General features: G+C 37.3%; 3 protein-coding genes, 1 long non-coding RNA gene and 7 other non-coding genes across 23 annotated transcripts in view; 2 read left to right on the top strand and 9 right to left on the bottom strand.

Annotated features, from left to right (window-relative positions):
- Positions 1 to 6169, top strand: part of ftr67 (finTRIM family, member 67) — a 44088-nt gene extending 37919 nt beyond the window's left edge. The window contains exon 3 of the transcript XR_012385509.1: positions 5767 to 6169. The gene's annotated coding sequence lies outside the window, so the exon portion shown is untranslated. The remainder of the gene's footprint in view (positions 1 to 5766) is intronic.
- Positions 1 to 11679, top strand: part of ftr87 (finTRIM family, member 87) — a 21455-nt gene extending 9776 nt beyond the window's left edge. The window contains exons 4-7 of one of the 4 annotated variants that reach the window (XM_073931071.1): positions 783 to 942; positions 3113 to 3163; positions 3277 to 3330; positions 10150 to 11679. In XM_073931071.1, coding sequence (XP_073787172.1) covers positions 783 to 942; positions 3113 to 3163; positions 3277 to 3330; positions 10150 to 10694 — 810 coding nt within the window. In that variant the 3' untranslated portion in view covers positions 10695 to 11679. Of the gene's footprint in view, positions 1 to 782; positions 943 to 3112; positions 3192 to 3276; positions 3331 to 10149 lie in introns of all 4 variants that reach the window. The other 3 variants (XM_073931081.1, XM_068214794.2, XM_021468139.3) reach the window with 3 other exon arrangements.
- A 5755-nt stretch (positions 11680 to 17434) lies between these two features.
- On the bottom strand, positions 17435 to 51848 carry eef1da (eukaryotic translation elongation factor 1 delta a (guanine nucleotide exchange protein)). Of its 10 annotated transcripts, XM_017358747.4 has the most exons (10): positions 51779 to 51848; positions 44195 to 44713; positions 41607 to 41727; positions 36407 to 36478; positions 25109 to 25174; positions 24565 to 24652; positions 20669 to 20769; positions 20393 to 20593; positions 20106 to 20300; positions 17435 to 17564 (listed from the first exon to the last, which is right to left on the bottom strand). In XM_017358747.4, the coding sequence occupies exons 2-10, from the start codon at positions 44701 to 44703 to the stop codon at positions 17526 to 17528; spliced, it is 1392 nt and encodes a 463-aa protein (XP_017214236.2). In that variant the 5' UTR covers positions 44704 to 44713; positions 51779 to 51848; the 3' UTR covers positions 17435 to 17525.
- On the bottom strand, positions 30874 to 34672 carry LOC141378938 (uncharacterized). Its single transcript, XR_012394703.1, has 2 exons — positions 31368 to 34672; positions 30874 to 31059 (listed from the first exon to the last, which is right to left on the bottom strand). It is a non-coding gene; the product is annotated as an uncharacterized lncRNA (long non-coding RNA).
- Positions 51849 to 53230: 1382 nt separating the features above from the next.
- On the bottom strand, positions 53231 to 53313 carry trnal-uaa (transfer RNA leucine (anticodon UAA)). Its single transcript has one exon. It is a non-coding gene; the product is annotated as a tRNA-Leu (tRNA).
- A 2327-nt stretch (positions 53314 to 55640) lies between these two features.
- Positions 55641 to 55723, bottom strand: trnal-uaa (transfer RNA leucine (anticodon UAA)). The gene has a single exon. It is a non-coding gene; the product is annotated as a tRNA-Leu (tRNA).
- A 1915-nt stretch (positions 55724 to 57638) lies between these two features.
- Positions 57639 to 57721, bottom strand: trnal-uaa (transfer RNA leucine (anticodon UAA)). The gene has a single exon. It is a non-coding gene; the product is annotated as a tRNA-Leu (tRNA).
- A 971-nt stretch (positions 57722 to 58692) lies between these two features.
- trnal-uaa (transfer RNA leucine (anticodon UAA)) lies at positions 58693 to 58775 on the bottom strand. Its single transcript has one exon. It is a non-coding gene; the product is annotated as a tRNA-Leu (tRNA).
- Positions 58776 to 59634: 859 nt separating this feature from the next.
- trnal-uaa (transfer RNA leucine (anticodon UAA)) lies at positions 59635 to 59717 on the bottom strand. The gene has a single exon. It is a non-coding gene; the product is annotated as a tRNA-Leu (tRNA).
- Positions 59718 to 67554: 7837 nt separating this feature from the next.
- trnal-uaa (transfer RNA leucine (anticodon UAA)) lies at positions 67555 to 67637 on the bottom strand. Its single transcript has one exon. It is a non-coding gene; the product is annotated as a tRNA-Leu (tRNA).
- Positions 67638 to 68608: 971 nt separating this feature from the next.
- On the bottom strand, positions 68609 to 68691 carry trnal-uaa (transfer RNA leucine (anticodon UAA)). Its single transcript has one exon. It is a non-coding gene; the product is annotated as a tRNA-Leu (tRNA).
- Between the last annotated feature and the right edge of the window lie 3398 nt (positions 68692 to 72089).

The raw sequence follows: 72089 nt of genomic DNA, 5'->3' as shown, positions 1-72089 counted from the left end.
CATTTTGCTGAAACATTTCAAAGAGACAGAAAGTAAATAAATGGCAGGTGGATATGGTGCAGGCAAAAGCATCTTACGTCTGTGCACATGCGCAGTACATGAATGAAAGCATTGTACAGACGTTTTAGTGTGGATGACCGTTTTTCTGGAAGGAATTAAAAGCAATTGTGTGGACATGGAGTGTTTTTAGATGCTAGATTAGTGTAGACCAAAAACTTTAGGTCAAAACATTTTATTAGAAAATGTTGTTGAAATAAAATAAACAAGTTCACAATAAATGAAAAAACTAAGTAGTTGGAGGTGGCTTTGGGTGTGGGTTTATTAACAAAAATTTTCCCACCGCTGTTGAAATTTCTAGCTGAAAATTATTGATCATCATATTATATCTGTGATTATATCTCTATAATCACAGATCATAAAGATGTCTGTACAGGCGTACCTGTTTCAGACAAAATCTCTTCAAAGTGATTCACATTCAACTTAAATCAAATGCGGCGCTACGCAAACTGTTCGCTCAAGTCTCAAAAAAAAAAAAAAAATCTTGCTGCGTGCACCCAAAGCAAACCTCCGCAAACGTCACGATGACGTCACATTTGTTTTATTACTGATGACGCGCACTCAAGCGAACGCATCGAGTACAAATCAGCCATTAATGGCCCATTTTCACTAAGTGGTACGATATAAAATAGAAATAAAAACTCATTCAAAAAAAGCATAACTATAATATTATTGGTTCCTGTTCACTGCCATGCTACCTTTACCTGTGGGCCTCTCCTGTGCAGAACTATAAGATGCTCTGCGCGCCTCCTGACGCCGGCGGTCGACCCAGCATTGATGTCCATCCGTATTTCTCCTTGCTGATTTTGAGAAAGGCCCTCACAGAGCTGACGGATAAAGTGGCTGAGATCTGCGACAGAGAAGCAGCCAAGATCTCAGAAATCGGTGAGTGTGAACACAGCAGATGCTCAGGAGTGTGTGACAGTGGAGGTACTGGAATGCACTTTAATACATGAACGAAATGGATCGATGATAAAATGAAAATAAATGATTTCAATATGTTACCCTGGACCGCAAAAACAGTCAAAGTGTCCGTTTTTTGGACATTGAGATTTATATATTACCTGAAGTCTGAATTTATAAAGCTTTGCACTGGTGTATACGTTCAAGTCAAGTCGAGGTTTATTATCATTCCGCTACATGTGTGGACATACAGAGGAAGGGAATGTCATGTCTCACAGGACAACAGTGCAACATAGATTAATCTGAAATACAAATACAACTCTGGACATAAGAGCTATTATAAAAACCCTATGCATAACTAACAGATACTATAAACTAAAACACTTAAACTGTACACATAAGACAGGCTATACAAGTACTTTTACATGAGTCTGAACAATGTTGTTCAGGCTATTGTGCAAGAGAGATATTAAAGGTGAATATTGCACAGAAGAGCTATTTAAGGTTTAATATTGTGCAGAAGAGGTATTCAAGGTTAAAGCAGTGCAACATGATTGTGGTACTTTTAGTGAACATCGCCTACATTATTGAGTCCTTGTTAGATGGAGTTTAGATCAAGTGTCAGGTGTATAAAAAAGAAGAGTGTTTCAGCAGGTCGTTTGTCAAGCCCACTCACCTATGTGCAGCAAAGAGTTCGGTTCAGGCGGTAAACAACGGAACAAAGCAAGGGTAGGCAAGGCAAGGACAATGTGTCGTAATGCTAACTAAAACAGATAAACACGACTCAGCCCTGATGAGTGTGTCTGTACTATTTTTAAAGTCCATGAAATTATTTCATTACAATTTTCTGGCTGTGTGTGTGTGTGTGTGTAATCAATATGAAACAGGAACCGGTGTGTGCAAGGTGCATTCTGGGAGTTATAGTCCATATGGTGATTGGATTGTAGTCTGAGTAAAAGTGAATGAATCCCAGCGATCTATAAGGGCTGGATCGCTGGTGATCATGACACTTAAGAGCATGAACCTTTATGAGATTCTTTATTCTGTTGAACACAAAAGAAGATATTTTGAAGAATGTTTGGAACAGGTAACCTTTGACTTCCATTGTAAGAAAAATAAATACTGTGGAAGTCAATGGTTACCAGTTCACAGGATTTTTCAAAATAACTTTTTTGTTTTCAAAAAGAAAGATAATCAGACAGGTTTGTGACAAGAGAAGGGCGAGTGACAGAATTTTCTGTTTTGAGTGAACTATGCCTTTAATTATGACAAAACTGTCATAATTAAAATCCACTGTGGCGGCCTTTGAAATAGAGACTAAGCCGAAGGAAAATTAATTAAAGAATGAACTTTTTTTTATTTAGTTAATCACTTTACAGATATTTATAATATGTTTTCGAGCATGCTTTTTAACATAAATAAAAAGCATGGAGAAACAAAAGAATAAATTAATATGTACGTTTTTTATAGGTAAACATTTGATGATTTACATATACAGCTAAACAACAAAAGATTCAACTACAGTTGAAATCAGAATTATTAGCCCCCCTGTTTATTTTTTTCCCCAATTTTTGCTTAACTGAGAGCAGATTTGTTTCAACACATTTCTAAACATAATCGTTTTAATAACTCATTTCTAATAACTGATTTTTTATCTTTGTCATGATGACAGTTAATAATATTTGGCTAGATATGTTTCAAAACACTTCTATACAGCTTAAAGTGACATTTGAAGGCTTAACTAGGTTAATTAGGTAACAATGGTTTGTTCTGTAGTCTATCGGAAAAATAGCTTAAAGGGGCTAATAATTTTGTCATTAAAATGGTGTTAAAAAAATTAAATTGCTTCTTTTATTCTTGCCAAAATGAAACAAATAAGACTTTCTTCAGAGGAATAAATATTATCAGACTTACTGTAAAAATGTCTTTGCTCTGTTAAACATCATTTGGGATGTATAAAAAAAGGGGAAAAAATCAAAGGGGGGCTAATAATTCTAACTTCAACTGTATGTTTATTGCTGAACAACAAGCTGATTCTGTCTTTTTTCGGTGACATTCTGAGTCCTCCACAGCCACACCTGTTCAGAATAATATAAACATCAGCTGCTGATGCACAGAGCTTTGCTGACGGCAGATACCCTTATATTTACAGTTGATGAAGAGCGCGATCAGTCAGCTGAAAACTCCCTGAGCGCTGAAACAGGTACAGACACTCACATCGCTGCCAGCAAGTGAGTCTTCAGAACGCATCAACTCATGTTTACCGGTGTAAGGTAAAACTCAGCTGACGTAATGCACCTCGCTGACCTTTTACAGCCCGCAGAGACTCCCAACAGACTGAGCCGAAGAGCAGAGGAGACTTCTTACAACGTGAGTTCTGATTTAGACAGACTGCTTTTTTGCACTGCATTTCATTTATGAGTTGCACATCCAGTTTGACAGCTACATCCGCAATATGCTTAATGGTCCTGTGAAGTGCTTTAAAATGTACATTTATTTAGTTGAAATTTGACAATCTCAACTGAAACATGTAGGCAGGGCATATTCAATTCAATTCAGCTTTACTTGTATAGCGCTTTTACAATGTAGATTGTGCCAAAGCAGCTTCGCAGAGAAGATCATAGTGAATTGAAACAGAGTAGTTCAGTTTTCAGAGTTTAAGTTCAGTTTAGCTCAGTTCAGTGTGTTTTAATAATCACTACTAAGAGTCCAAACATTGAAGAGCAAATCCACCGATGCACAGCTTTACAGATCCTGAACCATGCAAGCCAGTGGTGACGGCGGCGAGGAAAAAACTTCACCAATTGGCGAAAGTGAATAATTAAAAAACCAAGAGAGAAACCAGGCTCAGATGGGTTCGACCATTTCTCCACTGGCCAATCGTCTTGTGCAGAGCTGCAGTCTAGGTGCCGGTGGCTGGAAGCTGGATCTTAGAGAAGACTCGTCTGTCCCTGGAGGATCACAGGAATCAGTCTCATGCTCTCCACTCCTCCATGACCACCACAGCAGCTGCTCAGGATACGGCCTGGTCCAGGATATGGAAACCTTGGGATCATCTTGTCACTGGTCTTGGATCAAATTAGTGGCACTGCATAGTCTGAGGGCATCGGGATGAGTATCCCTAGGTGGAAATAGAGAATAAAGAGAATAATAAGCGTAGCCGCTGTTCATATTGTATATAAACAAGATGCAGAAACCTGAGTGCAGCACATTCATGTATCATACCGCTAAGTGATGCACTGAGTGTATGCTTTACTAAACAGGTCTTTAATCTAGTTTTGAACCGTGAGAGTGTGTCTGAGCCTCGGACGTTATCAGAGGGCTATTCCAGAGTTTGGGAGCCATAAACGAGAAGGCTCGACCTCCTTTAGTAGACTTTGCTATTCTAGGTACTGCCAGAAGCCCTGAGTTTTGAGGTCTTAAAGAGCGAGTTGGATTGTAGCGAGACAGAAGGTTGGGTAGATAAACAGGAGCTAGATTATTTCAAGCTTTATAAGAAGCAATATTGTAAATTCAATACGAAACTTAACAGGCAGCCAGTGTAAGGAGGATAAAATTGGGGTGATATGATCATATTTTCTAGACCTGGTAAGAACTCTGGCTGCTGCATTTTGTACTAGCTGAAGTTTGTTAATAGAGGATGCTGAGCAGCCAGCAAATAGAGCATTACAGTAGTCCAGCCTAGAAGTCATAAAAGCATGACCTAGCTTTTCTGCATCTGTGATGGATAGCACACTTCGTAATATTTCTCAGATGAAAGAATGCAGTTTTTTTGTGAGATAGGATATATGATTTTCAAAAGTAGTGGCTCCTTCCTTTTATAGAAAACAGCCAATTAGCGTTTTGTTTTTAACACAGCTCTGTCAGTGAGAGTGGTTGGGCTCAATGGTCATCCAATGACAAGCAAATTGGAAGTGGTTGTGGCTAGAAGAGATACAGCTGCGGCTGGAGGTTACAGAGAATTATTATTAGGGGAGAGCGGGGACGAAAGTAACGTAGAATGAAAGTAACAAAGCAATTTTCTTGAAGCCCTGACAACATTTGCTTTCCAGGCTGTAACAGTATATTCAGCATGCAGCCCATGATGGAGCTCCCGAATAGCAGCTGATTTTGGGACCGTGTACCACAGTTAGCTTCGAATTTCAGCTTTTAACCCTTGTGAGGTGTTCATATTTTGGTTACTCAGCCAGTGTTCATGGGTCTGGTGGACCTGCTAGAGTTTTGGTTTTCCAAATTAATACTATCAAACAATTTTATGTTAAATTACTCAACAAATGTTTACTTAATCCCAATTACAAGCCAAATGTACAGCAAACATGGTTAATGTTTCCCCTTTGCCTTTGTTAGATCATATTGATGAATTAATGTGCCTCTCGTATTTTATTTTTATTTTTATTTTTTTTATTAATGTTATGAAAAAAAATAAAACCTGCAGATTGTTTTCGTATTGTTCCCACCATGGTCGTGGACATCATCATCAGAAGCTCCTCTCTCTTCCACAATCAATTGCAAGGCCCTCGCAGCAGATAATCTTTTCTTGATCAGTTGTGATAAGGAACCACACTGGCAAAGTCTTATTTGAAGTACTATGCCACAGATGGGACAGGGTATGAGAAAATAAAGCTTGGTTCCCGCAAGAGAGAGGGTAAAATGTGCGGGAATGTAAGAGCAGACAGTGTTGATAGTTGAATTTTCAACAATGTTGCAACTTTGTGCAGGAGCGGGAGGGGAAGAAAACAGCAGCACCAGACAGGTTGAAGACAGCGTGTAGGAACACTGGACCTACTCTTTCAACACTTTTATTAGGGTGCTTTCACACTCATTTGCCTGGACCGTACCCAAGTTCAATTGTCTCCCCCTGCCACCTCCTCAGTTGGTTTGTGTTCACACTGTCTTTTTTCCTTCTGAACCCGCTTGCGTCTGTTTTGTTTACGACCGTTGCTAGGTGACGGTTACGAAAGCAAGCGACGAAATGGAAAGACGTCCGCACATCGCAGTTATTCTGCTTTAACTGAAGCTTTGGGTTTCGGACATACAGAAAGCGACTCTCGTTCATCTGCCGCAAACATATTATAAACATTCAGAACATCACAGTGTCTGTAGAAGCTGTTTTTGGAGGAGACAAGCAGACATCACTGTGTATCACTGTGTTTGCCCTGGCTCAGTCCAGCGCGTGTCACCAAGGTACGAAACGTGACACACACACACAAAAACGAACGAACGTTATGAAAATTATAGTTTGTTGTACAGTTGGCGGTTCACTTCCGTGATTTGGTACGATTGTATTCACATCAGAAGTGAACAGTACGCATAAACCGTACCCCAGACCACCTCTTTCAGGCGGATTCAGGAATGGTTCACGGGTGAGCACCCGAGTTCAGAAGACACGTTCACACTAGCTAAACGTACCGTACTATGAACTCAAACGAACCCGGTGCGGACCAAAAGCGCTAGTGTGAAAGCACCCTTAAGCCGCCTTTCCACTGCACATGACATTTGGACACGACTGTCGGAATACGCCCCCTAGTGGCAGCCGCACAGTATTTTCAGTGTTGTCGTGCACCACAGGGGAGAAGGTGATTCTCGTCGGTGTCCGAAATAAAGGAGGGCAAAAGCAAGAGCCTTTATTCTCTCTGCGTTTACATAGTTTAATGGATGAATGAATACTAGAAACTCATAGACCGCTAAAATATTGGAGGGAATGTGGAGACAACGTTTTCTATTTTATTACTTTCTTACTTACATTTATGAACAGAAAAGTTTTTCTTTAATATAGACTTTTTATAATTCAAAAAATAACCAAATAAATTCCTATTTCTCATCTCGCGCGCACGGATCTGCTTGGATAACACTGGAATACATCATATCCGGTCGGCAGGTCGCATACGGTCTAGTCGCAGGAGTTCAAATATTTCAACGGATCCGCAGCTCAATTCGGATCCAAATTTTATGCATATGGAGATGATCGGAACTGAACGCAGCTCCCGGACTGCTCTCCATTGTAAATGAATGACTTCCGGTCTGTCGCTTGTCGTTTGTCGTGTGCAGTGGAAAGGCGGCTTTAGACCTGGGTCTAGTGGACCCGAACTTCTGGTATGTAATGTAAATGTGTGTGGGGGGGGTACGTTATGCGATTTTTGAAAGTTTGTTCGGATTTATGTTCTTCACAGAAAATAAGCCAAAGCCAATGAATTTCAGATTGAAAAAGTAATTTGTTTAATTTTTGTTTTGAAAAAAACTGAAAACGGGTCTCACAGACCCGAACACCATACAAGGATTAAGTGTAAAAAGTAAATTATTGTAGTGGTTCTTTTTTCCTTATTACAAGTTGTGTTTCTTTTTTCATGCATCACATGCATTCAGATGTTTTAAAAAATATGTACATTGAAAAAAATATGTAAAATTATAGAAAATGGTAACATTTTGCACTGTTGTATTGCTTTTTTTTGTGATTAAGTTTTTATTGATTTTGATTTTACATGTGAGGGGTTGTAGCATGTAGCATCTTTACAATTTCCTTTCAATAAACAAGATCCACTCCTCATCCACCTCTGGGTATTTACAATGTCCCCAGCAACAGAAAAAAACCCTCTCATTTGGGACTGAGGTTTCTGGGACAAGAGCGATATGACTTGGCCCAGGTTGACAGCAGTGGGTAACGTTGTGCATTGTCTTTCCCCCACTTGAGAGGACAAACCATGAGTAAGATAGAGGTCTCATGTCTGCATCAATCTGAACAGTGTGCTGACAACACCGCTATTCAGAACGCGCGCGACAACACAGCTGATAAGAACTCGCGCGACAACACCGCTATTCAGTACGTGCACGGCGACAACACCCGCTTTAGAGTTTTCCAGCTCTTTTTCATCCCCGCTTCTAGCAGCACACTCCATTTCCGCATTACTGGATCTGTAGCGACAACAGACTGCAAGGGATGAGGGTCAAGCATGGGCTGATGGGAATTGTAGTTTCCGCTACCTCCCGTTCGCTTCATTCGCCTGAGCAAATTTTCTCAGAAGACCTATAGTTTTACCGAGTCATGCGACTTCGGTAATATCGAAAAAAATTAATATTGCGGTATGACGGTATTTACAATACCGTTACATCCCTACAAATAACAGAAAAAAAATGTACATATAGACATCCATCTACATACCCATACACTAGCAAAAGTAAATACATATTCACACAAACTATCAGAGATTTAGATATTCAAAGTTGTTGCACAATGTCTATTATCCATGAATCTTTCTGCCAGTTTGTCCGCAGCTATTTTCCACGCATCAAGAGTTGAGGCTCTAGCTTTATTAATTCTGGCTGTTGAAAGTTCTAACAATACTATATCATAAAACTGATATAGCCACTGCCGAATAGATATAGAATGCGGAGGGAGCCATCTTTGCGCAATTATCTTTTTTGCAGCGGTTAGTCCTGCCAACAAGACCTTTCTTTGTCGCTCTGTCAAACCCAAACTGGAATCATCATTTAAAAGTAACACAACTGGTTGCACTGGTATATGTTTTTCTATGATTTCAGATAATATTGATGAGGTTTTTTTCCCAAAACTCATACACTTTTTCACATTCCCACACCATATGTATAAATGTTCCAACCTGTTGGTGAGAACAAAAACTGCAATTGGGGCTAGGGGACTGTTGTATTGCTTTTGAAACATTTGATGGAGCTGAAATTTAAAATGAAAATGCAGTTTAATTGTTTTGTTTTGCAAAAATAAAAGACAAAATATGTTTCCAGTGAACATTAACAAGGTCATAGTCAGATATATTTAAAATAAACAAGATTAAGCAAGTAAATCTAGCAAGTATTGTTGTCACTCTTGACCCACCCGTGTGTTACTTTCGTAACTTTGTGGTTATATTGGAAAATAACAGCTGATTTTGATAGAGCGCTGTTGTGAGTTAGTAACCACAGCAACATATATTTCTGCTAAAAACAGATGGAGGTTGTTTTAGGGCAGGGGTGTCCAAAGTCAGTCCTGGAGGGCCGGTGTCCTGGAGAATACAGCTCCAACCCTAATCAAACACACCTGAACCAGCTAATCAAGCTCTCACTACATATATCAGAGCAGGGGTCACCAACCTTTATGAAACTGAGAGCTACTTCTTGGGTACCGATTAATGTGGAGGGCTGCCAGTTTGATAAACACTTCTCAAATAACAAATTTGCTCAATTTACTTTTGATTATACTTTATGTTTTTGGTAATAATTATAAGGTATTCATCCATGTGAAGACACTGATCATGTTAATGAATCTCACAAAAGTTATCAACAATGATTTAACAGGGTAGGAAATACCCTGTATTTAATGTATCAATGTGCAACACTTTATTTTTTATATATCTCTGCAAATATTTACATTTTTAAATGATTACTTCTATATTAGATGAAGCTTACGGGTAAGTGACGCTATGGTGAGCCATTTTTAAAACAGGCCTGTGGGCAACACATGTGATCCTCATGTTGGTGACCCCTGTATTAGAGACTCCCTGGCAAATGTGTTGAAGCAAACTGGAGCTAAACTAAACAGGACACGGGCCATCCAGGACTGAGTTTGAACCCCCCTGTCCTAGGGGATGGGCAGTGGACTGCTTAATTGTTTTATGTTTAATCAACTTAAAATTATAAAAACCATGAAGTCAACTTTATTTATTTGAGTTGGGACAACATGAAGGGATCACGTGGAAGCCAGCATTTTCTTTCATCACAGCGTATTAAAACAATTTATATTATTATGAAATGCGACCATAACCATCAAACCAAAATCATGTCTTCATTTCAGAGAACAGTGTCATGGTATAAACCAGTGGTTCTCAAACTTTTTTCATCAAGTACCACCTTCAAAAAAAAAGTCTCTCCAAGTACCAACAAAATGAGCAGTATTGAAATACAGTAGCGTAGTAGGCCCAGTAAAGCAGCTAAAACTCTGCACAGTTAAAAAAACGTGGCAGATTACCTCATAAATATAGGTTATATGTCATATATGGCATATTATATACATAATTTTTGATGAATTTTAAAATATATGTAGCATGTACATGACATATTTCCTTCCTCCGCGTACCACTATTGGGAAGCCCGCATACCACTAGTGGTACACGTACCACAGTTTGAGAACCACTGATATAAACCATTAAATGAGACTTAAGTAAATATTTTTTTCTCCTTCAGACTGCTGTGATTTGACATTCGACCCAAACACCGCCGACTCTCTCCTCAGACTTTCTGAAGACCAGACTGAAGTGATGAGCGCTGCCGAGCCTCAACTGAACGCAGATCAGCAGGAAATCTTCAGCGGAGGATCTCATGTCCTGTGCAGTGAGTCTCTGTCAGGACGCCGGTACTGGGAGGTGGAGTGGAGCGGTGCTGTTTCCATTGCTCTCTCCTACAAATCCATTCACACCACTAGAGCCAATCCAGATCAGAAACAGGGATGCAACTCCACATCCTGGAGTCTGGATGTTTCAGATTCTCGCTGTGTGTTCAGACACAGCAAGTTAAGTGTAGAAATACACACTCCGGTGGCACACAGAGTCGGTGTGTTTCTCGATCACAGAGCAGGATCTCTGGTGTTTTATAGTGTTTCTCTGGTTGATGGCACGATGGTTTTACTGCATCGAGAGCAGACCGTCTTCACTCAGCCTCTTTATCCTGGGTTCTGGGTTGGACTGGGATCCGCTTTAAAACTCTGTCAAACTTTTAGCTTTTCTGCTTAGCGATGTACTGAGCTCTAACTAACATCCTTTGAAATGAGCATTATTTTATTATTTTTATTTAATGTTTGACCAAAGTCCTTTTAGGGCAGGTTATTTCACTCTGCAGCCATCTTTGAAACACCACTCAGGAATTCTATCTGAATGGGGAAACATCAAATTCTCCAAAATTGCTTGCCAAGCTTATGGTTAAATTTCAAGTTAGGAGTCACCAATGAAATTAAACAACATCCGTGTCTTTAGTTTCATTTCTAAATGTTAAAATCACACCAAATCTGCAAAAACTCACGTCTGGACCAAGCCCCTCTCCTGGAGAATCGTCAATCTATAGCAAGCGTGACCAACCCTGTTCCTGGAGATCGACCTTCCCGCAGATTTCAGTTGCAACCCATATCAAACACACCTGCCTGTAATTATCATGTGCTGTTCAGGTCGTAGTTAATTGGTTCAGGTGTGTTTGATCAAGGTTGGAGCTGAAGTTTGCAGGAAGGTCGATTTCCAGGAACAGGGTTGAGCACCAATGATCTATAGCAATCGCTTATTGGCTCTTGTAGTAGAAGGCGGGGCTTCATTTGCCATGCTGACCGCTACGCTTTTCCCCATTTAAAACTATCCGAGTGACACGTCTTGTGCATTCTCTACGCTTGCTAAGTTGTGACGTATCGGTGACGTATGGAATACGGTTTACGGGTATCACATATATATAAAGTCACTTTCTGGAAATCTGATATTAGGCATGGATATATATATATATTGCTATCCTGATTTTTGAAAGCATTAAAGCGCTTTGTAAATGTTTATCACGATTCGTTGAATCTCCCCGTTCAGTTTGATGGAGCGCTTGGACCCAGAAGCCACTTCGCATGACGTCACACTTAAGAGGATGGTCTTTGATTTGATGCACCTAAAAAATGAAGAAGGTGGGGCAGAGGGTAGCCCTTCCCCTTTTAAAAACAGTCAATAGTGTTTTGTTTTCATCACAGCTCTGTGCTGTTGCCAATTGCTTGCCAAGCTTATGGTTAAATTTCAAGTTAGGAGTCACCAATGAAATTAAACAACATCCGTGTCTTTAGTTTCATTTCTAAATGTTCGAATCACACCAAATCTGCAGAAACTCACGTCTGGACCAAGCCCCTCTCCTGGAGAATCATCAATCTATAGCAGGCGTCACCAACCCTGTTCCTGGAGATCGACCTTCCCGCAGATTTCAGTTGCAACCCATATCAAACACACCTGCCTGTAATTATCAAGTTCTGTTCAGCTCGTAGTTAATTGGTTCAGGTGTGTTTGATCAAGGTTGGAGCTGAAGTTTGCAGGAAGGTCGATCTCCAGGAACAGGGTTGAGCACCTCTGATCTATAGCAATCGCTTATTGGCTCTTGTAGTAGAAGGCGGGGCTTCATTTGCCATGCTGACCGCTACACTTTTCCCCATTTAAAACTATCCGAGTGACACGTCTTGTGCATTCTCTACGCTTGCTAAGTTGTGACGTATCGGTGACGTATGGAATACGGTTTACGGGTATCACATATATATAAAGTATCACTTTCTGGCCATCTGATATTAGGCATGGATATATATATATATATTGCTATCCTGATTTTTGAAAGTATTAAAGCGCTTTGTAAATGTTTATCACGATTCGTTAAATCTCCCCATTCAGTTTGATGGAGCGCTTGGACCCAGAAGCTACTTCGCATGACGTCACACTTAAGAGGATGGTCTTTGATTTGATGTAATGCAACTAAAAAATGAAGAAGGTGGGGCATAGGGTAGCCCTTCCCCTTTTAAAAACAGTCAATAGTGTTTTGTTTTCATCACAGCTCTGTGCTGTTGCCAATTGCTTGCCAAGCTTATGGTTAAATTTCAAGTTGGAGTCACCAATGAAATTAAACAACAACTGTGCCTTTAGTTTCATTTCTAAATGTTCAAATCACATCAAATCTGCAGAAACTCACGTCTGGACCAAGCCCCTCCCCTGGAGAATTGTCAGTCTATAGCAGGCGTGACCAACCCTGTTCCTGGAGATCGACCTTCCAGCAGATTTCAGTTGCAACCCATATCAAACACACCTGCCTGTAATTATCAAGTGCTGTTCAGGTCGTAGTTAATTGGTTCAGGTGTGTTTGATCAAGGTTGGAGCTGAACTTTGCAAGAAGGTCGATCTCCAGGAACAGGCGGGGCTTCATTTGCCATGCTGACCGCTACACTTTTCCCCATTTAAAACTATCCGAGTGACACATCTTGTGCATTCTCTCCGCTTGTTAAGTCGTGACGTATCAGTGGCGTATGGAATACGGTTTACGGGTCCAAGCTGCTACTCATTTGAATTTAGAAAGTATTCGTTTAGGGCCACTTTTTAGTCCTATCACACATTGTGAAAAGTGAATTTTATATAAAATCATAGTGTACACATCAGTGACTTGCTGCATCTGATATTAGGCATGCATATATATATATATATATATATATATTGCGATCCTGATTTTCGAAAGTATTAAAGCGCTTTGTAAACGTTTATTATCACCACTCGTTAAATCTCCCCATACAGTTTAATGGAGTGCTTGGACCCCGAAGCCACTTCGCATGACGTCACACTTAAGAGGATGGTCTTTGATTTGATGTAATGCAACTAAAAAATGAAGAAGGTGAGGCATATAGTAGCCCTTCCCCTTTTAAAAACAGTCAATAGTGTTTCGTTTTCATCACAGCTCTGCCAAGTCCCTTCAGGGCAAGTTATTTCACACTGCAGCCATCTTTAAAACGCCACTCAGAAATTCTGTCTGAATGGGGAAACATCAAATTCTCCAAATTCTCGCATTTCATACTGTTTGCTTGCCAATCTTATGGTTAAATTTCAGGTTAGAGTCACCAATGAAATTAAACAACAACCGTGTCTTTAGTTTCATTTCTAAATGATTGAATCATGCAAAATCTGCAGAAACTCACGTCTGGTCCGAGCCCCTCCCCTGAAGATTCATCAGTCTACAGCGATCAATGATTGGCACCTGTACTAGAAGGCGGGGCTTCATTGGCCATATTGACCACTACACTTTTCCCCATTTAAAACTATTTAAGTGACACTTCTTGTGCATTCTCTCCGCTTGTTAAGTTGTGACGTATCTGTGACTTATAGAATACTGTTTCTGGGACCAAGCTGCTACTTATTTGAATTGAGAAAATATTTATTTATAGCCTTTTTAATTATATCACACATTGTGAAATCAAATTTTATATAAAATCACAGTGTACACGTCAGTCTCTGGGCTTGCTACATCACAAAAAACTATAAACATTTATTATCACCATGCGTCGAGTCTCCCCATACAGTTTAATATAGTGCTTTGACCCGAAAGCCGTTTCGCGTGACGTCACACTTAACAAAAGGAAAGTCTTTAGTTTGATGAAATGCAACTAAAAAAAATAAATAAATGAAGAGGGCGGGGCACATGGTAGCCCCTCCCCTTTTGAAAAAAAAAAAACTGCCAATAGTGTTTGGTTTTTATCACAGCTCTGCCAAGACCCTTTTAGGGTGACCAAGCTGCTTGCAATTTTTAGGGTCCAAGCTGCTATTTATTTGAATTAAGAAAATATTTGTTTATGGCCAATTGTCTCCCCATACAGTTTAATATAGCAATTGGACTTGAAAGCCGCTTCGCCTGACGTCACACTTAACAAGAGGATGGTCTTTGGATTGATGTAATGCAACTAAAACAATTAAGAGGGTGGGGAATATAGTAGCCCCTCCCCTTTTAAAAACACACCAATAGTGTTTAGTTTTTATAACAGCTCTGCCAGTGAGTGCTTGAGCTCAAGTGCATCTAATGAAAAGCAAATGATAAGCATTTTGAAAGGGGCGGGGCATGTCAGATACTAGAGAGCAGCTGATTGGTAATGATTTGATGAGAAACTGAAGTATGAGGTAATGTGAAAAAAAAAATCATTGATCCAATTACTCAGAAGTGCAGAACGGCAAGCGTTGAATGTTTAAATCAGGTTTATATTTTTTAAATGCTCATGTTGTCACTGTTTTGGAGCACACTGGCTTATAGTAACTATAAACACTTTAATTTCACAGGACTTTTAAAGCAAGACACTGCGGGTGAGCAGGTTTTAAAAGAACAACAAACAGTTATTAAGCTTTTCAATTGGTTGATCACATTAAGAATGGCAAACTTTGTGTATTTTTCTAGGGTTTGTGTACTTTGCTAAATATGTGGTTTAAATATCCAAATAAAGCATTTATTAAATATGCACCACTTTTTATGCATTAAAAGTACAGTCAAGTGCTTTGAAATGTGCCTTTTCATTCGATGTTTAATGTAATCTCAACTGAAACAGTGAGAGGGTGGGGCAGTGTAGCTCCTCCCCTTTAAACAAAACAGCATTTTATTTTACGCACAGCTCTGCCAGTGATGGTGGTTGAGCTCAAGCACATCAAATGAAAAGGAAATGAAAAGCATCTTAAAGGAGGCGGGGCAAGTCACATACTAGAGAACAGTTGACTAGTCAGAAGATTTGATGAAAAAAAAAAAAAAAAAAAAAAACGGTGATACATTTGTGCGGAAGTGCAAAACTGCAAGCTTTGGATGTTGAGATCTGCTTATATTTTCTAAACACAAACTGTCACTGTTTTAGAGCACACTGGCTTATAGATATCCTTAAAACTAATAAACACTAACATCTAAAACACTTTTATTTCACAGGAACTTTAAAATCTGCAGGTGAACCGGTTTAAAAATGAAGTTAGTATGCTTCTGAATCAGGTTGATCACATGAAGAATTGCAAACTTTGTGTAGGTTTTTTTTTTTAAATGTTGTTGAAATATGCAAATATCATCATTTAAATAATTTAACAGGCACCATTTTTTTTTTACTTTTTCCACTGTTCAATTTATTTGGTGTTATTAAAGCCTGCTTCAAAAGCTTGTTAATTTTTTTTAAATAAAAGGATTTTACAGAGGGGATTTGGGGAATCTTTTTTCACTCTATAACTCCATATGCAAACAGCCAAAAAAAAAAATTATAATTATTATATATATATATATATATATATATATATATATATATATATATATATATATATATATATATAATTTTTATATATATATTAAAAAGTTTATTTTATTTACATCTATATATATACAATAATAATAAAAAATTTTTTTTAGCATACTTCATTTGATTTCCTAGATAACTGATTACATTAGCCCCTTTCACACAGTAATACTGGTAAATATCTATAAAATTTACAGCAGGACATTACTGGTAAATTCAAATATGTACAAATGAATGTCAAATAATAATATTGACTGTAGTGTTGCCTAAAATGAAGCTTTTTGCCAGATTTTAAACACATTTAGGCTACATGGACCACTTTAGTTAAAAATGGCAACAACAAATTAATTTCATTTGCTTTGTATTTAAAGTCCATCTATGTATTTATATCCTCTGTAAGGGAAGGGTTTCATTTATAAAACTCATCTCAGTTACTCTGTGTCATAAGTCGATTACAATTTCAGTTAAGATGCACATTTCAGAGAGGGGATGCATTTTAAGGCAGGGGTACGCCTTCTGGCACAACACCAAAACTAATTTATTGGTATTTTAATCCCTTTCCGGAAAGTTGCCTGTAATTTTCCATAAAAGTTTGTATGTATAAAAGGGCTTAATAACAACTGCAAAAAATAATTTAATATAAATTTACTATAGTAAATGTACTGTATGGTTTTCCAAAATGTTAAAATATGCAAATTAGCACGAATCTATTTAAATGTCTCATTTAGATATAGCACAACATTTTTAAGGCTCACAGATCCGTCTTGTGGTGGGTGAGGCATGATCCAACACCTAAAAAGGGGGAAGAGCAAGCGGAGACTCCAGCGGCTGGTCCGTGGTCCAATCATAAATAATCAGTAACACCTGTATTTTCTAGTAATAGGCCGGAGAGACCTTCATAAGAGAAGAAACAGCTGGGAGAGGAGAGCCTGACAACACACACACGCACACAAGTGCCCCGCACATAGAAATGAATAAAGATTTGTTCTGACCTGATATCACTGACCCCGTCTTCTTCGTCCCACTTTACTACACATCTTAAGCTTCATTAAAACGTTCACAAAACAAACCATGCATGAACAAACCCCTCTGTAAAAACCTGTCTGAATACAGAAAACACTGCAATTTGGTGTTTAAGTGCTGCTGAAGTGGAGATTTATGGCTTAATGCAGGAGAAAATACTCGATTTGAAAACCAGTCTTAAATATACATATATATATATATATATATATATATATATACATACAGTCACTGAAATCTACAAACACAATTGATAAAGTGCGATAAAAGAAACACAAGTGCACTCTGGATGTTTTATTTCTATTCTACTGAGGGGAAAACACTTTATGAAAAGCCGAAAAGCTCAAAATGGACTGGTGCATGAAAAGTGTTTCCGCCTGCAGTGTACCAAACAAATAACTCAAAAAGCATGTCATTGTTCACCTGCCTTTGTGTTGGGCTTTATCACCTGAGGTTTTTAACCGGTAGAGGCTAATCTACCCATGCAGGCATTCTGGAAAGAATCACTCTGACCTTATTTTTTTGTGTTACAAAGACAAACAGTTTGGGGTGAACCAACCTTTAAAATAAAGGATTGTAGGTAAAATCTGGAGCAGGAATATAAAGGATAATTGTACATCAGGAGATGAATGAAGAGCCCACAAATAAAGTCAGTCAGACAGCGGGTTTGTTGACGTGGCTGAACAGTTTTATTGGTAACCGTGTGATAGAAAAGCAGCAGTAACTCTGTGTGAGGTCATGATTCATGGTGAGAGGCTCAGATCTTGTTGAAGGCAGCAATATCCACACTCTGGACCTGCATAACAACACAGAAAATAATTACTTGGGTTCACATTTAAATGGTAAGAATGTTCATATTTAATCTAAACAAAAATAATAAAAAATTCTTATTGTCATGTTTTTGCCTCAAAGTTAACATAAAAGAAAACAAATAGAACTTTTATTTTTGTCATTGATAAAAATCTAAGCTAATATTTATGTCTCTCTCTCTCTCTCTCTCTCTATATATATATATATATATATATATATATATATATATATATATATATATATATATATATATATATATATATATATATATATATATATATATATATATATATATATATATATACATATATACACACACACACACACACACACACACACACACACACACACACACACACACACACACACACACACACACACACACGAAGTCAGAATTATTAGCCCCCCTGAATTATTAGACCACTTTTTTATTCCCCCAATTTCTGTTTAATGGAGAGAAATTTTTTTTTCAACATTTCTAAACATAATAGTTTTAATAATTTATTTCTAATAACTGATTTATTTTATCTTGGCCATGATGACAGTAAATAATATTAGACTAGATATTTATCAAGACACTTCTATACAGCTTAAAGTGACATTTAAAGGCTTAACTAGGTTAATTAGGTTAACTAGGCAGGTTAGGGTAATTAGGCAAGTCGTTATTGTATAACGATGGTTTGTTTTGTAGACAATCGAGAAAAAATATAGCTTAAAGGGGCCACTAATTCAGGGTCTCTGCAGATATCATAATGTCAAATTTAAGACCTTTTAAGACCTTTTTAAGACCATTAAGTATTAAATTTAAGACCTATATCGCAATATCAAAAACACGCGAGAGAAAATGTAAAAGCACAAAATTAGGGGTAAAATAAAGTTCTTTAAATTTCGCTCTCTCGCATTACAACGCTCCCGACTTATAAAACTGCGCTTGCGACATTTGTCAGTGAAATAATGGCATACTCTGCCAGCCGAAATCATGTCGCGCGCACTCAAAGCGAACTTCCGCAAACACAGCGATGACGTCACATTCGCCGCGCGCACTGAGTTTAATAACAGAAAGCTGATTGGCTATTGCAAGTTGACGTTTTTTGTAGTTGTAATACCGCAAATTACAATTGGACCTGTGAAATAATGAACTACAACACCCCAAAAACCTAGCAACAACAACAAAAAATAATTTAAATGAGCATTAGATGTAGTGTTACATGGACATCGCAAAAATAAGACCAGTGCAAAAATATTTAAGACCTAGAACAGCAAATTTAAGACTTTTTAAAGACATAAATTTCAATTTTTTTAATTTAAGACTTTTTAATACTTTAAGACCCCGCGGGGACCCTGTAATTTTGTTCCTAAAAAATTAAAAGTTTGTTTAAAAAATTAAAAACTGCTTTCATTCTAGCCGAAATAAAACAAACAATACTTTTCCCAGAAGAAAAATATTATCAGACATACAGTGAAAATTTCCTTGCTTGTTTTTAAAGTCTGATAATGAATGGAAGTGAATGAGATCGGAAGTCTCGAGCCAAAAAGATTCCAATGGCTGCGCCAGCTTGTCAAGGAAGAATAAGCTGGATACTGAACGCAGCAGCAGCTAGCTCAGCTCGGATCTTAAAAATAAAATAAACCATTTGAAACTGAACATCAGAACTGCAAACCATCATATCAGAACCATCATATCAGTGACTTAGCATCTACATTTAATAATGCTAAAGAAGTTTAATAAGTATTATACATTATAAACCTTACTATTTCATGAATAAGTGCATATTCTGTGCTTCTGAATGGCTGCATTAAATTTCTGAAGGGCTTTTCGTCTGGTGCAAAGTGCTTTTATCACTGCAAATCTCCGCACGTAGCGTGTTGTTAGGACACGGGGTTAACAATGTAACCTGCTCATCTAATGTTTACATTTGTAACATATTTATTTATGCTAATAATAACCACCTCATGTGGAACTCTGAATCTTCATCTCATTTCAGAGTCTACTACTGTCCACCAGAGGTCACATTTCAGTCACAGATGCATGCTTTGAGAGCCTTGCTGAATGAATGAATGCATAAAATACGCTGTTTCCTGGGGTGCTGAAATTTAATTGGCTGAAGTGGCAGTGAGCGGTTTAAAAAAAATCTCAACATAAGACAGACGTCCAGCACTTAACGCACAATTTGAAAGCGGAATATCTGACTTCAGGATTGTTTTTCAAATAAACAAGAACGTTCACCTAGCATGTTACTTAAGTATTTGCAAACATATGGTATCTTTAAGCTTTAGAAGAGTCAAAAACTTACATACAGCACCTATAATGAAGTGAAGATAATGAAGAAGATTTTTAAACAATCCTTTTAACAGCTAATTTCTAAAAACTATTGTGTCACACAACAACAAACAGAAACAGATCATCTAAAACAAAACCACCACCAGTCTGGTTAAAGTGATCAAATATGATATTTGTCCTAAATATATCTACTTCATGTTGGGGTTAAAACGTGACCTTCAGGAGTTTTTAACATTGTGCACTCACGTAGTCCTCAAACTGGGTGATCTCCTCCTCCAGAATGTCTGTTCCCACTTTGTCGTCTTCGACCACGCAGTTGATCTGCAGCTTTTTGATGCCGTAGCCGACGGGGACCAGCTTTGAAGCTCCCCACAGGAGCCCGTCCATCTGAACGGAGCGAACACACTCCTCCAGCTTCGACATGTCCGTCTCATCGTCCCACTGATCAATAAAAAAAAACACACATCACAAACCACAGCTCTGCAGGAAGGAGGATCGTTTTAAAGATGGTGTATATACTAAAGGTCTCCTACAGGTTTGACGTCCAGCAGGATGGAGGATTTGGCGATGAGGGCTGGTTTTTTGGCTTTTCTCTGGGAGTATTCCTTCACACGCTCTGCTTTAATGCGCTCTGCCTCTTCGTCTTCTTCATCACTGCCAAACAGGTCAATGTCATCGTCTTCATCATCTGCACCGTTGTGTTCCTCCACCTTGGGCTTCTGGACAGGAGCAGCCTTCAAATAAAGTAAATATGCATGTAGGAGATATGGTTTGATGCACAAAAGTGAGTTTCAGGACTTCACATATACCTTGATGACAGTAACTCCTTTTGTAGCTGGTGCTTGAGTTTTCTCCAGTGTGGCCATTCTGGACTCCAGTTTGGACAGTGTGGCTCTCAGATCATCCACCACTGAAAACAACAATAGATTTGTTAATTTCACACATCACAAGCAGAAACAATGGGAAGTTTCACAAACTCATTTCGAGAGGAGCATGTGATATGATCGAGCATGACGGGCTTCTCATCTGTAATCAGTAATAATCTAATTATAGTGATCCAAGCTTACTATAAATTGATTGTTTTCTCCCTACTGCTCCATCTTCGTTTTGGAAGAATCCCCCCTTCCACCCCATCTCCTCCTTTTCCTCCCTTTTCTAAGAGGGAGCTCTTAAAACCTACCTGATCTCGGATCCCCTTAAAGGTGCAGTAGGTGATCTGCCAAAAAGCTAACCGCTTAGCATATTATCTTTGGACGGTGAGGAGGGACTGTGATTCAAAGCCACACCCCCTGAAATCGAGAGTGTGCGCACTGCGTCACAACAGCCGACAGACAACCCTTCATGTCATTCGCCAGTTAGTTAGTGCCAGCGCCGTGCAGGAATTACATTTATTACCTAGCCACACTTACGTGCTATTTTAAATCTACATTATAGATGCTGTCAAAGAACCTTACGAAACTGAAAATAATCACATCAATCTTTCACCGGGAGATTTCAGTGGCTGAACAACACGTCTGTGCATATAAGTCATTCATAACAAAACACAATCTAACTTAAAATAGTTTCAAAACAGAACATTACCTGTCTAACAGTAATACTACAGCCATGGTCTCGTCCTTCCTCCAGCTTGCTAAAGTAACTCAATTACTGATTCAGGTATTTAAAAGTTTCAATTCAGCATTTGATTTCTCCCGGTCCGTCTTGTTATCGCGCGGCCGCTTTAAGGGCTGTCCTTCCGCGCCTCCAGCTCCGACTTGGCATCTGCGAGCGGCCAGCAGCTCGCTCGCGCGCATGCGTTTGTGATGCAGACGGGCACGCGCTAATGGCGGATCTGCGTGAACACATGCAGAAGTCGGAATCTACATTTGCTGACAGACAGTCTGACCTGCCTATCGGAATTAGGGGAGATGACGGTCCGACTCTATTTAATTGGATAAACATTTTTTTGTTTGATGCTTTACCCAGATTATAAAAATACATAAATACATTTAGATCCTTTACTGTAATCATGACTATTGGACTGTGAAGAGACTTTCAACCAGCACAACAAAAAATGTTTCAAAAGACAATCACTTATTGCACCTTTAAATGCTTATTGACTGGGCGGCACAAGTATCTCCGAGCTCAGGGTTCTCTCCCGGTAGAGCATGCCAAACCTGCTTTTAAATCGCCAAGCGTATCTAAGTGGGAACTCTTGAAACACTCATTTAACAGAATTTTCAGTCAAAATTTGAAGTCCAAATGGTAGAGCATGGGTCTGACAATGCAAAGGAATAAGTGACATGTACTACAACTAATTGTATTGTCATTTAAATGCACATTTTACAACCTAGCTTAAATCCCCTCAAAGATACACAGGGAAAAATATATATTATTTGTGTGAGTTTACATAATAGACAACACTCAAAGGTGCCATAGAGTGCATTGAGTCTATATGTTAAAGGGTCACGAAACACCAAAACACATTTTTAAATAGTGAAAATTGGTTGTTTTTGCGTTATTTCGAGCAAATTCGTTTTTCTGGTTTGAAAATAAATTTTGAAGTTACATCACTGCGGTTAGATCCTTGTGCTCATCACCAGGCTAATACCATCCCTACGGTGAAGCATGGTGGTGATAGAATCATGAAGTGGGGATGTTTTTAAGCAGCAGGAACTGGAAGACTAGTCAGGATAGAGGGAAAGATGAATGCAGCAATGTGCAGAGACATCCTGAATGAAAACCTGCTTCAGAGTGCTCTTGACCGGGGCGTCACTTCATCTTCCAGCAGGACAATGACCCAAAGCACAACGCCAAAATATCAATGGTAGTGGCTTCACAACAACTCGGTGAACGTCCTTGAGTGGCCCAGGCAGAGCCCAGACCTAAATCCTATTGAACATCTCTGGAGAGATCTGAAAATGGCTGCACACTGTTGCTTCCCATCCAACCTGATAGAGCTTGAGAGGAACCGCAAAGACAGGTGTGCCAAGCTTGTGGCATCATATTCAAAAAGTATTGAGCAACGGCTGTGAATACTTCTGTACATGTGATTTTTCTTTTTTTGTTTTAAATAAATTTGAAACCATTTCAAAAACTCTTTTTTCACATTGTCATTATGGGGTATTGTGTGTAGAATTGAGGAAACATGAATTTAATTTATTTTGGAATAAGGCTGTAACAAAAAAATGTGGAAAAAGTGACGCGCTATGAATACTTTCTGGATGCACTGTATGAACCATAGTTGCTTGGCAACTAAATGAAATAAATAGCCGAAGTATTTAAAATTGCTAAACCTAAAATAAAAATAAAGTTTTATAAAGAACTAAAAAGCTAAAGTTAAGATGGATATACACAGTGAAAAGTTTAACTGAAAAATAAAAATCCCTGAGACAATCACAGACCTACATAAATGTCTAATTGGAAACAGAATTATTTCAAGCAATACACTCTTTCAAGTAACACAAATATGAATTATTTTTGGTTCTATTTAGTTAAAGGGCCATGAAACCCCCTTGATTCAGCAGGTTTTTTTCCCCACACCTCTACTTTGGAAAAAGTCAGGAAAGTGGGCGTGTCCAGCTTGATTTAGAGGGAAGTGTCGGAGGAGAAAAAGAGGGAAGGTCAGTAAAATTTTGCATAAAAATGGGAGTGTCGGTTTGGGTACGCGCTGATTTTCAGAGGCAAAACAAACACTCAGATGCAGAGGAGAAAAACAGGGACTGTGTTTACATAGACATCAGCAACATGGCGTCTCTCTGCCTCTGAACACTGTAACAGGTGAAAACAGTCTTCAAAGCTATCATGCATATTAATGAAGTTGCACCGCATACACAATAGAGCGCAGTGATTTGTTTGAACCAAGGCTTACTCATGAATGAATGCAGCACACTCAGAGACGTCATAAGGTACTCCCAGGTACAGACGTCCAGTCTACTTGCTGGAATACAAGCTAAGATCTCATGGCTGTGATGCAGCTTCAAAAATTAGTTTCAAACCGGAAGTACGAATTTACTCAAAATAACGCAAAAACAACAAATTTTTACTGAAATTTGTGTCCTAATGGTGTTTTTTAGCAGTGTGGGACACATATACGACTGTCAACAGCTCAAAAAAAACCTTTCATGTATTATAACCCTAAATGAAAAGGTTAATAAACTCTATAAGTGTGTCTTAGAAACAAAACTAATATTATGGCAATTTAGAAATTCTCCAAATTATTTCCAAGATTTGGATTACCAGACAAAATGCTGAAAATAACTATATAAAGTATCCTCACTAAATCCCCACAAAAACCCAAACTTTACTTTTGAAACTCTCATCCCAAATGTCACCCAGTGATAGTAAAGTTGTCATTCACTTATCATGACCTGACTTAAATTGATGACAGTTCCCATCACACCTCCAACTTCCACTTGCATATTTCATTACACCGTTACATTTACATATAAGCATCAATGTCTGGTACTCATTTGCATAAAGTTCAACTCTCCTCAGCTGTGCTACATCTACAGACAGGTCTACATTACATCGCCAGCATTCTACCGCTGACAACTGTCAACTCCTATTGAAAACGAATGACTTCAGGTCAGGCTGTCAGTTTAAATCTCTGCAGCGCGCAAACAATCCTCAAGACAGGAGCTGTCACGCTGCTGTCTAGGTAGGCAGCTCACTAGGTTTTGAAACAGCCTTCGTTTCTGTCTTTCCTCATACTGTATGTTTGTACCTCTGTGCAGATTCTTGTTGTCCAGTTCAAGACTCTTCAGACGTGAGACCAGTTCGCTCTGATCTTCAGACTTGCTGGCATTCTGACTCTGCAAATCAGATGGAAAATTCAATATTAGTGAATTAAATCTAATAAAGAGATGATTGTTTATAAAAACACACACACACACACACACACACACATCATGCAGAGTTATGACTGCATGCCAAACAAAACCTCTGTAAACCTCAACTAAAATCCCCAAGGAAATCCTGTGTGTGCATTTATAACAAGCCAGCATTTAAAACATTAAAATTACATTCATTTTCCACTTGAATTTGCATGCGGTTTGCTTTAGTGAGGGCTGAAACTTTAAAACAATGCCTGAAACTCGGTCATGCATGATGTGTGTTCCCCTAATGTGCATAAAAACACCAGTCACACAGAAAACGGGCTGTTTTGTAGATGTCAAGCACTATCTGTGTGTTTCTGATCCACACAGCTCCAGGCTCCAGTCGCATGCTTTTCACACAGACGTGAAGCTGAAGCGCCTCACAGCACTTACGCTCTTCCTCTCCCGTGGTTTTGAAGCGCGCGTGTGCCCTTTACTACCCTGAAGAGCAGTCTTCACCTGAGGTTCACATTTAGTCGGCACAAGCAGAAAACACATCAGGAAAAACAGACACAACTGTAACACTTGAGGCTAGCTTGATTAAAATTTAAATGCAAATTACCATAAATCACTTTCGGTTATTGCTGCGGTTTAAGGGTGTACTCACACTAGGCTATCTGAACCATGCCCAGGTACATTTGACCCCATTTCTGGTTTGTTTAACAAGCGTGAGTGCTTTGAATCAGGCACAAGCATGGTTCAGTTGGTCGGACTGGGCCCAGTTAAAAGAGCTGTACCCAAGCACGGTTCGGTTCGGCTTTGATACAGTACACTTGTAGTGTGAGTGCAAAGCGTGCCTGAGCATGAAACTGAAGACCCCACATCACTTTTAAAGGGCTGTTTCATATGGATTTATTAATCATTGTTACTTTTCAGGGTGAGGTAGTGGCGCAGTAGGTAGTGCTGTTGCCTCACAGCAAGAAGGTCGCTGGGTCGAGCCTCAGCTCAGTTGGCGTTTCTGTGTGGAGTTTGCATGTTCTCCCTGCCTTCGTGTGGGTTTCCTCCGGGTGCTCCGGTTTCCCCCACAGTCCAAAGACATGCGGTACAGGTGAATTGGTAAGGCTAAATTGTCCATAGTGTATGAGTGTGTGTGTGGATGTTTCCCAGAGATGGGTTGCGGCTGGAAGGGCATCCGCTGCATAAAAACCTGCTGGATAAGTTGGCGGTTTATTCCGCTGTGGTGACCCCGGATTAATAAAGGGACTAAGCCGACAAGAAAATTAATGAATGAATGTTACTTTTCAATGAACGTGAACTATCAGTTTATTAAAGACGCAATCCTCTCGCTGCACATCAGCTGTCACGTTCAGCAAACCTCATACCTGCAACATGAGGACTTCATGAACATTTATAAGCGTCAAAAGTGGTGGATCTGTTCAGCAAAAGATTTGACTAGGGGTGCAACAACAAATCAATTAAATCAATAAAAATCGATTACTAAAAGTGTGGGCAACGAATTTCATAATTGATTTGTTGTGTCGCGCGACACGGATACGTTTGATTATTTAAAAAAAAAAAAAAATTAAAATAAATAAAAAACCTTTAGTTCAGCATGGAGCGGGGTGAACACGGTCTCTCTCGCGCACTGATGCAGGGTTTAAAGCCTCAAACAGGGATGAGCAGGAAGGGAGTTTAACAGCTGGGTAAATCACTACAATACTACAAAAATCCCACAGAAGGAAGGGCCGTAAAGTCCCTGGTGCTGATGTTTTACTCCTTATGCAGCTTGACAAGTTAGCGCTAACTAGTTTACCTTTAGAGCAGCAACTGAGAAAATCAAACTGAGCTTTGGCGCAATGTCTGGAGCTGAAGCAGAGAGAGCTGGCGCTGAGCAGAGCTCTCAGTAATGCCTAGTTCAGACTGCAGGATTTTAGCCCCGATTTTGACTCGCCGACAGGTTTCCAGAAATCGCTGACAAATGCCTGAAATCACAGGCAAATTGGTGCTCATGCACGTGAGTAACAATCACACAGTATGAACTATCAAAGACACGATTTGAGAAAACCGACGACGTGAGATTTGGCGTGCTCATTAAGATTATTTTTCTTAGCCAATTCGCAAATAATTTAACTTCTTTTAAGCAATCACTTAGTGTTTTTTTTTTCCAGAAAACAAGACAATATCTTATGCTATTTCATGTGTCTAGTATGTATCTTGATATAAAAATATTTGGATTGAAAACAGGACAAAACTACTTTTATTTTTCTTCATTTTCTTCTTCTTCTTCTTCTTCTTATTATTATTATTATTATTATAACAGCTCAGAGATGAGCTTTTTTGAATAAAGGGGTTGGAAATTAATGTTTTTTTTAAAATTACGATTCATCTATTAATCGAAAAAATAAATCGACCGATTGATCGATTTGTAAAATAATCGTTAGCCCTAGATTTGACTTTCACTGCATTTCAAACAACTTAAAATAACACACAAAAAAAAAAATAACTAAAGCAATCTCCATAGTACATGGAACAAAAGAGCTTCTCTTCCTAACTGAACAGTCCCATCAGATGATTCAATTGTGCTCAGGTTTGGAAGACAAAAAAAAAAAAAATGCAGTGTGAGTGCAGGCAAAGGCGAAGAGGAAACAATGACGCCTGGGAATGGTTCAATCGTGCGTAGTGTGAGTTACCACCTCAAGGTGGTAAATTGATCAATTTAAGATAATTTCAAAGTGATAAGCCTGATATTCTACATATTTCTCATAAAAACAGGTTTTTAAGTATCTCCTCAAATAGATGTCGTTCATGTATTAACTGCCTTAAATGTTCAAGCAACCCTGGAGTACTTTTAAGATGTTAACAGATTTGTGTTGAGCATCACTTAAGACAATGTTAGCACCTGTCAGCTTTAATTGAGGGGGAAACTGGATCATTTTGAGCTTTTGTCAGCTAATTTCATCTTCCGGTTTTAAAATCATTATTGAGGCTAGATCAAAAGCGCTATCTGCCTGCCCAGCGATGATGTGACGGTTTCTTGTTATTATTCATAGACTGAGTTTTTAGTCTTATCCTATGAGAAGACCCTGCTCCTTAATTATTCATGAGAGCACGTGCTTTATTACAATTTATTACAACCTCCCCAGTAGGGCTGTGCAATTAATGGAAAACCCGGTTTTGATTTCGGCTTCAAACGATAATGAAAAACCATTAATTCAGACAAACAATTATTCCAGCATATATTGCCCCCTTTTCAGTTGTACACATTTGTTGCTCTGCAAAGCTCAGTTCCACGTGAAAATGACTAAAAGTATGTACTGTAATGTAACTTTTGCAGCACGGGATGCGCATCATTCATATTTTTTAAAAGCGCGAAAGAGCACATGCTCTTGTGTGTGTATACGCCACGCTTGGCCTCGCACAGGCTCGAAGACGAGCAGAGCACACAAATCTAACGCCATTTTAATGCGAGCGCTTTAATGGTCAAATACATGCACATTTGTGTCAGAGTTTAGTGATTATTCATATTAACCCTCATTTGTGTAATAAACAAGGTGAGAAATCAAAAGACATGCAAAAGAGAAACCATATCGAAGCCGAACTATTCTTAAAGTGACAGCGCGCAATACTCGTGCCGCATGTTTTTATCATTAATCAAACAACAAAAGGAGAAAATCCCTCACTGCTTTTGACTGAAGGACTTTTATAGCTAAAGTTTTTTTTTTTCTTACAGTGAAAATGCTTAAGCACAGTTTAAACAAAATGGTTTTAATAATTCATTGCTAATAACTGATTTATTTTATCTTTGCTATGATGACAGTACATTATATTTTACTAGATATTTTTCAGGATACTATTATTCAGCTTAAAGTCACATTTAAAGGCTTAATTAGTATAATTAGGCAAGTCAATGTATAACAGTTTTTTCTGCAGACAATCAAAAATAAATATTGCTTAAAGGGGCTTATGATATAGAGCTATTAAATTAGATTTCAAAATATTTAAACCTGATTTTATTCTAACCGAAATAAAACAAATAAGACTTCCTCCAGAAGAAAAAATATTATAGGAAATACTGTGAATTCCTCTTAAACATAATTTGGGAAATATTCATACATAAGAATATTCAAAGGAGGGCGAACATTTTTGATTTTAACTGATAATCATTTTGAATAATCGTGATTACAATTATGACCAAAATAAATTGCGATTATGATTTTTCCCATAATCGAGCAGCCCTACTCCCCAGTCTAGGGTTGGGAAGGAGTAATAAAGAAAGTGGTGGAGGTTTGGATGTAGATTTCCCTTCTACTGACTCACAAAAACAACAAGCTTAGCGTCAAAAAAATAAGCAAGCAAACATGTCTTCAGGAGGGGTCTAGGCCAACATAAAACATCCTAACTTCAATATTTCAATCTAACTAAACTAATAAATAAAAGAAAACAAAATACAATACCTCTTTCTGTTCTTACACAGGAGAAAACTAAGACAAAAGAAAATGGCAACCGCCTCCCTACAGCTTCCAACAAATTAACAATGAATTGAATATACAATAAATGAATCATTTTGCCACAAAGATAAAGAAAAGCTTTGACAGGTTAGGTATTAACTTATATGATTTGGCTAAACAAATTTCTGATGACAATGACATACCTATAAGGACAGACCTGCCAAGCAGTGAGACCATGCACGGCATGCAGTATTTGGGTGGTTGTGAAGAGTTTGTTTCAATGATCAGGGTTGCATGGCTTTCCACGCGATGCTGTCAGTACTGTCAGATACAGTCAGGCTGTTTGTGTGCAGCATGCATTTTTGTCGGGAGAGCTGTACAAAAATTGGCCAATGCCGGACTTTGTCTTTTATCAACTGAGTTCAGACACACAACCCATCCTTGCTGCCGTGTTCAATCAGGTTTAAAGCATGTTTCATGGCCCTTTAATACCAACTGAGCATAAATGCAAAACCCTAACAATGTTGATTATCTCCATCTTCAATGACCACTGTGTACTCATTTTGCTATGGTGTCTACCGAATAAAGCTCACATCATCTCAGACTGGTTTCTTGAACAGGACATGAGTTGACTAAACTCAAATGTCCTCCACAGTCACTGGATCCTAATTTATTGGAGCACCATTGGGGTGTGCTGGAGTGGGAAATTTCTATAATGGATGTGTGCAGTCGACAAATATGGAGCGACTGTCTGATGCGATCATGTCAATATGGACCATAATAATCTCACAGAGTGTTTTTCATCTCTTTGCTGAATCAGTGTCATGAAAAAATAAAGTCAGATCTGGGAAGTTTACTCAGTGCCCAGTAACATTTCTGAATATAAAATAATGGTCCATGAGTTGCATTGACTAAGAACAATGTTGTACGGCATTTATTAATAATCACAGTTGAACATTTATTAGTGAATAATTAATATCAAATGTTAAAAAAACTAATGACATTAAAAATGTGAACATGAAGAATATTTTTATTAACTAATGTCAACAAAGATGAATATATACTGTAATAAATAGGGGTGTAATGGATATCGGTTGATCCGTGATTCGTACAGATCACAACCAACGGTTTGCAACACATGTGACCCGTTGAGTAGGTGAAAACAATTTTTTAAACTTGTAGATTAATCTTAAATTTGTAACGATCACAGAGAGATTGCCTCACACGTCATTCAAATCACATGTATGAAAGCATTTAGGCTTTCCTGTTAAATATAATGATGGCGGAAGTTGTGGTAGGTTATTCGAGATGTGATGGGTTTCTTAGGTTAGTAAAGGTGCTTTCTGTCACTATTTGTTTAGCCTGCATTAATGCATTCAGTGTAAGCTGCACAATTAATCGTTAAAAGATCGAGATCTCAACACCCACGCAACAAATTATAAATGATGGTGATTTGCATACGTTCGTCAATCTTTCAAATTGCTGCACTCAAATCTGTATTTGAGAAATGAAAAAATCAAGAAAGAGATTCAGTCTTTAGTCTTTTGAGTTAGTTATGCAGTAACAAACAGTCATACAACTTTAGATAAAAACAGGTGATGTTTATGGTAAAGATTAAAATCACCATCATATGCATTTAACTTGAAGCTCAAAAATGAAAGTATCAGGCAGCAATTACATTATTTACCCAATAGGTGGCGACAACCAGACATCAAAAAATGCAACTGAATCATTTTTTAAAAATGACTCCTCTAGCCATGAAACAAGTAGTTTTATAAGCGAATAACAATCTTTTATTGAAAATTAGACTAAAAATAAATATGGGTTGTACAAATTCTAATGTTAGACTTCTACATTTAGCTTCATAAGCAACAGTAGTAGTATCAGTGAATTTTTACACAGTCCACTAAAGGAGGTCGAGCCTTCTCATTTATGGCTCCCAAACTCTGGAATAGCCTTCCTGATAATCTCCGAGGCTCAGAAACACTCTCACAGTTCAAAACTAGATTAAAGACCTACCTTTTAAGCAAAGCATTCACTCAGTGCATCACTTAGCAGTATGATACACGAATGTGCTCTACGCATCTCGTTTATATACACTATGAACAGCAGCTACGCTTATTATTCTCTTTTTCCCCATTTCCACCTGGGGATACTCATCCCGAGGCCCTCAGACTATGCAGCGCCAGTGTTTCGATCCAAGACCAGCGACGAGATAATCCCAATGTTTCTATAAACCTGGACCAGGCTGTATCCTGGGCAGCTGCTGTGGTGGTCATGAAGGAGTGGAGAGCATGAGACTGATTCCTGTGAGGCTCCAGGAACAGACAAGTCTTCACTGAGGTCCAGCATTCGCCAGCCTCCAGCGCCTAGACTGCAGCTCTGCACAAGACGTTTGGCCAGTGGAGAAATGGTTGTGCCCATCTGAGCCTGGTTTCTCTCTTGGTTTTTTAATTCTTCACTTTCACCAATTGGTGAAGTTTTTTTCTCGCCGCTGTCACCACTGGCTTGCACGGTTCAGGATCTGTAGAGCTGCGCATCGATGGATTTGCTCTTCAGTGTTTGAATTCTCAGTAGTGATTATTAAACTACACTTAACTTAAACTCTGAAAACTGAACTACACCGTTTCAATTGGCTATGATCTTATATGTGAAGCTGCTTTGACACGATCTACATTGTAAAAGCGCTAAACAAATAAAGGTGAATATAAGTACTGAATATTTTACTGTTTTATTTGTTTTTTTAATTACAGGTTCTTAGATTATTATTATTATTAAAATGACAGGTTTGTTCAAATCAAAAGGTTTCTTGCACACCTGTTTTTGTAATACATGTCAAGCAAATTAAATTAGTTTCCCCCCCTTTTTGTCTGATCTGAAAAATGGATTGATCCGTGACAAAAAAAAAAGCTATCCGAATTGTGAAATTTGTGATCCGTTACACCATTAGCAATAAATGTAGTTCACTGGTTGTTCATTTTCGTAAATATATTAACTAATAAACCCTTAAAGCATTTCCAAGAAATCTTACAATAAAATCGATATAGAGATACATTTATATTTGCTCAAAAAAGCAAAATCCAGTCATGCATCATTTTTTTTGGTGTAGTTTTTGATTTGAATCAGAGTCAGACTCAGAACATGCCATTGAAAGCATAGACCACAAACACACAAACATTGATGTGTGTGTGTGTGTGTGTGTGTGTGTGTGTGTGTGTGTGTGTGGCCTATGCTTTCAATGGTGCACACACAAACATCCTCAGGCAACTGCAAAGCAACCTGCTTCCTCTTACAATATTAACAATGACAGACGAACACAAGACTGAGAAAGGCAGAGCGCAGCACATGCACAGCAAAAAACACAGCACAAACAACTGAAGACGTCACCATGAGGAGGAGATCGAGCTAGATCCACTTGCACGACAGGACTGTTTGCTACAGCATTTTTGGTGTACGCAGTTGGGTTATGCGAGATAATTTCAGATCTTTATCAAAACCTTTTATCATTGGATTTCTCTGAAGTCCAGTGAGCATATTTATCTCATCATATCACAGACGTCAAGTAACTGTTGACAGAAAACCCAAATAATGCAGCATCAGTAAGACTGGGAACAAGGGAGAATTTGATGGAGTCTTTCAAATATTACAGCAGTATATAAAAATCTTTGTATAATTGTAGGATTTTACTATGACAATTGAATGAATCTATACAACCCAATTGGATGGAGCTATAACTGTTAACACAACAAGACCGTTGGTTCAAATTGACAGTGCACACTTCATCTAAAAGCTGGTGTACACAGTGCAAATTCCTATGGTTGGAAGATCTATGGACATGCTACAAGTGCGTTTATGTGAAAATCATTAGAACGCAGTGATACACGACACGATTTAATGACCTGGAGAAATCCCATGAAATTCTGTGCCATTGAATTTGCTTTCAGAGCCACACTTTCTTTTGCTTGTCTTTCTCATTTTCTCTCTCTGTCATGAGAGCTTAATAATGATACAAGCCATGAACCTTTGCTACACAGAGGTTATTTTTCAGCACTGAGAAACTAGGGCAAAAGGTCACCCCATGTGTGTGTGTGTGTGAATTATAAACACTAGTCCACAGCAAACTATCATTTCTGACAGCTCTGTCATGCATGACACAACATACAGGGCTCAGTCAGTACGTTTACGTGGACATTCATACTCTGATTTTATTAGGATTATTAATTTATAATTCTAATATAATTTGATTACTGACATTCTAATACAAACCTATCCCCACACTCACAGTAATCTGCATTATAATAATGTCTACACTACCTGACAAAAGTCTTGTCGCCCATCCAAATTTTAGGAACAACAAATAATAACTTGACTTCTAGTCGATCATTTGGTATCAGAAGTGGTTTATATGAAAGGCAAAGGCCTCTAGATTACGCTTATTTTACCACAATAAAATATGATCATGTCTTGATTTTTAAATATTTAATCAGGAAAGGTCTGACTTTGCTAAAACAAAAGTCTGGTCACTTAACAGAAATAATGCCCAGTATAGAATATAAAGTCATGCTGCAGTGAAAAAAGAAAAATCTTCAATGGCTCCTCCATCGCACCCCAGACATGCTCAATAATGTTCATGTCTGGTGGCTGGGCTGGCCAATCCTGGAGCACCTTGACCTTCTTTGTTTTCAGGAACTTTGATGTGGAGGCTGAGGTATGATTAGGAGCGCTATCCTGCTGAAAAATCTGCCTCTCCTGTGGTTTGTAACGTACTGAGCAGCACAAATGTCTTGATACCTCAGGCTGTTGATGTTGCCATCCACTCTGCAGATCTCTTGCACACCACAATACTGAATGTAACCCCAAACCATGATTTTTCCTTCACCAAACTTGAAAAATTTGTGAATTTTGTGATGATTGGGATGCAGTTCAACATGATTTATCTGAAAAAAAAAAAAAAAAAAAAAAAAAAAAAAAAAAAAAAAAAAAATCGACTTTCTGCCACTTTTATTTTTTAAATGATCAACTAGCAGTTAAGTTATTATTTGTTGCTCTTACAACTGGAATTGACAACAATTGTACATCTACCTCAACCAAAAACCCATCCTCATAGTAACCTGATGTGTTTTATTAGCATCTACACCAACCGCAACCCTAAACCCAACCTCACAGTAGCTAGTTGTGTTTTGTTTTATACCTATTGCCTGCCCAATGGGCCAATACAGTCAAAATATAATACGTTTTCAAAACAAAACCTGTGACGTTCAAGCCTATGGGCTGTGAGTGGGTGTGGCGCTTCAGTTTATTGGCTGTGTGTGTGTGTGTGTGTTGTCCCAGCCTGTCAGCGATGAGTGCGTGCGTATCAGTTACAGGTTGGAGATACATGATTGGTACACAGGTGCCGCTTGTTGGGACGTGGATATAAACAGCGTTTGGTGTGCTCATGACGGCGCTGGGATTCTAAGCGATCACCTTGGCATTGAGCTTGATTAAGCTCAGTTGACAGTCCCCTTTTGGCCCTGCCTCTTCATTTACTTTCTTTTATTTATGTCATTGTTATGTTAAAATAAATGTTATTTTTTGTGCTCCTTTCCATTTGCAGCTTAAAAGCTGGCTGTAACACAACCCAAGGAGATTTTCTTTTTTGACATAAGAAAATCATCTGAGATGTTATTATTCACACTTTATCTATTTTATGTTATGAGTGGAAGTATCCTTACATACTAGAGCTGTGAACCTACACTAGTCTCATGGTTCGGTTACGATTATCATGCCATCGATTCGGTTCAATACGATATTTCAGTGCATCACGGTGCATTGACGGTGCTTTCCATACACAGTTTTATATTTTCTGCACAGCAGCAGTTCTTGTATTAAAATGTATGAATATATTAATATTTATATATTATTTTTAATACAATTGTCATTTAATACAAACAGTCAGATATATAAACTGTAACTTTAAACAAAAAGAGCATTAAGCAAATAATATAAACAAATATAAATATCCAGCTCAATTTCTGATCTATGTCTAGTTCTTTTACACCCCTTTGATTGGTCACACCCTCAACAAAAACGGTTGCGATTGGCTCTTGCGCGCTGCACTCTTCACAGATGAGTGACACTGATAAGCGGCAGGCGGCGATCTCACAGCTGATGTATGATAGACACAGTGGAGAAAACTCTGCAGACACGTGCTCGTTTCTTTACCCAGAAGTAACGCTGTAAAACGGCCGAGAGGAGAAGAAAAGCCACGCCAGCAGGTCAAATGGGCCACTGTGTGTGTGTGTGTGTGTGTGTGTGTGTGAGTGTGTGTGAGTGTGTGTGTGAGAGAGAGAGAGAGAGAGAGAGAGAGAGAGAGAGAAATGGAGTACTTTCATTGTCTCGATCTCAGTGAAATAGGGGCTTTTGTTGTATATGTCAGTGAAAGACTGATCCAGCAAACACACACAGTGAAATTGTGCACAGTTTATGAGTTTTAAGTAGTTACAGCGTTGTAAATACTCACTTATCGCCTTCCTCGCGACCATACCATATGACCATATGAGGTAAATGACGTCAGTAATAACTGGTTATGATTATTACTGAACCGATACCGAATTGTCCGTGTCTGCATCGCGGTGCACCGAAGAAACGATTAATTTTGACACCCCTATTACATACTTTGTTTAGTATAATTAGAGTATGATTAAAAAAATTAAAAAAGTTTGCGGTGGAGTTTTTAGGGTAATTTCTCAAAGTAATATAAATAAACTATTTTTGTTTTAAAATATTTGACCTACATTTGTGTTTGTGTACAGAATCATTAATAGAATTACAGTATCATAGTTGTGCCTAAATACAAAATTATATTTAAATCCAAAACTAAGAAAACTAAATCCAGCACTGCGAATGATTTACAGCTCATAAACGCTGAACATGGGCTTCTAATCTGCATGTACAGTTTACTAATCCATAACTACAGCCGATTCAGTTCTCGTGGCCGGTGGCACAGAGGGGGCTCTGTAAACATACTAAAATAGCACAGGGATATTTCTGGAGGCTGTGTGTTTGTACTGTAGCTCCAGTCTTGTAAGTGATCAGCAGAAGCTCATCTAAAAACAGTCCTGTTAATTTCACCTAGAGGTTCATTAAAGCATCATAAAGTAAAATCAAAGTGTTCCCATGCATGTCGACAGCCAGTAATCACTAGTTAACTGCATTTCTCAAGAAGATTACAGTACAAATTCAGGATGCTCCAAAAAATGATTCAAATTAAGGGTTGAGATTATGACGAGCCGTCGGTTATATTTTAAGGGGCAGTACTCACTCCGGCAAGGGATTGCTGGATATTCTGTCGGGCTTTAGCAATGTCCTGCAGGATGGCACTAGCATCTCTCTCCTGGAAGGGTACAGCGGGGTAAAAAGGCCCATGTCAAACAAACTAGCAAGAGGCAGAAAGAGTGTGAGCGTGCAAGCAAGCAAACAAACACAGGTGCATACAGAAGAGCTGTCAGTGCGGAAAAAGAAAAAAGCAGACACCTGGAAAAACAGATGATAGACAGACATACAGGAGCTGTGTAAACATGAATTCACACCTCACCATTAGGGTTCAGTCATACACATTCATAGAGTAAACGGCATTGCGATGCAGACGGAGAAGATTTGGTATCAGTTCAATAACAGACCATAACCAATTACGATCTGCTGATGGTTTTCTGACATACTTTGGTACATGTGCATGCGAATAGCATATAATTGCAAGGAAAGCAAGATGCATGGTCGAGAAATTAAAAATGCTCCAATACATGTTGCTACTTGTTTGAGTTTGTTGGAAGAGTCTTACGCTGTAATTGAAGGTACATTAGCACCAAAGAACCCACTGTCACTGCTAAAGGCTGATTTATACTTCTGCATCTAGTGATCACCATAACTTAATGATACTTAACATGGCGAGCAAAAAAATAAAACAAATAAAAATAAATAAATAAACGCAGCACAAAACAGTCATAATTCCATCTGTTTAATGCTACGAATATTTGGATCACACATAAACAGAAAAAAACAGAGACAAGACTCGACAAAAAGGACTGCCCGATCCAGCATGCAAGACTTTCAGGACAGTTGACAGGATCGTTACTGGCCTGATCACTAAATTTTTTTCACTATGACTGTTGTCAATTGCATGCAAATAGGATGCTTTCAGACCAAGACATTTGTTTCGGAAGCTGTCTCGTTTGCACAGTTAGCGTGGTTTTTTTGGTATATGTGAATGTTATCCTGTTCTTCCTTAGGAAAATGGACAGAAATACTATAAGTTGGTGTTAAAATAAAACAAACATTTTTGCGTTTGTGCATTATATATATATATATATATATATATATATATATATATATATATATATATATATATATATATATATATATGTGTGTGTGTGTATGTATATATATATATATAAGCATAGGCCACACACACACACACACACACACACACACACACACACACACACACACACACACACACACACACACACACACACACACACACACACACACACACACACACACACACACACACACACACACACACACACACACACACACACACACACACACACACACACACACACACACACACACACACGCGCACACACACGAGTTCAGATGCAAAACCCTCTGAATCCAAAAGACCTCTTGTAAACAAGCATTTTCTATCAGGCTCCTCTGATTAGGTTCAGAAGTTTCATTTTATATGCAATGAAATATTCAAAAATGTCACTTAAGACAATTCTTTGTTTAACCAGGTAGATTTTCTGTCGAGTCAAAACCAGCTGAATCCACTTGTGCTTTTTATGCAAAACCCTCTAAATCCACCTATTGGAACAAGACGACATCTTCAGTGGTTTTCAACTAATTACACTATTATAAATTTAACCAAACAAAACATCATTCAGACCCCCAGAAATTTTAAATATTTAAATCCATCAAGTATCTGTCAATCCGTCAAGCGGTGCATTCCGCTGTGATAAACCAGGGACAAAGCAGAAGGAAAATGAATGAATGAAATCTGTAAAGTGTATTAATTAATAACTTTAAAACCAACATTAATAAAATCTGAACAATCCGTTGTCATTTCTGATATTTGTTATTTTGATTTCTATCAATCTATCTAAATATATGTGTGTGTGTGTGTGTGTGTGTGTGTGTGCACGCACAAGCAAAAATTTGCATTTGATTTTAACACCAACTTTGACAAAATCAGATAGTAATTCAAATTGTTACATTACAATTGTAGTTTTTTTGTGTTTGTTTCAAGTCATGCTGAATAAGTAGTGTATGTATACAAATACGTTTGACTTTTGACATTTAAAATACGTGGCTAAGAAAAAGCTATACACCTACAGTTGAAAAATGGATTGATTTTTTTTAAAGGATTTGTAGCACCCCATGTTTTACGGTTTATAGCTGTTGTTAAAGGGAAGAAAACACAAAGCATATGCAAGATCTGTCTCTTTCTGTATGAGAGATCATGTAAGTTACAGATGTATTTTCTTTTGAAAACTACTAGCTTCTTTATTTTTGGTGGGGCCAATCTGAAAAATCTAAAAAAATCTGAACCACTGGCCCAATCTGGGAAAATCTATTTGTTGACTTCTGCCATTTAGACTTTGCATTTTAAATTATTCTTTAATTGCACTTGACTTGCAAGTTAGAAACTGTATAAAAGCACACAAATGCACTGAAAGTTAAAGGTAGCATGGATTGTTATGGGTCAATGATGCTACCATGCAGGACAAATCCCTAAATTTCTCCCTTCTGGCTTCTCTCTCCCTCTCGGTCTCTCTGAAGGAATTCTGCCAAAGCACAGCGGGTCTGTCTCCTTGTCGGTTAGTAATGCTAAACCATATTGTACAACAATTATTCATATTTTTGGCAACAAAAAAAAAGTAATTATTTAGCTCGTGACTTGATGGTCAGTGGGAGATAGTAATGTTTTACCCACCATGGGGTTGTTCCCCTAATAGTGTATGGCAGATGACTTCCCCATTGCAGTGCATTCATACTTCTGCAATTTGTCTTCTGTTGCTCTGACAATCATACTTCCAAGCAGTCGGGATATTATGTTGCTCTGTGTTGAGTTTCTTCATGGGTGTGATGTGTACACTGTAAAAGCGGGCAAAGCTAACGGACTGTAAAAGTAGCTAATAATAGCTCATTCAGAGGCGAGAATCAGCAGACAAGCAACATCTTTAATCATAAATAAAAAAAAAAAGGTATGTAGAGCTGGACGATATGGCAAAAATTTATATCACAACATATTTCTTAATTTCGGTCGATACAATATAATTCTGATATCAAAATGGACAATATTAAAGAGACAGGATAAAAAGAACACTTACAATAGATGTCTGTACCTACAAATATATAGACATAGTTCATGGGGGTTAGCTTGACCAACGTGATGAACAAAAACTTTTTGTGATGAACTTTTTTTATGCTGAATTTAACAATCAAAATAGTACCAACATCTCACATTTATAACATGCACATCGTGTAAAAAAAAAAAAAAAAAAAAAAAAAAAAATATATATATATATATATATATATATATATATATATATATATATAATAAAACAAAACAAAAAGAGTATAGGCTACATTAATATTTGCAAAAGAAAAAGAGTTGTTTGAGTATATTCAGAATTCTGGTTGATTTTCATCTTGATTGTCCTTTTAGGGTTCTATCTGTATTTATATTTATGTATAATTACCCGATTAAGTTAAACAGTTTAACATAAAATAGTTTTTATATATTTTATAGTCTATTAATATCGAGTAATATTTTATTTAACAAACTTTTATTATTTGACAGAGTTAATACCTCTATTAATCACATTCTTTCTTTCATCAGCTTTGCAATAACCTGATTCCTGATAAACATGTTTGTCGCTTTAATTTTGTAAGTTTGCTCGAGTGCTATCCGCTTGTTAGGTGTTGACGTGTTTGTGACGTATGTAATACTGTTTCCGGGTCCAAGCCGCCATTCATTTGAGTGAAGAAATCATTCGTTTATGATCGCGTTTTATTCTATCACACATTAAAGTTAATTTTACATGAAGTCATAGTGTACACAACAAACACCAACATTTTTACAATTTATAAAACAATGAATAACTTTCTGGTCATCGGATATTAGGCATGGACATATATACTCGATCGTGACTTTCGAGAGTATTAAATCGCTTTGTAAACGTTTATTATTACCATTTCATGAATCTCCCCATTCAGTTGAATAGAGAGCTTCGACCCGGAAGCCGCTCCGCGTGACGTCACACTTAACAAGCGGATACCAACATGCAGCGAGTTTGTGTGTGTGTGTGTGTGTGTGTGTGTAAATTTGGCTGTTTATGCGAGGATCAAGTATATGCAAGGATCGAGTTTATATGGCTGTATGTGGGTATGTGGGTGTATGCATGCATCAAGTTTATATATGCGCAAGTTTCATACGTTTTGAACATAGTATAGGTTTATATGCGAGTAATTTATAGGTGTATATGCACGTGTTGATAAGCGAAGTTTTATTTAAATCCTACACGGCACCTCATAGCCATCTGTGTTTGGTGTTGGGTAGGCGGATGGTAAGGCGACAGGTTGGTTTAAACCTTTATGATGCCTTATCTTCTGACTCTCAGTATGTTCTATCGAGCGGAACAGATGTAATGTGTTCAAGCTGCTAGTCGGCACCACTCTCCTGCACATTTTTTTATTTTATTTTTTAAAGATTTATTTTTGGCCTTTTTGCCTTTATTAGATAGGACAGTAGTGAGATAGGAAGCGAAGTGGGAGAGAGAGAGGGGGTAGGGTAGGGAAAATGTCGTCGAGCCAGGATTCGAGCATGCGACGACCTGACGTGCAATTGCACCATTTGTCGATCGCGCTAACCACTAGGCTATTGCACCGACTCCCCCGCTCATTTTGCAGAGCACCAAAACTACAAGTTTTTCAGAACTTCAGCCGAACAACTTCCACATTACTGCATTCATCACTCTCTTATCAACTAATTCGTCTCAAACTCTAGAGGGACCGCGGCTGAAGGCACAGAGTATGTGAACAGGCAAAGGCCTTGCTGGACCATCTGTTTGCACTTTATACAGAAGTATAAACTGGCCTTAAGGGCCAAAGATCTCTCCCACTGAGCAAAAGAACAACGCAAAGGTAAAATTTAAGCTTCTGTTCATTTTTCTGACTGCTTGTATTTGATGACAACATTGTACACGTGTGAAATAAAATTGAAAAATGAAGATGCAGTGCATTATCAATACATCATGATAATGGATTGAACCAAATCGATGACATAAACGTGATCAAACCGAACAGTGAGACCATGTAGGTTCACACCCCTACTCGTTCATTAAGACAGCTACTTATTAAACTGCCAGTACGTCTGTCACAACCAAAGTTAAAATTTACACCCTGAAACAATGTCAGTGGGGTTAAAACTCTACATACAGGCCTCTAGATGGCAGTACCTGAGATGTCTGTGGGATGCCGTTGGCGCCCTCGTAGAAGCATCTTTCAGCCTCGTCGTATCTGGACTTGTCAAACCAGATGTTCTCCTGGGCGAGTCCCTGAAGTCCACTCATTGTGATGCTAAGAACATAGAAAAATGAGACGTGAGATTAAATTTTTTTCAGAATTACAAACAAAAGACTTGGAAGAAAAAACAGTCTTCAATGACCTTTTAAAATGTTATTCATTCAGGAGTGCATCACAAAAGCATTTAATCCATAAGCAACAATAAATCAAGCTGAGCAAGCCAAGCTCCATCCATATGTGCCACATGTATTTGCTTTTAATGCATTTCCATATATTTACTACATTTTTTGGATTGTTAAAGTTGTCAGTTACACTTATGACTATTGGACCCTAAATCCGAAATTTTCACACGTAAAAAAAATAATAAATTGACTTCATGTAGTGTCAATTGTACTGACACACTGCCCCCGTACCTTTTGTTGGTCATGAAAAAATTCAAACCGCATTAAATTTTTTCCACTTTTCGCAACTGAAAAAATGGCTTTGCCAGGTGTTTTGAGAGTTCAGAGCCATCGTTTGAGCTACAGATAACTTTGACAAACACATTGTGTAAAATGAAGACAGAACGTGGCGGACAGTTGAGAACACCTACAGTTGAAGTTAGAATTATTAACCCTCATGAATTATTAGCCCCTGTTTATTTTTTTCCCCAATTTCTTTTTTAACGAAGAGAAGATTTTTTTCAACACAAATTCTAAACATAAGTTTTAATAACTCTTTTCTAATAACTGATTTATTTTATCTTTGCCATGATGACAGTAAATAATATTTGACTAGATGATTTTCAAGACACTTCTATACAGCTTAGTGACATTTAAAGGCTTAACTAGGTTAATTAGGTTAACTAGGCAGGTTAAGGTAATTAGGAATGTTTTTGTATAATGATGGTTTCTTCTGTAGACGGTTGGAAAAAAAAAAGCTTAAAGGGGCTAATAATTTTGACCTTAAAATTGGTTTCTAGCCAAAATAAAACAAATAAGACTTTCTCCAGACGAAAAAATATTATCAGACATACTGTGAAAATGTCCTTGCTCTGTTAAACATAATTTGGGAAATACTTAAAAAAAAAAAAATGAAAAAAATCCAAAGGGGGGCTAATAATTCTAACTTTAACTGTATATGCTAAATTTAGAGACTGGCGCACTTCTGCCCTGCTGCTGTATGGTGTGTGTGTGTGTGTACTGCCAGTCTCCGTTTAGGATTTGTTTACATACATTTAATATGCGAAGCATCACAAGAAACGTATCAAAATTCCACTGATTTCCTGAAATAAACTTTGCATTTCGGGATAATCCAGCGCAGCTCTTTGATAATGAGCTGAACTTTCCTTCCTCTCTACACAGTATTGGATGAACACAATATGTAGCCTATTCCTCTTTCTTTTTCTACTTTGGAGAAGAGAAGTGTCACTGCTTATGCGGACTCCAAAATGTTTTGCGCTTTTTTGTAATGGATTATTTAATAAACATCAGACTAAGTGTGCAAGATTGGAGTACACGACAATTTTTTCCACATATGAATCGAAAAAAAAAGAAGAAAGAAAAAACGCATATGGAAATTTAGAACTTCTGTGTGTGCAAAGACCTTTACAATTTTCCGCATACAATCTCTAAATCTCCTTGTTTCCAAAGGCTTTTTGCCATTTAAATATTGTTGTGTTTGGTTGCACAAATGACCCAAGCACAATTCAAATGAATAGGAAAACGCAACACTTAAGAGTTGACTATTTGGTGACTATGAAAATGTCATGACAGAAAATAATTAAATAATAATATTTACTGATATTGCCATTTCACAATAAATAAAAACAAGGTAAAAAAAAAATCTGAAACTTTCTTGCTTGTCATGGAGGGCATGCATGAAATCAGTTAAAGTCGACAAATATGAAAAAAATAAAACCTCCAAAATTTCATGAAACTCCAGAGGAAATGTGGACAGCACGGTGACGCAATGACATTTATCGAATTATGTGCTTTAACATGTAAAACAGGATCATAAAAGAAAAATTCAAAAAGCAACTCATGTAAACACCATCATATTACTGTCTTATACAGATAAAGACAAATAATTCCATTACTGATGTCCATTTTAACATAGTCAGTATCAGTTATTCAGACTGTAGCATATAAAAATCAATAATAAACATATTATAAACGTATAAACTTTATGCCTCATTAGCTTTATAATGCAGTAAAGAAAAAACTATACTATACAGATCTTTCTTTCATTGACTTTGTCGAGTGGTCATTTGGAGTCATTGTTAAAGTGCCTTCAACCCCTTTTTTTGCTGACACAAGCTGCAGACAACAGGACAGACTTTGTGTGCCAAAAGCCCATGGATTAGTTTCACACCATTCAACTTCCACCCAACAGCCAATGGTGACACAAACCAGGTTAAGGCTTTAAAAATGGAAAAATATTTAATACGGTCCACAAACAATTTAAATAAACTCACAAAACACACAAGTTCAATAAGGGAGAAGTAGTTTCCTTCAAGTCCCATGCCCTAAACTAGCCATACTTGTCCTTTTTTTGAGGGGAGCGTTCGGTTTCAGAGAACACCCTCTTCCTGCTACTTTTTGGGAACTGTCGATCCTTCTGGGGTTCAGATGAAGAGCGATAATGGGTCGAACCCCGCTGCAGTTGGCGTGACACATAGGAACGGGTGAGCGCTTGGTGGTCCTCATCTTGGGATTGCTGCGCACCATTGCGTTTAGCCCTGAAGACCAGAGTGCGGGGAATACGGTCTTTTGGAGAGGACGAAACCGGGGGAATGCCTGCCCCGGCACTCAACAAGTTTTGATAGTCGTAGTCGGCCTGTTCATACAAATTGCGATTAAACCAGACCTTCTCTCCTTTATTTCCCTGAGAGCTCAGATCATGATGGGAATGACCTTCTTCTTCAGAGCCTAGATTTTCAGACCGGGATGAACGAGTGCGTTTTCTCCTTCCGTCATTTGATTTCGGCAGATTTCTTGTCGATTCTTGTCTAGTTTCTTCTTTGGCTCGAGGCCTTCGCTGGTTCTCCATTCTCCTCTAGCTAGTTACAGCATATAAAAGGAAAAACAATAGGTAGATGCTAAAGAATTAGTCGGAGATGATGTTAGATGCAGTAAATGAGGCCAGAGGTGGAAACGACCAAGCGCATTCAGAAGCCTTGTGGAACAGCCAGTTTATATCAGCATAACAAAGAGTTCATGAAGGAAAGGTATAGACAAAATTAGTGGAGGTTTCCAAATCAGATCCAAAAAAAAAATAATAATAAAATGTACTAACCTATAAAAGCCATGCAACAACAATGCACAAGAAACCAATGAAAGTTTGCATTCTGAGAATATTCAAGCCACACAAAAATCAGTCAAAAGCCTTAAATAAATAAATAAAAAACACTTCAGCTTATTTGCAATTTGATGTCTGAATGGGCCTTTACACAACCAGTCAATTAAAATGAAGCCTTCAAAACATACATGCAGATCCACAAGATCATTTAAACAATGACAAAGGAATTGCATTTGAGGCATGCTGTTAATTTCCAAACACATTTTAACCAAGACATCAAAGCATAACTGGAGTCTGACCAACAACTGAATCCAAGATACAAAAATAAAAATAACACAAAAACGCACACTCACCACCAGAAACTACCTGAGCTGCCATGGGAAATGTATACACAACTAACGTTCTCTTTCAACTTGAATAGCTGATAATAAGCAGATGAGTTTGACTGTACCTTGACTGTACTGGAAATCCTGATCAACAGCTGAACCACTGGCTATGCAGTTTGTGATATGTTGTTATGTATAGCTTAGTAAGTTTGCAATGGTGTATTAAATAACCTTGGATAAAAATATTGCTGTTTCACGGTATTATGATTACTGGTCTAAAACATGCACTTTTTAAATGTCTGGGTAAAAAAAAAAAAAAAAAAAAGTTTCTGCTTTGAACTTAATGGCTGTGTCCAAAATTGTATACTTCCATACAATATAGTATGCTAAAATCAGTGTGCGAGTTGAGCAGTACATCTGAATTCACATAACTACCTACTTCCGGATAGATTCTGAAGTGCATCTCTTATGCGTCCGCAGTCCAATCATACTATTTACAATCATGCTGTATAGAACATACTTTAATAGTCGAGTGTTTAATTCAAATTCAAATGCAGTACCTACTTAGTAGGCAATTTCAGACGCAGCCAATATATTATTTTGAGAAACATTTCAAATATTTTGTAACAGTAAACATTTCAGGCTAAATAATGCAAATGAGTAATTGACCTTTGCTGTTTTCATTAGTTTTAAAAACAAAGACTTCGTTACAATTTAAAATGGCATCTTCGGATATCTTTTCTGCTGAAGATGTCTAATAAAAATAAATAAACAAATAAATAAATAATAAAAACTATCTTGCATATACAGTAGGAAGAGTATAACAGAAAATTTGCCGGTTTTAAAACCTTGAATTTTCCAAACAGCAGTATACCTTCAAAATGGTTATCGTCCAATGCCTAGGTATGTGTAAAAATAACTGCACAATATTGGAAAAATCTGATGATATATGCGCTATTTGGTTTTGCCTCAATATATATTGCGATACGAATATAATTTCATCAGATGATTTGAATAGATTATTTGAAAACATTCCATTAATTTAAATTGACTGGGATGATCAGTCTGTCTTTATCTATGCCGTGCATCTGCATAAATTACAATTTTCTGGAGAGTCTAACAGTATTCAAGTACAGAAATAGAACAATAACATGCTAAATAAAATTGGTCATCATTTTACGAACAATATTTAATAATATCTATACCTTTAATAAACCATATAATCCTGCAATGTGACTATTGCGAATAAACTTATTGCGATATCGATGCTCAAATTATATATTGTTCAGTCCTCGTATAAATGCAACAATTAAATTGAAAAATTGACAAAAACAATTCCATAAAGGATGCGGCTTTCAGAATGTGGTTTGATAAGGACAAAAAAACCATTGATGACCTCTACTAGAACGGTTATTAAAGGATGAGAAATTACATTTTCAAATTCACATTTATTTCAATGTAAGCCATTTTCCAAATTGTCCTCCTGATTCTCCACTGGATGACTTATTAAAGCTTGAACCACACTCAAAACATTGCATTTCTGTCATTTATAATCTGACTAACAATATTAATCCAGGCTCTCTAAATCACGCCAGAGCTGCTTGAGAAAAGAGAGTTTAGTAATCTGATGAATACTGGGAGCAAATTCTTGAGCAAACACCGCTTCTATATGTGAAAGACACGGGCTTATACAATGTAAGATTCTACATAGGGTTTACTACACTAATGCTAGACTTGTTAAAATATACCCTTAGTGTTAGTGATGCATGTAATAGGTGCAAGCAGTCACCAGTGGATTTTATCCACAGGTTGTGGGAATGCCCTAAATTATTCGATTATTGCACTAAAAAAAAAAAATACTTAAAACTTCGAAAGATGCCCTCGACATGGGTCTGGATACAATTCCACTTCCTGCTATTTTTGGGTTGGCAGTACATGCTAACCTTCCAATATCCATGTTTCCATCCAAAAATGTGAATTTACACAAGCTTAAAATTATCCAGCAATGTCAAATAACCTTCTTTCTGGAATACTCCAACAAGCACAACAGTCATTTTATTTTTCCTAGAACCACACGAGCAATGGCAATTTTGACAGCGCTGCCTTGTCTATTTGTAAAACTTTTTAAAACAAAAGATATAGTAAAAAATATTTTGGCCAAAAAAAGGAAATATTTTTAGCACACTGTTACCATGTAAACAGACGCAGAAGCCAAACTACAAACAGTTCAATCCAAAGCACACCATGATGTGCATTTCCACTAGCCTGCTGAGATGTTCAGAGAAAACAAGCGATGACAGAGCCTTTTCACCTTTAACAATGAGTATTCAAAAATATTAGGAGAAGATCCAGCCTGATCTCACAAAGAAACGCAAGTATTTTACGTTTTGTCAGTTTAGAGGCTAATTCGTACGAGTTCAGTTGTACGAAAATGTACGATTTTTAAAAAGGAGGCGTGGCACCTAACCCCACCCCTAACACCAACCGTCATTGGGTGATGAGCAACTCGTACTAAATAGTACAAATTAGATCGTATGAATTCATACGAATTAGCCACTAAATCAAAAAGTTACAAATTGCTGTGAGATTGTGTTGGAGGATCACAAAGCCCTAACTTGTCTTTTGTGGATCACTGGCGTCAGTCATATAGAAGTAAAAATGGAGACTAGTCTGTAAGAATGTAAAGTTATTTTATTTAAATAATGCAAATTATTGTGAAAGTGATTACAATGGATCCGTTCGAGTTGCAATAACAATTTGTTTACATCCCTATAGTTTATGTATTACCATAGCAAGTAGGGCTGCACGATTAATCGAAAAAAGATCACGATCTCGATTCGACCCTATACACAATCTTAATTCAACTTTTCTACGACTCAGCCAATTATATATTCAAGGTCAGGAGAGAAGCTTAAGGGCAGCTGCACAGGTCTTCATAGGAACATGAACACCTTCAAATGACAATCAAAGTGTCACATACTGTTTTTATAAGGTATAATTCACCCAGAAATGTCATTTCTGTCTCATGTAATGATTTTATTTGTGGCCGCAAGATTACACATGAGCTGACCATGAGCTACCGAGAATGCGCATCCTGACACATAGCACGCCAATTACGACTACTTTAGTGCACAGAACCTGCATATGCTGTGAATAACAAGTTATAAAGTTGTAAATAATGTTCAGTTTGTTGCACAAAGCGATTGTTTGAGAGCCTTGCTGAAAGAATGATTTGCGCATGTGTGTTTTATCACAGTGACGGCAGCCATGAGCCGCACTGGGAATTGAAAGTGAAACCTGTGCGCACATCAATTAAAGATCATAATGCATTTTACAATTATGATTATGACAAGCAATTGATTTTTTTTCTTTCATAGCTAACACAGTGTTGTGCATGAAAATAAATGTTTTACAGAGTCAGTATAGCTACTCTAGCTTATATAATGTTGAATATAATGCAAAAACTCACTGGTCTGATTTTACCAGTGAAAACAAATGGTCTAATAATGCTAACAGTGTCAAATGACAAGCACACGTCTTAAACATAATAATTCAACTTTATAATTATGAATGGTTGTATTCTGATGTCATCATTTTATTGTGAATTAACAAACAGGACATATTGAAAGTCTGTTCAAGTCCACCATAATGACTGAACAAAATTTACCATTTAAGCAACAGTAGAGCTACACACAAGCCTAATATTATTATTGTTGTTTTACCATATCATCACTTCAGAATTATAAGGTTCTTTCTGACATTTTTGTCAATTTAGTTATTGACACATTCTTATTAAATGATTACATGCTATATGGATTGAAAAAACTTTGAAGCTCAATATCTCAGAATCATTCAGAACGCAGATAGAACCTTATAATTCCAAAGTAATATGTTTGAGAATTAACAATAATAAGAGCCTCCTCATATTGATCTTTATTTTACATCTAAATAATTGTGAGAAAGAGTCGTGATCTCAATTAAGCAAAAAAAAGTTTTGATTTACATTTTAACCAGAATCGTGCAGCCCTAATAGCAAGTATAGAATTAGAGCTGAAACTTATCAATAAACTAAACCAGTGGTTCTCAAACCTTTTTCATCAAGTACCACCTCAAAAAAAAAATTCTCTAAGTACCACCATAATGAGCAGTATTAAAATACAGCAGCGTAGTAGGCCCAATAAAGCAGCTACAGTTCAAAAATGTGGCAGATTAATCCCTATTATTAAGAATATTTATTATTGTCAGCCACTTTAAACATTATAAAATCTGAACATTAACATTGCAATGTGCATACATGTAAAAACAAACAAACAAAATAACTAAAAACGTCAACATTTAAATTAAATTGTACTTTTAAAAGTTAAAAATGGTAGGTTACTGTTCTTAAAAAGTATTAAAAAAATACTGCTGTACTTAAATGTAAAGTACATACATATAGTACATTACATATTGTAGCCAAAACAGTAGCTAATTCATCAACACGTGGAAATATTGTCTGGACCTTAAAAATATATGCTCTATGTCATCATATTCATATATAAATCATTTTTGATCAATTTTGAAATGTATGTACATATGACATAACTGATTCCTCCGTGTACCACTAGAAGGAAGCCTGCGTATCACTAGTGGTACATGTACCACAGTTTAAAAACCACTGAACTAAACTGATTAAATTTATAGTAATCAACGCTTCTTTAAAAACATAACATTTAACGAATCACTTCCTGACTGAATATTTAATTGATTTGCTCCTTTTAAGTAATATGTAGCTTGTTTTTAATTTTATCCTGTAATTATATTACAAACTTAACTGCGATTTGACTATTGCGAATGATCACACTGCGATATCCAGGGTTCATACACATTTTTACTAATAAAATTTCATGACTTTTTCAAGACTTTCAAGTAAATTTTCATGACCTAATGTTTCATGCGATGTCTACATATGAGTGGTAAAAGAAAAAAACAATGCATGTTCAAATTTATTACAGCATCTCGTAAAACATGCAACAATCTATTTGAGCAATTCCGTGCAAATGTCAACCTTGCCATAAAAAAAAATTACTTTTTTACCAAAATACGGAAACCGTTTCTGGGTTTTTTGTTAAAGCAAGTGTTTTACAGTACTTTAAAAATACTCAAAAATGCATCTGTCAATGTTTTCAAACTATTCTATTTGATTTACCAAAGTCACATAAATGGTAATTTCACATCCGTCACATCCATAACGGAGAGATGTCACATCCATAACACTTTTTCCTCAGAAATGTAAAAATATTAAGTAAAATAAAACCAATCATTTTTGTTTTATAGAGAGCCAACTCTTATCATTTTGATTAGCATTATTTATTTTGGGTTGTGCAGTTTAATTCACAGAATTTCTACAAAGTATGTTGTATACTGTAAACTCGCAGACTTTTTTTGTCACATCCATAACGCATACTTATTTTCCTCATTTAAAGCACAAAACATGTTTACAGATTGATATTTTTATGCTCCCATAATTCTATGGCTAGTTGCTCTGGAAAATATAATTAAATTTTTCAATATAATGTTAAAATATACTTTTTCTGTCAATTTATGTGTTGAGTTTTTACCGCAAATGTCACATCCATAACGCTGGAATAGCTCATTTAGTTTCAAGTTATATCCATGTAAAATTAAGATGATGCTTACACCACACTAATAATGTGAGAATATGTGAAAGTGAAGACAACTAACCTATATTCAAGTATACAGATATCCGTTTTCCATGACTTTTCCAAGCCTAAAGAAATGTCATGTCAAAATTCCATGACTTTTCCAGGTTTTCTACAACCCTATGAACCCCGGATTTCAATGCTAAAACAATATAGTGAAGCCCTGCATTTTCATAAAAAAAAAAAAAAAGTCAGAATAAAATATTACTTAATTCTGCTTTGGATACATAAAATGCCATAAAACGTGACTCTGTCTTTGTGAAAGAGTTTTTAAAAGTCACTTCAACATCAAATGAAATACGTCAGTTTTATTTACACAAAGTGGGGTCAACTGCGAACTGTAACTTAGACAGCAGACTTTGACAGTAAATAAACCAAGGGAAACGAGTCTAACCCAGATTTAAACCAGCAGAGACCTGTTGGTCAGATTATATGACACACACACAGATCCATTACAGATGCTTCATGCGACCCTCCCTGTTTATGAACACAAACTACATTAAAAACTCCATGCGTGCTGTCAGAGTCAACTCCAGATGCTTCACTACAGATGCATAAACCCATGAAACTCCTTAAACATGAGTTTTATTCACGTCTAACACACTGTATGAGTATGTAATGCAATAATGCGTGCGCTCAAGTTCAGGGAGGTTTACATTCTGCAGCGGATTAAACTCAGATGAGTTTCACACGCAGCCACGTGGCGCGACACGCACAGATTAGCTCTTCAGTAACAACGCGATAAAAATGTAATATGTTTATCAACATGGTGTTAGTGGAAACTCTAGTTTTACTTACTTTTGAAGAGTTTGGTAAGTGACAAGCGGTTCGAGTTGAACTTCTCCGCCGGACTCCCTGACAGAAAGAGAGTGAGGAAGCCGGGAAACACGAACTTATAGCTGACAGAGGGGTTTCGTGTTAGATGTCATTATTCATACGAAACAATAAAACGCAGTGTAGACGAGTTCAGCATTATAACATGACTGTATATAGTAAAACAAGAATATAATAGTCGTATACATGATATACACTTTGCATGTCTTTGTAAAACGCGAGAAGTTTATGTACATCTCCCCCAACAGAGCACAGGTGGTAGGTTCTGTTACGTTGCAACGAAACATTCCGTCCTCGTGTCTGGCCAACAGCTGCACTACAGTTATGACCGAAGATTGTTTATCGGCTTTATTTGAGATTAATATTCATAAGTTAAATCATTTGACACACATTTTGGCATCTCAGTTTTATTAGTATATCTTTCTTCAATAGTCTTATGTGTATGACCGCATAAAAAGTATTTCGTGAACTAAAATCTAATTTGTTGTTAAATATAAAAAACATGTTATCAATATTATTTTATATTTGGAAATCCTGATTGTTTTAGACTATAAATTACTTTTAGACTTTAATAAAATGGGTAAATAGAGACCTAAAATAAACTTGTGTTTGCTAAACTAATGTGTTAAGCAGTTTGAGTACCGTAAATTCCCTTTAAAACACTGTAACATCACTGTAATTTTCCCACTTTATGAAAGTTTTGTTGGTTTTAATCTATTTTCATTCAATCTATGGTTGCCAGCCTTCAATTAAAACATTGTCTGGAAATAAAATGGTAGTTTGTAAAAGCCGAATGTTATCATCTAATGCTGTGTTCGCACACGACATGGAACGTAAATAGACGCGTGAACATTTTGTGTTTACTCACTTCCTTTGTGTGTGAAATTAACTTCACAACAGACGAAAATTCCTGTCATGAGCAGGGCTGTCTGCCCGGTGACTCTAGCTTAGTTGCTAAATGGCTAACATGGATTTTAATGAGAGAATAGCTGTGTTTATGTGCTTTAGGAAGGTTGAAAAACAATCCGTTTAGCGCCGTGTCTGAGTCCACTGGATCTTTTCAGATGTGCACCCAACTCTGTGAGTTTATCAACTCCTCCAGAAACTATACCTGGAGAATGTAAGCTTTCAGTGGTGCTTCAGACTGAGCCAAGCCTAGTTTGATGAGCTGTTGTCTGTGTCAGCATGTAGGAAGGGGTGTCAGATGCACAAAACGCTCAACTTGCACCTCATCATTCACGCGGAACATGTGAATTTCACCGCAGGATGTCTATTGGCGACATAACATGTAAATCACTCACGATTGAAGCTCTATTCGTGTTTGGTGTGAACGCAGCATAAGAATTATTTTAATGATTACAGAACAGTAATGCTAACAAACAAACCTTTCTTTCAGGGTTCTTAAAGATACAATCTTACCAGGAGTGGGGTTTGAACCCACGAGGACATTTGTCCATTGGATCTTAAGTCCAACGCCCTAACCACTCGGCCATTCTGGTTAAACATAAATAAATTTGTCATCAAATGGTTCCAAATCTAAAAGCTTAATGTGAGTGACTTAGCATTAATATTGGGACTTTTTATTCATTTATTTTCTTTTCGGCTTAGTCCCTTTATTAAGGACTTTTATTTCAGTGTATTGATGTGCTTCTAGCTGAAACAGAAAATTGAATAGGGGAAGGGCTTTTCATTCACGGACCATTCCCTCATAGCAAACTAATGGAAAGAGGCATGTGATTATTGTGGCTACGGCCTTTGAAGTCAACAGAGGGCCACCTGACTTGATTGAAGATTACCAAAAGTGGATGTTTCAGTAGATTCAATTGCACAAATTAATTGTTTACTTAAGAATAATAATGTGCGCCAGCAAAAAAAAACATTGTACATTTTTATTTCAGATGGACTTGATGAATGATATAGAGTTGAAGTCACAATAATTAGCCCCCTGTTTATTATGTTTCCCTATTTCTGTTTAACGGAGAGAAGACTTTGTCATCGTATTTCTAAACATAATAGTTTTAATAACTCATGTCTAATAGCTGATTTATTTTATCTTTGTGATGATGACAGTAAATAATATTTGACGATATTTCTCAAGACACTTATATACAGCTTAAAGTGACATTTAAAGGTATAATGATGGTTTGTTCTGTAGACTATCGAAAAAATAAAGGGGCTAATCATTTTTACCTTACAATTTTTTTTTTTTTTAAATAACAACTGCTCTTATTCTAGCCAAATTAAAACAAATAAAACTTTCTCCAGAAGAAAAAAATATTATCAGACATACTGTGAAAATGTCCTTGCTCTGTTAACAATTATTTTGGAAATATTTTTAAAAGAAAAAAGTGGGGCTAATAATTCTGACTTCAACTGTATATTGGAGGCCATATTGGTATGCATGTTTTCCATATTGACTGATAAGAAAATGAATAATCCAGCTAATAAATTATGTATAATTTTACACTGCAGATGACTTCATGATCCGAAAGCAGAAACCAAGATGTCAGCAGTGTGGGAGTTTTTTCAGAGAAAAAAAAGAGGACTTCAAATTTGTAATTTGTAATTAATTTTGGGGACACATCTTGATGTTTCATCCAAGTTTCACTGTTTTCCTCCAGTTAAGATTTGAAAATAATATTTCTGAGCATTATGTTTTAAAAAATGTATATCAACGTTTGTTATTGACATAAATGCTATCAGACTTCTGCTTCCATAAACACCTGCCAGTTATCATTTCTTTCAAAATGTCAACATCTCTGCATCTCTAGTCACACCATATATGATGTACAAGAGCACAGCTTCTTGTTATTCATGTAATAAAGTATGACTGACCCCATGCTGACCTTATCTGTCAGAAAAACTTTTCTCATGCAGGATAAACACTGATTAATTCTCTGTGTGTCATAACAACAATGTCCCTTAGCTGATCTGAATTCAGTGTAAACCACTGTGTTGTGGGGTTTTAAGCTTTGGTCATATTTAGTCTATTTGGTTGTGGATGTTATCTTCACTGGCTTGCTCACTTCTCATTGCAAAGCTGCTTTGGAACCGTTCATAATGTTAAAGTAGCTACAGAAATCAATTAAAATGTAAAGCCTGACTATTTTTCCCGAACCAAAGGGATGATGGAAGGTTAACAGGTCAAGTGTCTCACCAACTGGAACAATGTCTCACTGTTAGCAGGCCTGTCTTTTGATTGCATGATTGAACCAAGTATGTCCTAATTTCTATTAGTCAGTTACATTTTTAACATTTCATGATTTCAACCCATGTCATTTAGTTCTATTATCAGTCTGGTCATCAATCTTTGGATGCACACTCTCAAACATTTTTTTATTTATTTTTGTCATCAGGTTGTTCAGTAACACTAAAGCTCAATCCCACAAGGGCATTTGTTTACTGGATGTTACATCCAACACCTTAACCACTCAGCCATCCTGGTCCAAGATTAGCTCTTACATTCTTTAATTGTAGATATGTGAACCAAAATTACTAAATCAATCAAAACTAGGATATTTACAGCATATTGATAAGGACTAAATCATTTAATTTAATTCAATTCAAGTTTATTGCTATAGCGCTTTTGCAAAGTAGACTGTCAAAGCGGCTTAACATAGAAAATCTAGTAAATTGAAATTGTTAGTCAAGTTTAGTTTAATTTTTACAGCTGAAAGTCCAAAAACTGAAGAGCAAATCCATCAATGCACAGCTCCACAAGTCCCAAATGAATGCAAATTATTCTATTGAGATCACTGATTCATCAATTGGGAATATAGTTCAAATCATATTTAAACCCAGCAAGTTTTCTACAAATTAAAGTGTCTACCAGGAGTGGGGTTTGAACCCACGAGGACATTCGTCCATTGGATCTTAAGTCCAACACCTTAACCACTCGGCCATCCTGGTGTGTAACAACCATTTACATAAACACAACTCAAACACACTATAGCGAAATGGAAAGCAGTGAATAGCAAATAGCTGCTTTGAAAAGGGACAAGCTGACATGTCATAAAAAGCAAGCAAACCCATTGTAACTTGCAAGTGTTAAGTTGAGTTGTCATTAATATTTTGACATAATTATGAACACAGTTCAAATAATTACTTATTTCAAGAGAACAGATTTACTCACAACTAATCACTTCAACAGAACCTAGTTTACTCACTTTTAGGTCAACAAATCACTTTTTAATTTTCTGACTCTTTCATCATCCCATATATCCATCATCTAACACTGATCTTATTCTGAAAAGCAGACGTCAGCCCTTTTATGCAATTGTTTTAGAACGTTGCATTTATTTCCCTGTAAAAAATGGTTTAAACTGGCCCTGATTGGCTGTTAAACAAGGCTTTTGCATGGGTTTTTGGCAACAGGCTGGTTTACTGGTAAACCTGGCTAGATTTATATGGGTTTTTAATCAAGCTGGTTTTAGCTGGTCATTCCAGTTGGTTTTCCAGATTGACTGAGCTAAGACCAGAACGCCTAAAATGGCTAAAACCAGTCTGGAGGTAGCCAAAACTGCTGTAAAACAAGCCTGCTCAACCAGCCAAACAGCTTGGACTGGTTTAAACTTTTGACTAGGATGACTAGGAATTTCAAATGACAGTAAATGACCAAACTACAAGCTACAAACAACTGTGATTATGACAATAATGCAACATTTTTTTTTATTATATAATAAGAATATACAAGCATGCAATATAAAGCAGCAAAATCAGCTGTTTTGAACAGTTAAAAATCAATGGAAGTTAATGAGAGCAATAGTCTCAGGCCAAAACAGTTCCAATGACTGCACCCGCTCATACATGAAAGAACAAGATTAATACTGTATATCAGTGTATTTTTCCCCCAGCAAGATTTCTGCATAATAATGTTTCTACCAGGAGTGGGATTTGAGTGCACAAGGACATTTAACCATTGGATCTTAAATCCAATTCCTTAACCACTCGGCCACCCTGGTCTGAAATGTTGAAACAAACCCCATTCAGGCATACTGTACATCAGTGACATGGAGACAGCAAAAAGCAATTAGCTGCTTTAAATAGTGACAAGTTGACATCTCATAAAAAGTGAGTAAACAGTGTAACTTGGAAGTGTTAATTTGACGTTATTATGTTGACATAATTGTGAACAGTTTGCTTAATTAATCATTTTAAGGTAATAGATTTACTCACAACTAATCACTTCAACAGAACCTACAGTAGTTTACTCACTTTTGATAAGTCAATCATAATAAACACTTTTTAATTTTCTGACTATTTTATCATCCCACAGACTCATCATCTGAGCACTGGCCTTATTCTGAAAAGCAGAAGTCAGCTCTTTTCTGCAGTTGTTTGACCTGGTTAGATGTTACATCAGGATTTTGTATGGGTTTTGGCAACAAGCTGGTTTACTGGTGATACATGTTTTCATCAAGCTGGTTTTAGAAAACCTGTTCAACCAGCTAAAACCAGCCAACCAGATGAGACTGGTTTAAGCTGTTTTAACTTTTGTTTGGTTTCAGCAAGGTCGACTCTGGGAAATGACTAGGAATTTCAAGTGGCTGTAATTGACCAAACTACATGCTACAAACAACTGTGTTTATGAAAATAATACAAAAAGTTTATTAAATTAATAATATAATAAGAAAATACAAGCATAAACATAAAGCAGAAAAATCAGCTGTTTTGTACAGCTAAAATCAATGGAGGTTAATGAGACAAGAAGTCTTGAGCCAATATGGTTCCAATGACTGCACCCACTCGTGCATGAAACAACAAGGTTAACACAATATATAAGTACTATTTTTCCCCCAGCAAGATTTCTGCATATTAAAGTTTCTACCAGGAGTGGGGTTTGAACCCACGAGGACATTTGTCCATTGGATCTTAAGTCCAACGCCTTAACCACTCGGCCATCCTGGTCTGATATGACCACTCAAATAAACACCATTCATCAGTGACATGGACACTGCAAAAAGCAATTAGCTGCGTTAAAAGGTGACAAGTTGACATCTCATAAAAAGTGAGTAAACCCATTGTAACTTGGAAGTGTTAAGTTACAGTAATGTATATATTGACAGAATTGTGAACACAGTTCATTTAATTAATCATTTTATAGTAACAGATTTACTCACAGCTAATCACTTCAACAGAACCTAGTTTACTCACTTTTATTAAGTCAACAAATCACTTTATAATTTTCTGACTCTTTTATCATCTCAAAGACCCATCATCTGAGCACTGGCCTTATTCTGAAAAGCAGAAGTCAGCTCTTTTCTGCAGTTGTTTTAGAACTTTGGATTCATTTCCCAGTGTAAAAAACCACTTAAGCGTGCCCCGGTTAGATGTTAAATCAGGCTTTTGTATGAGTTTTGGCTACAAGCTGGTTTACTGGTGATACGTTTTCATCAAGCTGGTTTTAGTTGGTCATTCCAGCTGGTCTCCCAGCCTGATCAAGCTAAGGCCTAAAAGCCTGAAAGTGAGTAAAACCAGTCTGGAAGTAGCCAAACCCCCCAAAAAAACTAGCCTCAACCAGCTAACCAGATGAGACTGGTTTAAGCTGTTTTGTCTTTTGTTCGGTTTTAGCAAGGTTGACTCTGGGAAATGACTAGGAATTTCAAATGGCTGTAATTGACCAAACTACATGCTACAAACAACTGTGTTTATGACAATAATGTAAAAAATAATAATATAATAATAAGAAATACAAGCATAAACATAAAGCAGAAAAATCAGCTGTTTTGAGCAGCTAAAAATCAAGAAGTTAATGAGACCAGAAGTCTTGAGCCAATATGGTTCCAATGACTGCACCCGCACGTACATGAAAGAACAAGGTCAACACTGTATATTAGTACTATTTTTCCACCAGCAAGATTTCTGCATATTAAAGTTTCTACCAGGAGTGGGGTTTGAATCCACGAGGAAATTTGTCCATTGGATCTTAAGTCCAACGCCTTAACCGCTCAGCCATCCTGGTCTGATGTACTCACTTAAATAAACCCCATTCAGACATACTGTACATCAGTGACATGGACACAGCAAAAAGCAATTAGCTGCTTTAAATAGTGACAAGTTGACATCTCATAAAAAGTGAGTAAACAGTGTAACTTGGAAGTGTTAATTTGACGTTATTATGTTGACATATTTGTGAACACAGTTCACTTAATTAATCATTTTAAGGTAATAGATTTACTCACAACTAATCACTTCAACAGAACCTATACAGTAGTTTACTCACTTTTGATAAGTCAATCATAATAAACACTTTTTATTTTCTAACTATTTTATCATCCTACAGACTCATCATCTGAGCACTGGCCTTATTCTGAAAAGCAGAAGACAGCTCTTTTCTGCAGTTGTTTGCCCTGGTTAGATGTTACATCAGGATTTTGTATGGGTTTTGGCTACAAGCTGGTTTACTGGTACATGTTTTCATCAAGCTGGTTTTAGAAAACCTGTTTAACCAGCTAAAACCAGCCAACCAGATTAGACTGGTTTAAGCTGTTTTGACTTTTGTTTGGTTTCAGCAAGGTTGACTCTGGGAAATGACTAGGAATTTCAAATGGCTGTAATTGACCAAACTACATGCTACAAACAACTGTGTTTATGAAAATAATACAAAAGGATTAATAATATAATAAGAAAATAGAAGCATAAACATAAAGCAGAAAAATCTGCTGTTTTGTACAGCTAAAATCAATGGAGGTTAATGAGACCAGAAGTCTTGAGCCAATATGGTTCCAATGACTGCACCCACTCGTGCATGAAACAACAAGGTTAACACAATATATAAGTACAATTTTCCCCCCAGCAAGATTTCTGCATATTAAAGTTTCTACCAGGAGTGGGGTTTGAACCCACGAGGACATTTGTCCATTGGATCTTAAGTCCAACGCCTTAACCACTCGGCCATCCTGGTCTGAGGTACTCACCCAAGGGGCCATGAAACCCGCTCGTTCCAGCAGGGTGTTTTCACACCTCTACTTCGGAAAAAGTCAGAAAAGTGGGCGTGTCCAGCTCTGTTTTGGGGGGAGTGTCGGAGGAACTAAAGTGGGAGGGTGTGGGAGTGTCTATTTGGGCACGCGCAAGTTTCAGTCAAAATACACACAGGAGAAAGTGATGGTGTTTAACCTACATGGACATCTGTACTCGAATTATTTGCCAAATTATTAAATGTTGGACTTTAACTGCAGTTTGGCTCTTTCATTCAGGGAATTCATTCATGCCCCTCGCGACAAACGAGATATTTGATTCGAGGAACTGCTCTAAGCGTGTATTTTTCATGCAATGTTTGATACCGCACGGCGAATGAGAGAAAAAAAAACTCTGCATTTCCCGGAAACTTAGATGCACACGGCAGGTAGTGTCAGAAAGCCACGTGTGTTATTCCGGTCACAAAATGCGGTGCTAACATGTTTGCACTCAGTGCAATAGTTAACTTAATTCAATACGAACAAACTGAATAAAAAAAGAGCACTGGTTGCTCACTTACCAAATCTGTAGAGACTGGACAATCACCAGCAACTAGAGCCGCGTCTTTATGAAGAGAAGACTACAAGCGAATCCGGATTTCAGCGTTTGCAGATGAGAACAGCTCTCAGGTAAACAATAATTCTCCTTAGACACTTAAGTTATTGTTGTCGAGCGTCGCGTACACTGTTAATCCACACGTGATCCAGATGAGCTCTCACAGAGAGAAAATGAAAACAAAACTTAGCTGCAGCAAACTATAAAAGCAACACTTCACGCTTGTTTTGCCAACACAATGTGGCGTCTCTGTGGTGTAAACACGGTGACACTAATGAATATTAATGAAGTTGCACAATAGAGCGCGCTGATTGCTTTGAACCAAGCCTTACTCATGCATTAATGCAGCACACTGTAAGACGTAATAAGACTCACTCTGGCTCAGACGCCCAGTCTGCACGCTGGAATACACGCTATTATGTCATGACCGTGACGCAGCTTCAAAAATTCGTTTCAAACAGGAAGTACGAATTTGCTTGAAATAACTCAAAAACAACCAATTTACACTTTTTAGTGAAATATAGGTGTCCTAATAGTGTTTTTAGCAGTGTGAGACACATATACGACTGTCAACAGCTCAAAAAATGTGTTTTGGTGTTTCGTGACCCTTTAAATAAACACCATTCAGGCATACTGTACATCAGTGACATGGACACAGCAAAAAGCAATTAGCTGCTTTAAAAAGTGACAAGTTGACATCTCATAAAAAGTGAGTAAACCCATTGTAACTTGGAAGTGTTAAGTTACAGTAATGTATATATTGACAGAATTGTGAACACAGTTCATTTAATTAATCATTTTATAGTAACAGATTTACTCACAGCTAATCACTTCAACAGAACCTAGTTTACTCACTTTTATTAAGTCAACAAATCACTTTATAATTTTCTGACTCTTTTATCATCTCAAAGACCCATCATCTGAGCACTGGCCTTATTCTGAAAAGCAGAAGTCAGCTCTTTTCTGCAGTTGTTTTAGAACTTTGGATTCATTTCCCAGTGTAAAAAACCACTTAAGCGTGCCCCGGTTAGATGTTAAATCAGGCTTTTGTATGGGTTTTGAGTACAAGCTGGTTTACTGGTGATACGTTTTCATCAAGCTGGTTTTAATTGGTCATTCCAGCTGGTCTGCCAGCCTGATCAAGCTAAGGCCTAAAAGCCTGAAAATGAGTAAAACCAGTCTGGAAGTAGCCAAAACCCCCAAAAAAACTAGCCTCAACCAGCTAAAACCAGCTAACCAGATTAGACTGGTTTAAGCTGTTTTGACTTTTGTTCGGTTTCAGCAAGGTTGACTCTGGGAAATGACTAGGAGTTTCAAATGGCTGTAATTGACCAAACTACATGCTACAAACAACTGTGTTTATGAAAATAATACAAAAGGATTAATAATATAATAAGAAAATACAAGCATAAACATAAAGCAGAAAAATCTGCTGTTTTGTACAGCTAAAATCAATGGAGGTTAATGAGACCAGAAGTCTTGAGCCAATATGGTTCCAATGACTGCGCCCGCTCGTACATGAAAGAACAAGGATAACACTGTATATTAGTACTATTTTCCCCCAGCAAGATTTCTGCATATTGAAATTTCTACCAGGAGTGGGGTTTGAACCAGAGGTGTGGACTCGAGTCATGTGACTTGGACTCGAGTCAGACTCGAGTCATGAATTTGATGACTTTAGACTCGACTTGACAAAATATAAAAAGACTTGCAACTCGACTTGGACTTGAACATAAATGACTCTGACTTTGACTAGGACTTGCCCCTATTGACTTGTAAAGACTTGCTGCTTCCCATGAAAAGCCCAAAGATAAAAAAGTATGTTGACATGGACCGCTCTCTCTCTCTCCCCCCGTTTATGTGTGCGTGTGTCTGTGACAGCATGCGCGCGTGTGTGTGTGACAGCATGCGCGCTTTCGGCATGACATCCAATCAAAGCACGGTAGATTGTTTTGATTCGTCAGTATCCAACGTGACTACTATGAGGCGCCGGAGTGGACAAAAGTCAAGCGAACGCAGAGAGAATTTGAATTTGAGATCGAGCTACTCGCGTGCCAATACTCTCTCTCTCTCTCTCTCTCTCACATACAACATACACCTCTCTCTCTCTCTCTCTCTCTCTCTCTCTCTCTCTCTCTCTCGCTCGTGCATTCAGTCTCTTTGCGTTCGCTTGACTTTTGTTTACGATGGCGTCTCATACCTTTAGTGCTTTTGCTCTCACGGGATCCTCCTTTTAAACTGACCCTTCGCTAAGCCACGCCCAAAAACCGCCACCCACCAATCGCGGCTTACCAATCGTGGCTACGGACAGGGGCTCTGTCAAGCTTTCGAGCGAGGGAAACAAGCCAAATCGTTGCGCAATTATTGGATTGTGCAAATCTGACACCTGCTATCCTAAAAGTTTGGACTGGGTGGTGGGATTTTTCCCTTTTCAAAACCTAAAGCCCAAGAGGAGAAATGCCAGCGTGGATCAAGCTGTGTGAGGGGCGGTAAAGGAGTTAACAGCTAAGTTGATTTTGTTTTCGATATTCACATTTAGTGATAGGTGGCAATAACTCACACTCCTCTTATCCTAAACAGATCTAAACTGTGTTCTTATATATAAAAAAAAAAGCAGGTTATGTTTACTAGCGGTCTTTTTCTTTTTTTCCACTCGATATTATGAGCACTGCTTAGTTTAAACCCTCGCTATTGTAACGCATATAAATACATACACTAATGTTTGCTGGTAGGAAATATCTATTTGTTCACTTCTGTTATTTATACTTTGATTTGCATTTCAATTTTTTTTTCTTCCACTTAACTGCAAATTTGAATAAAAACTGGATAAAGAGCACACAAACATGCTGACAGTAATAGGTACTGTACACAGTTATGGGTCAATGAATATTCGGCACAAATCTATCAGTTTCTTAGGTTATTAGATTATTTTATAATTTCACCTCTCCTGCTGTGCATGAACTATGCTGTTGAATGTTCAGCGTATGAGGTTGCTAGGCTAACCTTGCTTCAATTTTGATAAAATTATTCTCTAATCAGTTGCTATTATGTTGTGAATATACCCCTGTAATGTATACTGCAGTCCTCTTTTGTCTGGCTTTCTCAGATATCTCACCTGTTTGTCAAAAATGACTAATTAAATCCTTGGGAATGTCTGACACCAGCGCATACACACTGTAATAGATGTGCCAGGCATGAAAGCTTGACAGGCGTAGCAACAGTAACTAAGGAGGGGGAGGCTTAGCGAAGGGTTATTCCAAGAATGTTGATATGGTTTCTTTCTTGCTTTACTATTTATTTACAATACACAAAAAACTAAAAGGTTAAGGTAAATTCTTTAATAAATTCTAGTGTTTTTGAGTATTATACTTGTTGTATACTTGTGTTATACTTATGTTTTAGGCTAGTATTATTTACGACTTGTTAATTAATGCTTCATAATACAGTAGTATTACCAATAGTGAACAGATAAAATAATACAAAGTGTAGTTTTAACTACAGTAAAGTGTAGTGATTTGTAGTATAAAATACCCTATATTGTAAAATAATACAGCACTGGGTAATTTGTTTATATTACACTTGTGTTACCATAGCAACTATAGTATTACCACAACTGATCAATTGAAGTTCTTTACTGTAGTAGGCTACTGTTCAAAACACAGTACATGCCAATATACGTGTTCAGGGGCCCTGTGGAACAGCTTTCCTCAAAATGAAGAGGATGACATGGAAAATGTCCTCCACAATCTCATCAGCAAAGTAAAAGCCAGCAGAGACTAGTTTACTTTATTTTAGCTGCCATAATAAAATGAGATTGATAGTGAGATTTATTTGAAGAGTGAATAGTACAGTAGGCTATAATACCTTATCAAGTGTTTCCTTATTTTATCACAGTTACATTTCCGCTTGCATTAGTTTTTGTTTAAATTCTTTTAAAATAAAATGTATTCTTTACATCCAACATCTATTCCAGGGGTGCCTTATAGTGGTGTAAACCCCTTTACAAGGGGTGTTACCCCTGTGTAAACTCTAGCCACCCCGATATGATTTTGCTGTTGACATTATTTATTTAAATCTACTTACATAAATGCAATACAATGCAATATTTCAATAAATAAATAGCAGCCACTAAATTATTGTGGATTGATTGGTGCCACTGACGTAGCTGGCCTCTTCTGGCCACCCCTAAGCAAATTTTCAGGGGGGCACCACTGGTCTATTCTCTGTCTTTAAGTGTTTGAAACTGAAAATATCTCATCATATAAAACAACCAAAAATGTTATGGTTTATTAGATTAAACATTTAATATGTAAGTCTATTTTAGTATTTTGGTTATTGTTATTAAACAGTGCAGCAATATGAATCATATCAAAAAGCATGAAAGGAAGAGGGAACACGACACAAATTGTGAGTCTGTATATAATCTCTGAGAGCGCTCAAGATAATTTGTGTGTGAGCAGTGCATATATGAGAGCGAGAGAAAATTTGCGCGTGAGCAGTGTATATTTGAGAACTCGCAATCAGTTTTGTCCACAAACAGAGGAAATCCGTGCACGAGCATCACACAAGGTAGAGAGCAAAGCTCTTCAACGTTATGTGAAGAAAACAACGTTATTGTTTGTATGAAGTAGCCTTCTTCATTAACAATATGTGCTACTATTTTACATTGCTGCTAGACGGATTTGCAACTCCATCTCTTTAGCACACACGAGATTCAATTGACAAAATTCCAATTTCACTCAATTTAACTTTGCAGCATATACACGAGTTGGTCTACTGCTACCACATTGAGGTTATGTAATTTTGGTTAATCACAAGTTGATCACCGAAGACATAACATAGCACAACTAAGCTTAATGAATTAGACAGCAGTAGACCTGCAATTTCTGTGTGATGTGAGGCAAAATAGAGTCTTTTTTTGGTGGAACTCGTTCTTGTGCATTATGCTGTGGAGACGAGACGCAGCACTGTTCAGTACTTTTTCAGAAAATTGCATTTGTATTTTTATATATCTGAGCGATGTTCTTTCATAAAAAAGGTTTGTTTAATTAATACAGATCTTACAAACATACCTAATCTGTATATATTTTATTTTTCTGTTAAAAAGACTCGAAAAGACTCGAAAATCAAACTGCAGGACTTTGGACTTGACTTGAGACTTGTTGCCTTTGACTCGGGACTTGCCTGTCTTGACTCGGGACTTGACTCGGGACTTGAGGGCAATGAATTGAGACTTACTTGTGACTTGCCAAACAATGACTTGGTCCCACCTCTGGTTTGAACCCACGAGGACATTTGTCCATTGGATCTTAAGTCCAACGCCTTAACCACTCGGCCATCCTGGTCTGATGTAACCACTTAAATAAACACGATTCAGACATACTGTACATCAGTGACATGGACACAGCAAAATGCAATTAGCCGCTTTAAAAAGTGACAAGTTGACATCTCATAAAAAGTTATTAAACACGCGTCAAAAAGCCGCGTGTGTTATTCCGGTCACAAAATGCGGTGCTAACATGTTTGCACTCAGTGCAATAGTTAACTTAATTCGATACGAACAAACTGAATAAACAAAGAGCACTGGTCACTCACTTACCAAATCTGTAGAGACTGGACAATCACCAGCAACTAGAGCCGCGTCTTTATGAAGAGAAGACTACAAGCGAATCCGGATTTCAGCGTTTGCAGATGAGAACAGCACTCAGGTAAACAATAATTCTCCTTAGACACTTAAGTTATTGTTGTCGAGCGTCGCGTACACTGTTAATCCACACGTGATCCAGATGAGCTCTCACAGAGAGAAAATGAAAACGAAACTTAACTGCAGCAAACTATAAAAGCAACACTTCACGCTTGTTTTGCCAACACAACGTGGCGTCTCTGTGGTGTAAACACGGTGACAGTAATGAATATTAATGAAGTTGCACAATAGAGCGCGCTGATTGGTTTGAACCAAGCCTTACTCATGCATTAATGCAACACACTGTAAGACGTAATAAGACTCACTCTGGCTCAGACGCCCAGTCTGCACGCAGGAATACACGCTATTATGTCATGACCGTGACGCAGCTTCAAAAATTCGTTTCAAACCGGAAGTACGAATTTGCTTGAAATAACGCAAAAACAACCAATTTACACTTTTTAGTGAAATATAGGTGTCCTAATAGTGTTTTTAGCAGTGTGGGACACATATACGACTGTCAACAGCTCAAAAAATGTGTTTTGGTGTTTCGTGACCCTTTAAATAAACACCATTCAGGCATACTGTACATCAGTGACATGGACACAGCAAAAAGCAATTAGCTGCTTTAAAAAGTGACAAGTTGACATCTCATGAAAAGTGAGTAAACACAGTGTAACTTGGAAGTGTTAAGTTACAGTAATGTATATATTGGCAGAATTGTGAACACAGTTCATTTAATTAATCATTTTATAGTAACAGATTTACTCACAGCTAATCACTTCAACAGAACCTAGTTTACTCACTTTTGTTAAGTCAACAAATCACTTAATAATTTTCTGACTCTTTTATCATCTCAAAGACCCATCATCTGAGCACTGGCCTTATTCTGAAAAGCAGAAGTCAGCTCTTTTCTGCAGTTGTTTTAGAACTTTGGATTCATTTCCCAGTGTAAAAAACCACTTAAGCGTGCCCCGGTTAGATGTTAAATCAGGCTTTTGTATGGGTTTTGAGTACAAGCTGGTTTACTGGTGATACGTTTTCATCAAGCTGGTTTTAATTGGTCATTCCAGCTGGTCTCCTAGCCTGATCAAGCTAAGGCCTAAAAGCCTAAAAGTGAGTAAAACCAGTTTGGAAGTAGCCAAAAAAAAAAAAAAAAAAAAAAAAAAAACTAGCCTGCTCAACCAGCTAACCAGATTAGACTGGTTTAAGCTGTTTTGACTTTTGTTGTTTCAGCAAGATTGACTCTGGGAAATGACTAGGAATTTCAAATGGCTGTGATTGACCAAACTACATGCTACAAACAACTGTGTTTATGAAAATAATATAAAAAATATATATTATATAATTAGAAAATACAAGCATACACATAAAGCAGAAAAATCTGCTGTTTTGTACAGCTAAAATCAATGGAGGTTAATGAGACAAGATGTCTTGAGCCAATATGGTTCCAATGACTGCACCCGCTCGTACATGAAAGAACAAGGTTAACACTATATATAAGTACTATTTTGCCCCCAGCAAGATTTCTGCATATTAAAGTTTCTACCAGGAGTGGGGTTTGAACCCACAAGGACATTTGTCCATTGGATCTTAAGTCCAACGCCTTAACCACTCGGCCATCCTGGTCTGATGTACTCACTTAAATAAACACCATTCAGGCATACTGTACATCAGTGACATGGACACTGCAAAAAGCAATTAGCCGCTTTAAAAAGTGACAAGTTGACATCTCATAAAAAGTGAGTAAACCCATTGTAACTTGGAAGTGTTAAGTTACAGTAATGTATATATTGACAGAATTGTGAACACAGTTCATTTAATTAATCATTTTATAGTAACAGATTTACACACAGCTAATCACTTCAACAGAACCTAGTTTACTCACTTTTGTTAAGTCAACAAATCACTTTATAATTTTCTGACTCTTTTATCATCTCAAAGACCCATCATCTGAGCACTGGCCTTATTCTGAAAAGCAGAAGTCAGCTCTTTTCTGCAGTTGTTTTAGAACTTTGGATTCATTTCCCAGTGTAAAAAACCACTTAAGCGTGCCCCGGTTAGATGTTAAATCAGGCTTTTTTACTGGTGATACGTTTTCATCAAGCTGGTTTTAGTTGGTCATTCCAGCTGGTCTCCCAGCCTGATCAAGCTAAGGCCTAAAAGCCTAAAAGTGAGTAAAACCAGTTTGGAAGTAGCCAAAAAAAAAAAAAAAACCCAAAAAACTAGCCTGCTCAACCAGCTAACCAGATTAGACTGGTTTAAGCTGTTTTGACTTTTGTTGTTTCAGCAAGATTGACTCTGGGAAATGACTAGGAATTTCAAATGGCTGTGATTGACCAAACTACATGCTACAAACAACTGTGTTTATGAAAATAATATAAAAAATATATATTATATAATTAGAAAATACAAGCATAAACATAAAGCAGAAAAATCTGCTGTTTTGTACAGCTAAAATCAATGGAGGTTAATGAGACCAGAAGTCTTGAGCCAATATGGTTCCAATGACTGCACCCGCTCGTACATGAAAGAACAAGGATAACACTGTATATTAGTACTTTTTTTCCACCAGCAAGATTTCTGCATATTAAAGTTTCTACCAGGAGTGGGTTTTGAACCCACGAGGACATCTGTCCATTGGATCTTAAGTCCAACGCCTTAACCACTCGGCCATCCTGGTCTGATGTACTCACTTAAATAAACACCATTCAGGCATACTGTACATCAGTGACATGGAAACGCAGCAAGAAGCAATTAGCTGCTTTAAAAAGTGACAAGTTGTGTGGTGACAAGTTGTGACACTGTGTTCACTCACATCTCATAAAAAGTGAGTAAACACAGTGTAACTTGTAAGTGTTAAGTTACAGTAATGTATATGTTGACAGAATTGTGAACACAGTTCATTTCATTATTCGTTTTATAATTATGGATTAACTCACAGCTAATCACTTCAACAGAACCTACCCTAGTAGCAAAGAATTCTGGCCCAGATTTGGCATAAAGCTGGCACAGCAGGCATTCATCCGGCACTGGCATACAGCATGTGGGCCAAACATGGCCTGGGTTTGGCAGAGGTGGCCCCGTTTTTAAGGCGGCACACAAGATTTGGGCCAGATGAAAAACGTAGTATTTGGCCCAGATTTAAAAATTTGATAAGTGGGCCATGTGAGTTTGGCAAGTCTTGACCCACATTTAAAATACACTAAAATCATTTTTGAGTAAAGAAAAAAAATTCTACCAATCAGGTCACTTTGAGAAAAAGCGTGCCCATAGTGTGCCTAAAGCGCATCACTCCATGGGTTTATCAATTTCATTGCAATCGTGACACACCAACCTATCTGGCCCAGTTCAGGCCCAGTTATGAGTTATTAACTTGGCTGAGACTTGGCCCAGATATGGTCTGTGTTTGGCCCTTGTCTGGAAGCCAGATTTGGTCCAGTCATGTACCGTAATTCACTGTGGCATGTGGCCCAAGCAAAACCTGATTTTGTGGGCCAGAGCTGGGCCAGAGAAATTTTGCTATGTGGGTAGTTTACTCACTTTTGTTAAGTCAACAAATCACTTTTTAATTTTCTGACTCTTTTATCATCTCAAAGATCCATCATCTGAGCACTGGCCTTATTCTGAAAAGCAGAAGTCAGCTCTTTTCTGCAGTTGCTTAACAACTTTTGGATTCATGCAGGTTTTAGTTGGTCATTCCAGCTGATCTCCCAGCCTGATCAAGCTAAGACCTGAAAGCCTGGAAGTCGCTAAGACCAGTCTGGAAGTAGCCAACATCCCTCTAAAACCAGCCTGTTCAACCAGCTAAAACCAGCCAACCAGATTAGACTGGTTTAAGCTCTTTAGACTTTTGTTTAGTTTTAGCAAGGTTGACTCTGGGAAATGACTAGGATTTTCAAATGACTGTAATTGACCAAACTATATGCTAAAAACAATTGTGTTTATAACAAGCCATATAAATAAAACAATATGAAAAGAAAATACAAGCATGCAACACAAAGCAGCAAAATCAGTTTTGAAAAGCTAAAAAACAATGGAAGTTATTGAGAGCAATAGTCTCGAGCCAACACAGTTCCAATGACTGCACCTGTTTGCATATAAAAGAATGAGGTTAATTCATTCATTCATTTTCTTTTCGTCTTAGTCCTTTTATTAATCTGAGGTCACCACAGCAGAATGAACCTCCAACTTATCCAGCATATGTTTACACAGTGGATGCCCTTCCAGCTGCAACCCATCACTGGGAAACATCCATACACACCCATTCACTACAGACAATTTAGCTTACCCAATTCACCGATACCACATGCCTTTAGACCAGCGACCTTCTTGCTGTGAGGCGAAGACCATGCAGCAGATTGAGGTTAATACTTTATGTAAGAGCATATTTCCCTAGCTAGATTACTGCAAATTAAAGTTTCTACCAGGAGTGGGGTTGGAAGTTTGAACCCACAAGGACATTTGTGCATTGGACGTTAACACCTTAACCACTCAGCCATTTTGGTCTTAAACAAGACATTTAGATCTATCAAAATCTACCACCTCTATCAATACTAGGTCAGATAAAGACAAATCAAATGACTTTAATGACTTTTAAGCACATATAACACAACTCAATTTATCACCCCAAACATTTATAAATACACTTCAAAGTGTATTTTCCCCATCACGTTTTCTGCATTTTTAAGCTGCTACCAGTGATCGAACTCAAGAGGTCATTTGTACAATCGATCTTACATCCAACATTGAAAAAAATATTGCCTTAATTTTTTTAGTTAAATCAAATGATTTTTTTTAAAGTCATCTCAACTTACATCAATCAAACTGACTCAAATATTACAGTTTTTCTCAGTCACTTTGGTGCATTTCTCACTACACTATTTACATTTGCACAACAGTTAATGCATTTCACAAAACAATTAGTCATTTGTGCACATCCTAGTAGCAGTTTCTCATTCCTTTCAACAAATTGTGAATGCTTTTGGACAAGCATCAATTGCTTTCATACAACTCTCTGCTGTTTATAACATTATCATTTGCTTCTGTCATGTCAGTCAAAATGAACTAAACTTGTGAATGCTGAATAGTCATTCTATATAAAACTAATAGTCCTCATTTCATTACTTGAGTCATTACATACAAAAATGTTGAACTAGTTGTCAAAATCCGTCAAACAAATTTTATAAAACAAATTTAAATCTTTATTTTCCTGAAAATGTCTTTAAAATTGAACAATTTGATGAATGATTTACAGACCTGTGTATGTTGTAGGCTCAGTTCCAATATGTACTGCAATATTGTGTACAGTTGTGCACAGCTCTACCTAAAGCGAGTTTATGTTTGTTGTAAATAAGGGCGTGTTTATTCTTTTGCACAATGCTGTGAGTAAATGACGATTGCAAAGAGCAAATGCAGTAAAAATGTAAAACATACATATTTAGTGTCTTGTACTCAGATAACTCACTTAATGCAGTGATGTCTCACTGTAGTTTTCAAATGGCTGTGCAAATAGTCTATAGTGCTGTCTTGAGCATTTTCAGGAAGTGTCACCAAAATCAGACTTTTTTTGTATTGAAAAAATGTACAGAGTAAACTGACATAATGAAAACATGACTAAGGCATTTGACTATTTTGTTCATAAACAATGGTGTCAGGACTTTTCATTTTGATGATACTGACAGTTTGATTGACATCAATACTTGCTTTTGAGGAATGAACTATCCATTTTGAGCATGTGACGCGCTTTTGCAGGTTATCAGATAGGTTTTGCAGTTTGCACTAATTGTTTTGTGAAATGCATTAACTGTTGTGCAAATGTAAATAGTGTAGTGAGAAATGCACCAAAGCGACTGAGAAAAACTGTAACTTACACAATTTAGTTGAAACCTGATTAACTCATTAAAATAAGTTAAAGCAAAATAACAATATTTGTCTTGACTTTTTTTTTACAGAAAATACCTTGACCACTCCAACCAGTCCAACATGGAATATTATACAGCCGTCTTTCAATCACAGATTACTCTATCTGTAAAAAATCATCTCAGCATGTTGAAAAGGGCAAAGTAAATGGTTTTTTAC

The sequence above is a fragment of the Danio rerio genome, chromosome 2, assembly GCF_049306965.1.
Source record: "Danio rerio strain Tuebingen ecotype United States chromosome 2, GRCz12tu, whole genome shotgun sequence".
Classification (NCBI taxonomy): Eukaryota; Metazoa; Chordata; class Actinopteri; order Cypriniformes; family Danionidae; genus Danio; species Danio rerio.
The sequence above is the reverse complement of the archived record's forward strand: the minus strand, read 5'-3'. Positions and strand labels throughout refer to the sequence as shown.

Bases quoted from the DNA above. Each gene is read 5' to 3' on its own strand.
- eef1da (XM_017358747.4), bottom strand. From the start codon at position 44,703: ATGGAGAACCAGCGAAGGCCTCGAGCCAAAGAAGAAACTAGACAAGAA. The intron at 20,594-20,668 runs GTATATGTGAAG...CTTTATTTGAAG, and splicing joins AAGGAGTTACTGTCATCAAG to GCTGCTCCTGTCCAGAAGCC. The intron at 17,565-20,105 runs GTGAGTGCACAA...GTTGTTATGCAG, and splicing joins TCACCCAGTTTGAGGACTAC to GTCCAGAGTGTGGATATTGC.